The sequence below is a fragment of the Tinamus guttatus genome, unplaced genomic scaffold (assembly GCF_059628265.1).
Source record: "Tinamus guttatus ecotype Peru unplaced genomic scaffold, ASM5962826v1 Tinamus_guttatus_pri_ptg001312l, whole genome shotgun sequence".
Taxonomy (NCBI): Eukaryota; Metazoa; Chordata; class Aves; order Tinamiformes; family Tinamidae; genus Tinamus; species Tinamus guttatus.
In genome coordinates, this window is record NW_028289846.1 from 1 (window position 1) to 60840 (window position 60840).

At 48.1% G+C, this 60840-nt stretch overlaps 2 protein-coding genes across 2 annotated transcripts; one reads left to right on the top strand and one right to left on the bottom strand.

The window, feature by feature from the left end:
* The first annotated feature begins 341 nt into the window (after window positions 1–341).
* On the top strand, window positions 342–2547 carry LOC148590490 (homeobox protein EMX1-like). The gene is made up of 2 exons (XM_088538984.1): window positions 342–614; window positions 2321–2547. Exons 1-2 carry the CDS (start codon window positions 342–344, stop codon window positions 2486–2488), a joined length of 441 nt encoding a protein of 146 aa, XP_088395110.1. The 3' UTR covers window positions 2489–2547.
* A 2501-nt stretch (window positions 2548–5048) lies between these two features.
* Window positions 5049–59619, bottom strand: LOC148590491 (sideroflexin-5). The gene is made up of 10 exons (XM_088538985.1): window positions 59569–59619; window positions 57928–57953; window positions 54188–54241; window positions 50491–50547; window positions 49270–49335; window positions 38502–38592; window positions 33650–33765; window positions 31726–31811; window positions 22370–22487; window positions 5049–5138 (listed from the first exon to the last, which is right to left on the bottom strand). Exons 1-10 carry the CDS (start codon window positions 59585–59587, stop codon window positions 5061–5063), a joined length of 711 nt encoding a protein of 236 aa, XP_088395111.1. The 5' UTR covers window positions 59588–59619; the 3' UTR covers window positions 5049–5060.
* Between the last annotated feature and the right edge of the window lie 1221 nt (window positions 59620–60840).

Here is a 60840-nt window from a genome sequence, read left to right on the forward strand (position 1 = left end):
CTTTTTCTTTTCTTTCTTTCTTTCTTTCTTTCTTTCTTTCTTTCTTTCTTTCTTTCTTTCTTTCTTTCTTTCTTTCTTTCTCTCTTTCTCTCTTTCTCTCTTTCTCTCTGCTCTCTTTCTCTCTTTCTCTTTCTCTTTCTCTTTCTCTTTCTCTTTCTCTTTCTCTCTCTCTCTCTCTCTCTTTCCTTCTTTTTCTTTTTCTCTTTCTCTCTCTCTTTCCCTTCCTCCCTTCCTTCCTTTTTCCCTTCTCCTCTCCTTCTCCCGCTCTCACCTCACTTTCCTGTGCTGTCCACACTGTTCTAAAGTGAGGAGCAGGATGGCAGGGGACAGGCTGGGGAGCGATGGGACAGCAGGGACACGGGGAGCGCCGGGGCCGGTCGGGGGTGGTGGCAGCGAGCGCCGGGGCCGCTGACGCTGCCGTTCCCGCAGGGAGCGAGGTGGCCCAGGAGAGCCTGCTGCTGCACGGCCCCTTCGCCCGCAAGCCCAAGCGCATCCGCACGGCCTTCTCGCCCTCGCAGCTGCTGCGCCTCGAGCGCGCCTTCGAGAAGAACCACTACGTGGTGGGCGCCGAGCGCAAGCAGCTCGCCAGCAGCCTCAGCCTCTCCGAGACCCAGGTACGGCCCCGCCGGACGCTCGCGTCAGCCTCCGTCCGCGGGAATTGCCTCCCGAGCCGGGAGGATCCGTGCGCTTTTAAGGCTTTTTTATTCGTAACGAGGGGAGTTGGAACGGTTGTCGGTGGCGAAGCTGCGTTTTAGCATCCGCATTCTCTGCGATGGGGCGGCCGAGGCTGGGACCCGCAGCTGCTCCCACCGGCTCCTGAGCTTTGCTCCAGCTTCCTGGCACTTTGCTCCCATCTCCAGGCACTTTGCCCCCATTTCTCGGCAGTTTGCTCCTGTTTCCTGAGGCTTTGCTCCCATTTCCTGGCTGGTTTCTTGGCAAAAGCCAGGCAAGGCACCCAGGGCTTGTTGTAGCTGGGACTTTCTCGTTTTAAGGGGAAAAAAAAAAACCCTTTTTGCAGGCATTTGCCCTGCAGCGTAAGGAAAAGTGCAACCCTGGAGGGACGGAAGTGAATGAGAGAGCACACAGGACTGTGGGAAAAGTGGCGATTTGGGAAAAATGGGGGCAAGACGGAGAGCACCAAAGTGGGCACTGGAGGTCACAATCCCAGCAGGAAGATGCTGCATTGTCCGTTAATATTCAGCGTTGCAGTCGGCTGCCAACGGAGAAAGTTCCCTCAGTTTGGGCTGGGAGATTTTTGGCCTCTTTCCCGAATCCATTTAATTTCTGGATGCTCCCGGCCCAGACTGAGCGACCACTTTTCATTGCTTCTCGGGGCCCTGCTTCAATGATGCCAAAGGGAAAAAAATCATCGGGATAGACCTTGGAGCAGCCGCTCTGGAGCTTTCAGCGCTGCTGGCCGGAGCCGCTTCGCGGACCGTCCGATTGCTCAGGCGCTTAGGGCCTCGGTTTCCCTGCTGTGATTTAGGGCTAAGGCATCTCCCCGCGGGCTGGGGGTTTAATTAAACTTTGCAAAGTGCTCGGTGTTGTTTGGGAGAGGCCCCAGCAGAAGGAAGGCGAGTGCTCTGAGTGCATCCCGGGAGGGCGTTAATAAATATTGCTGCCAAAAAGTAGCTATTGGAGGGGTGGAAACCTGCCCTGGAATGCAGGGCTGCTCCGGGGTCCGTGTGGGGAGTGCCCCAGTGCTGCTGCGCTGGCACTGCGTGACCTGCGGGCAAGTGCCACCTCGGAGCTGGTGGCAGCGGCACCTGGTGTCCTGCAGGGGCCCAGGGACAGGATCATCCCGCGGTGCCGGCCGCCTGCAGCATCCCAGGCATCGGCTGCATCCCGGGCACCGGCTGCATGGAGCCTGCGGCATCCCTGGGCACCAGCTGCATCCCATGGTGCTGGCTGCATGACTGTCCTCAGCATCCTGAATCCAGGACGCTGCGTCTGCTGTGTCCCAGCCGTGCTCCCGGCACGGGCTTCCCATCCAAGCACCAAGGGTTGGAGCTGAGGGACTTCCTCGGGCAAGGAGCGAGGGCCTCTGAGCCTGGAGACCTGTCACCTCCCTGGGATGTCCAAGCACCAACCTGGGAAAAAAAATGCAGTTCCTGCAGCTAAACACGCTGACTACAGGGACCATGCCCAGACACCAGGGTGAGGGGCACAGGGCCGGTCTCCTGCACTTGGCGGCGTCGCTGGTCTCCCTCTCACCTCTCTGGCCAGGATTTGGGGTGGTTGTGGCAGGGTTATTTTTTCAGGGGGGAGGATGTTGGAGTTGTCGTCACCCTCGCCCACCGCCTGTGTCCCCTCGTTGCAGGTGAAGGTCTGGTTCCAGAACAGGCGGACGAAGTACAAGCGGCAGAAGCTGGAGGAGGAAGGGCCCGAGGCGGACCAGAAGAAGAAGGGCTCGCACCACATCAACCGATGGCGCCTGGCCACCAAGCAGGCGCCCGGCGAGGACATCGACGTCACCTCCAACGACTAGGGCGGGCGCGGGGCCCCGCGGCTCCCGCCATGCCCAGCGCGCCACACGGACCCTAGGCCGCCCGGCCGCCGCGCCGCTCCGGCCGCTCCGGCAGCTCCCGGCGCCCCGTCCCGGGACGCGCGGCCGGCAGCAGCAAGAGGAGGAGGAGGAGGCCGAAGGGCGCCCCGGCACGACGCCCGCCTCCGAGCTGGACGCCGGCCGGCGGCCGCGAGCTCCAATGAAAACGTCCTACCTAGACCCTCCATGTACCTAAGCCCCCTTTTTTTTTCCTGTTCTTTTTTCTTTACTGTTTTTTTATTCTCCCTCTCTATTTTTTCCGTTTCCCACTTTTTCTTTTTTCCACTTTTTCTTTTTTCCTCTCCTTTTTTTTTCTTTTTTCCTCTCCTTTTCTTTTTTCTTTTTCTTCTTCTTTTTTTTTTTTTTTTTTTTTTTTACAAAAGCCGACCCCGCGGTTCCGGATTTAATTTATTCTCCCCGTGGCTGTGTGCGTGCGCTCCCCGCCGTAGGTAGCCGGCAGCTGTAGTGTGTGTTACTGCGTGGAAATAAAAAGCGAAACGGGCTCGATGCCTCTCTGTGCCCAGCACGGGGGGCGGACGGACGATATTTGGGGGAAAACGGGGGGTTTTGGTGGGTGGAGCACGGAGGCAGGGGCTGGAGGGGCTGTGAGTGTCCCCGATGTCACTGCTGGAAGCGGGGATGCTGTCGGTATCCCTGGGAAGCACCATGGACCTGCGGCTTCAGAGGAGCCTTTTGGCCTGGGAGGAAGTGGAGCAGCAACGGGATGAACCGATGATGGGGAAAACCTCCTGGAGGAGCAGATTTGGGGCGGTTTGGAGCAAAATGTCCAACCCATCCCCGAGAGCCATCGAGCCCCCCGTGGTGCCCCTGCGGCAGCAGGATGCAGCACCTTGGGTTTCATCCCAACAGGATGATCTCAAACCACCCATGGAAAGGGATGTTTGGCCACCAAAGTGCTCCTGGTGGTGCCAAAGCATCCTCTGGGATGGCAAGGACAGCGTCTGCGGGGCTGGAGGGGAAGGGTGTCCAGGGGATGGACATCCTTGGGAATGGACATCTGCAGGGATAGCGGGGAGGGATGATCTGGGGATGGACATCTGCATGGAAGGATATCCATAGGGATGGACGTCCGCAAGGCTGGAGGGGATGGACGGTCCTGGGGATGGGTGTCCACAGGGCTGGAGGGGGATGGTGCCGACAGGGAAGGACATCTGGGGGGATGGATGTCCTTAGGCTGGTGGGAATAGATGCCTGTAAGGAAGGACATCCATGGAGATGGACATCCGCACGGATGGGTGGCCACGGGGCTGGCACAGACAGACATCCGCGGGGCTGGGGAGGACGAATGTCCATCAGGGGGTCGGGGGACGGACATCCGTGGGGCCACCTGGCTCCAGCCCTTGCGGAGCAGCCCGCAGCCGGGGCCACGCTGAGCTCCGAGCGGAGGGACATGGACATTCCTGATGTCGAGGCGCCAACCCGCCCGGGTCACCCCAATAATCAGGCAGCCTTTAAACGCATCCGCTTTTTATTCCCGACGGTTACAAGTGTTACACAAGGGGGGAAGCCAGGAGTGACCCCGGGCGTTGGAAGGCACCGGGTGCCCTTGGGAGCCGCTGGAAGACGTGGCGGGCGATGCTGGGACCTCGTGGCTGCTTCCCAGCACATCCCAACATCCAGGAAGGCTGCGGAGACGCTGCCGATGACGGCTCCTGGCTCCCGGCGCCGCAGGGACCGTCCGGCCACACGCGAGCAGCCCCGGCGGCTCCGCTTGTGCATTAGGAAAGGCGAAGCGATTAATTAGCTCTTAAGTGAAGGCGCGTAATGTTAGCATGGTTAGCTGCTGTGTGTGCAAGCTTTTTTTTTTTTTTTTTTTTTTAATGGTGCGATTTGTTGCCCTATGGAACAGCCGGGCTGCGCTCCCAGCCCCTCGGGAAGTCACCGGGGCCTCAAAATGCCACAAAATCCTTCAGGAATAGGTTTTTCCCCTGGGCCAGGACTCGGTGGGGGCGGTTCAGGACCGGTGCATGGTAGATGCTCCGACACCAAGGCCTCCTCCGTGCGGGATGCTCCGGCTTCCTTGGGGACACGGGCATCGCTTTTGCAGGCGCGAAGCACGGGCGGCCGCAGGGCTGCGAGGACGCGCGGAGTGTGACGTGGCCTCCCCGATGGCTTCAATTCTCTACCTGATTTTTCTGAGGGTCTCTGCGAGGTGGGCTGAGACGTGGACGTCAGAGCGGAGACGGGCGCCTTTCCTGCGGGATCACCAGGACGGCCTCCCCGCGAGACCCCTCGGGCGGCCGCCGGGAGCCGGCCCCGCGGGCCGGCCGGCGCGTTCCTCAGCTACGGCGTGTGGATGCAGGTCGCTAACTTAAAACTTACTGGTAGTGTTAATCCTCCCGCCGGGGCGGCGGTGTCAGTTCTCGGCAAGCGTTAGATCCCGCCCGGAGCGCCGGCGGCGGCGGCACGGCCCGCGCTCGGGCTGCTGGTACCTCGCTAGGGGTTTGCTCCTTGCTCTAAAGCGTCCCCGCGCCGCGTGCGACGAGGTGGCCGCTCACAAGCCCTTGTTGTAGACGACCGTCTTGCTGCTGGTGGCCGTGGCGATCTCGGGCTCCAGACGGGCCGTCTCGATCTGCGCAAGGAGAGAGGAGGTGGCATCAGCGTCACCTGCGCGCGGTCCCTCGCGCCAGCGCCCGGCGCATCGAACCAGCAGCGCGAGCGGAGCCGGGGGAACATCCCGCTCCGGCGCCGTCCCCGTCCCGCAGGGCCGGTGCGTCCCGGCGCTCCCGGCTCCTCAGCGGCGCCGCGTGGAGCCCACGTTCGGAACGGGAGCGCTTTGGAAAAATGTTTAACCTAGTTAGACAAATTAGCAAAAATTTGTGCAAAACAATTTAGGTATTTAAAATATTCAATGTTTTTAAAAACTGGAAAAACTGTTCTTAGCTTTCAGCTGCAAAAACCCAACAAAATATAACATCAAAGCAATCTTAACATGAGGTGCAACATAACCCTTCAGCAAAGCTGTTAAACAGCTACTGAGGCATCACGGGAAATAGCACTTCATTTATTCAAATGCACATATGTCAGGTTTTTGCACCATATGTCATTCCAAGCTATTTACAGTAATAATTAAATCTTAATCAACGTTTAACCTCTGTAAAATGTTTGAAGGGATCTAATCACCCTTCAGACTGCACTAATGAAGGAGAAATATATAAACATAAAAAGAAAATGATGCGGAGATAGCGCACCAGAAAGAACAGTAATTGCAAAAGTGTATTTCTCCGAAATATAATCAGCAAATTATGTAAAGTAAGCCAGCGAGTATTTTAAGTGAAGACATCTTGGGTGTCAGAGGTGTGATCAGCTAATTTTGTACTGCTATCCATAACAGATGTAGCATATTTTCTTTTCGTGCCATTATTAGCAACTTCGCCGGTGCTGCCGGTGCCGCAGCCCCCAGCGGCGCCGCGCGAGGGGGGCGCGTGGCCGGCGCCGGGAACGCAGGGCTCTCCTCGCGCTCCCGCTCGCCTCCCGGCCTCCCTCCCGCCTCCCGCAGGGAGCCACGGACAGCCGGGAAAAATCCCCCGCGGGAGCCCGGGAAAGCGGCCGCCTGCTGCCGGCCCCTTCCTGCGGTCCGGCGGGGCCGGGGTCGGGTCGGAAGGGGAATTTCAGCCCTGTTGGGCTGAAGGCTCTTCCAGTTGTTGGATTCTTGGCCAAGGATCCTGCCTGCATCCTCCTCCCTGGACCATGGCACCCCCGAAGGACGTGGTGTCCACGGGCAGCTCGGGACTCCCAGCAGGGCCGGGGACCTCCTGGGTTGAGGCCTGGTGGCAGAAGCCCCCTCGGGAGCAGCTGAACCAGCTCTCGCTGAGCTTGGTGCTGCCGCCGCTCCGCACCCGGCACCCCGAGCCATCGTCTCCCCTCACGCCATCGGCTCTGGCCTCCCCTGGGCACCTCTGCGCGACGCTCTGCTCGCTGCCCTGTCCGCAACACAGCTCTGCTCCAGGCCTTCCCTTCTCCTAAGCAAAGCGCCTCCAGGAAGGGCCGTCTCAGGGCTGGTCTCATGGAGCTGCTCCTACTCCTGCACTGCTGAGACAAGGACAGCGTCCTCCACAGCGGGGTTTGGTAGCGGCTCCCAAAGCGCTGAGGGTCTCTGGAGGTTGGGCTTGACTCACGTTCCTGTGTCCCAGCCTCAAGACCCACAGGGGTCCGTCTTGGTCAGGGCAAGCAGAAGCCCTCCGGAAGGAAACGTCAGCCATGGAGGGCACAAGGAAAGCTTCACAGGGGCTGCCCCCAAGGATGCTGCTCCTTGTCCTTCCAAAGTGAGGGCTACCATGGGCCTGGCCCTGAGTGGTGCCCATCCTCTTCCTCCTGAAGAGGAAGACCTGCTTGTCCTGCTGGGGCAAAGGATGGGTCCCCTTCCTGTGCCAAGGGTGACCATGCTGAGGTGCCTGACACAAAAAGCCATCAAGTGATGATGGGGGAAAGCTGTGCCAGGATGGGAGCCGCCGGAGCAAGGCAGCAGGAGAAGGGGAAAGGCTGCTCTTCCCCTAGGAGCGTCTCTCCGAGCACATGAGCAGAGGTGGCTGGAACTGCTTAGACGCTCCCAGCACTCACCCGGAGGACCCTTCCCCTTCCAGCACATCCCCAAGGGCGTTAGGAAGGAAAAAGCAAGACCTGCAACCGCCGGCCTTGTCCAGGTGTGTTTGGAGCCAGCAGCACCGGGATCACACGATCCCAGAACGGCTGAGGCTGGAAGGGATCTCTAGAGATCACCCAGTCCAACCTCACTGGGGGTTCCACCTTGTTGATACCCATCCCCGTCGGGGGACAACGCGGCGCGCGGGGCCCGGCGAGGAGCCCTCCCCATCTCCGCCTCGCCGCGGGAGCCGCGCGCCTCTCGTCAGCACCGACAGGGCTAATTGGGGTGATGAAGAGCTGGCTCCGCGCGCTGGCGTGGGCTGCCCGAACAAATGGCGCGGCGGGCACAGCTGGCGCCGCGGAGCCGGGCGCCCCGCGCGTCCCCGCGTCCCTTGTGCGCGGGCACCGCGCGCGGCGCGTCCGGCGCAGCAGCAGCAGCAGGCAGCAAGCAGATGCTTTTTGTTTGGGGTTGATACTCATTTCTATCCCAGCTCGGGGAAAGGTGTAGAAAGGAATGTGCTCCGGAGAGCGCACGGAGAGAGATAGGTCTAGGCGCGCTGCCAGCGAGCCGGTAATGATATGGGAGGCAGCTAGGGGAGACAGGAGCAGATGGATTTGGCATACAGCTCCTCGCTCAGCCAAAAAAAAAAGGAGGGGGGGAAGGAAGCAGAAAGCAGCCAATTTTGGTGGGGGGGTCCCGTGGACTGCCGGGTGCTGCGGCAGGAGGAGGGGGAAGGCATCGTCTGGCTGCTCACCTCCTCCCCTGCGTGTCCCTTGGGAAGGACGCTGGGAAGGTGGCCCTGCTGCGCTGCCCGGCTGCGTGTCCCTCCGAAATGGCCAGGCTGGCTGGGCCCCAGCGCCGCTCAAAGCGGCTCAGCAGAGGCCATTACCAGTATGATCCAGTTTTCCCCCAAGCTACCGCTCCTCATCCAAGCTTTGGGACCAGAGGGGTCTCCTTGCAGCGTGATGCCACCGCGGCACAAAGCCACCTTGGGCTCCGGCAGCTCCGTTGTGATGGTTCATGTCAACCTGCTCTGCCCGGGGCTCAGAGTGCGGCCAACTGGGGCTCCTCTGTGCAGAAGGACCTCAGAGGCCAGGTGTGACATGATTACTTGGGGCAGAAAAACCCAGAAACCAGAAAAAAAAATGTGTTTTTTTAATGCTCATTCTTGTTCCGGCAGTAGAAGTGCCTAAACATTGTTGCTTTCTGGTCTCTCAGATCTTCTCTTAATTGACAGTAGCTGAAAGAACACTAATAGGACCCAAACTGCAAATCTGTCCCAGGACCTGCACTTATTTTTGTAAGGCTTTCCAAAAACAGAAAAATGAAAATGAATGATTTAAAGACACCAAGATTTTCCTCTCCTCTGCTCTGATAAACTTCTTCCAAACTTTTCCTGCACACTCAAGAATTACAAATCCACTTGCTAAGCCTCAAGATCAGGAATTTGGGATTTCCTAAAGATCACTGCTTGGAAAGGCGACAGTGACGGGAGACCAGCAGGTAAAAAGCAGGTCGGGGCCGCGGTAAAAACAGCTCAGACCAAGGAGCTCTCTGCAATCGCATCGTCTTTCTGTGAAAGGCATTCAAAGAGGATCAAACCACCTCTCTGCTAATGTTCAGAGCGAAAAACTCCTCTGCCTTCTCCCCTGTGAGGTTGTCGTTTAAAAAGTTGGTGTTACAGCTCTTTCCTGACCTCTTTCCAGTTTTCCGACATACTTCAGAAACTATGCGCCCGGCAAGTGGACACACTGGTTGCGAGCCGGTCTCGCGACTAATGTTCACTGTGATAAATAACCGTGTCAGGGCCCGCTACACGGCTTGCTGGCCAAATGACAGAGCTGGGGGGAAAGTATTTTGAGCTAAACCTGAATTTTGCTTGGCTTTCTTTCAAATTAACACGAGAAGTGGAACCGGAGCCTGCAACGCTTCCTCCCCGTCGTGCTTGTTTGTTTTCCCTGCGTCTTTTAAACTGCCCCTTGCAACGGCCTGATCACGGAGTAAAACCATCACGCTGAGTCAGCAAACCTAAATGTTTTCCCCAAATGCATGCGAGTGAGTTATTCAACTCCTGGATGTTGGCTAAAATATTAAATATATATTTACATTAACTGAAATCTGGGAAAATCCTGCAGTGGGTCTGGCCACAGCAAGAGGCTTGGAGCATGACGCTCCTCAGCTGGTGGCATTCCATGGCACCTGGGCTCTCCCAGTCTTGATGATGCCCTTTGCATCCCAAATAGAAGCGTGGCCGGCGATGCCGCTGGCCGCTCCGGAACGCCGGGATCAAAGCCGGTGGCACAGGCACCTGCAGGAGGCTCCGGCATTTCAGCAGTAACTGCTTCCCCTGCTGAGGGTTCGGACGCCTGTTCCCTGCTGCCTCCACTTTGATCCTTGCCTTTTGTCTGACACCTTAAGGAATTTTAAGCAGGGAACTGACATTCCCTCAGCATCTGCAACGCTCCCTGGTCGGGATGGCAGCAGGCAAATCCCAGATGTCCTTCCTTAGCCCATGCAGGTGGATGCAGCACGTTGGGCAGCGAGCCGGTGTTTTGGAGCATCCTATGCAAGACATGAAGAACCTGGCACGGACTTACTGCTAGGAAGAAAGTCACGGCACAGCCTCACCCCAGTGCTCAAAGCCTGATGAACACCATAAATGCGATTAATCTTGGGATGCATCGCTCTGGGAGGGCAGCTGCACTCGGGTCTGCGCCTGCCAGCTGAAGCCTCCCTCTTCCGCACGTGTTTTGGAGTGAAACGCAGCCAGTAGCAGATAGGGATGAGCAAGGAGACAAGACGTTCAGGGCTGCACTTGATTTATACCACCCTTTTACTGCCACAGGAGGGGATTCACATGTAATTCAGCACACACGCAGAGCAAGGAGCCATGAGACAATCCAAGTCTATGGCTTGACTGCAAATCTGGAGCTAGTGAGATGTGTCTAGCAGGTGGGTAACGTGTCTTAAATCCCTGCAACGGAGTAACTCGGCGGCAGGTTTCACACACACGACTGCCTCTGCATTGAGAGCTCTCTGCCGGGGTCTGTCCCTTCTCTGCAGTCACTAAGCCCAGCCGACACCAAAGCACGAGATAGAAACGTGTTGCCTCCCCATAGGACCTGGGTCACTTGAAACCGGCTAGCACAAGGTCTCCTAAGTGTCCTTGGAAGAGGCAACGTCCAGAGCAGGCTTCAAAACCTGCCCAGGAAATGGGGCAGATAGATAGAGGTGCTGCAGCCCCTGCTCCAGCCATGCCACCAGCTGCTTCTGAGCAGCTTCTTCCCAGCTGATTTGGGTGCATTTATGGAGGTTGTTGTCAAACCTCTGGTTGGGCATCCCTGGAACCGGCATTAAAAAGTACTATCCCTTGAAATTAATTTCATCTTCATTTTCTCTCCCCTCCTTGAGAAAATACAAATTAGCACCAGGAGGATAACTGAAATATTTGGCCATCCTAGCTCTTGAGGGTTATCCATTTAAGAAGGGTGATTTTTTTTTTTTTGTGCCTGGTTCCTGCTAGGGGTGTGTTGATCACCAGCATCCCCCTCCATCTGTCTGAGGGACAGAGCAGAAAACGGAGGCTCTTCTCAGATGAGGTGCAGCCTCTGGTGCAGCTGCAAGGCTCGAGGTGCATCTGCCCTCACCTCAACCACAGCTGGGGTCTTTGCCCCGCAGCAGGACGGGGAGGCTGCAGGATTGATGGGGTCAGCACGGAACAGCAGCTCATCAAGGCGGCAGGTTTTAACTGCTGCTCCCCAGCTTGGTGGGAACACAGCTGCCTATACACGGAGCCACAGACCAGTGCGTCGCAGCTCCTGCAAAGAAAAATATTAGGCGCTGCTACTACAGCAAGAAAATGTTTTCATCACGAGGAAAATGAGTGGAAAACACAGCATTTTGGGGTATTGCCCATTCACGTGCATGGTGGGGAGTACGTTTGTTTCCGGTGCCATAGAAATGATGGATGAGAACAACGCCAGCCCCCAGGAGGTGGGAAGATAACCCATGACCGCAGGCACCTAAGACTGCGAGGAAGCTTCAGCTGTTCGACATGTCCCTGCCTGTCCTGGGAACACAGCAGCTCACAGACACGTTTCACTCCTGTGCTCGGTCCCCTATGTCCCTTCCCTGCCCTGTAGCAGCTTCTCAATAATCCATGGGCTTTAATTTCCCACCTCTGGATGAAGGAAAACTGTGCCCAGACGAGCTGAGCCCAGGGAGCACATGGATCAAACCGCTCCGAGAGCCTCTCACCAGGAAGCAGGACGTTCTCAAGCCCTCCAGATTTCTCAGTGCATGGCAAGATTATTCCCCTAGAAAAAACCATCTCCCAGGCCTTGCAAACTAGTGCTTTGTGAATCTTTTGTGAAGCAAGAGTGATGTCCACAGCAACAGAAATCCCAAGCACTGAAAAAGATGTGAACCACGAAATCCTGATTTTTTAAAAAGCAAGGTGAAAAGAGTCTTCCAGTTTCTTATCCTGAAGGAAAAAAGTGACACTTCCAGTTCTTTCTAGCAATAGAGCTCCTAAACTCTCCAACTCTGGAGGAGTTCTGCTCTTGTGTAGAAGGCAAGTGCTCAAGAGGTAAACTAAATGAATTTCTGCTCCCATCCAGGTCCTGAATGGTGCGCATCCCTCAGGCTGCTACAGTGCTCTCATCTCAAGTCACCCAGTGATGAGGGTGAAAAACCCTTCTTCATGAGAGGTCATTCTCCTGAAATCATGCAGGGCATTCAGGACAAAAGGAGGCTTCTTCCACTGCATCATGAAGAAGTCACGTTGTAGACTTAGTTGGAAGATATTCAAGCCAACTGATGGATGGAAAAGTCATCAGGCCACCTAAAATATCATCTGGAGAAACCCTCCAATTTGCAGAGTTCAGGAGCTCTGCAACTCCCTTGTTTCTGTCTGGAACATAAGGTATCAGCAAACAGAGTTGTCTTCTCTCTTTGGAAGAAACACAATCCTCCACTTTCAAATATTGACAGCTGAAGGAGGCAACTTGACCTATGTTTAGGAACTGCAAAAGAAGGGCCTGATCTCAGGAGTGCTGAGCTCTATGTGAAATGAAAATCTCTAACTTTTGTCGTACAGGAAAGTGACTGGAAGACATTCCCTCATCAATCCAAATGGCTTCATCCTGCCAAAAACAGATCAGGATCAGAGTACAAGAGGCCTTTAACTCACCACAACATGATCTTCTCTTCCTGTCCTAAGTTGTTGTGGACAATCCCGCTGAGCCCCAGAGGGGACTGTCCTGTAGTGCTGGCCTGTGCAAGTCTGTGCCATAAGGATTTCTGGGACATAAAAATGGCATGGAAAGACCATTTGTTTGCTAGACAAACCTGAAGCAGTGTGATAAAAATCTTCTCTACAGGTAAATGAAGGAGCAGGGTTTTCAAGAAATGCAAAAAGTCTCTTCTGGAGATGGAAAGGGGAATTGTGTCACCACAATTTTGATGTAGGCAAACTTTCCTTTTGATGAAAATGATCAATTAGGTCCACTTTAATATGAATCTTTCAAGAGAAAGAGAGAATGTGTTGCTGTTTGGTAGAAATACCAAACCTTGCAATTCTCTAGTTATGAGGCAGGAACAGTGTGGTGGATATTACAGGAATTTAGGAATGTTTTGGTTGCTTCAACAAAGCTAAGCAATTTCCTCAGGATCCCAAGTCTTTTTCCCATTCCCTTGTCTTGAAGGGCCAACAGTCTCATCATAAACCAGCTGCAAGATCTAAATGATTTAAGAAGCAATTAGAGAGAATTATAAATACTTTCGCTGGGAAAACATGGTTAATAAGGTATTTTCTACAATAACCAAGTATAATTAGAGCAGGCGAGTCTGGACAACAGGCCTTCTTGCTTTGTTCATATCCGCAATGTCTCAGTTGGAGTACTTGGAGGAACAGTGGCTTCAGATGAGCCAAACCAAGCATCTCTGAGGAAGCAGAGAAGGATTTACACAAGAAGAGGAGGCAATTTTACCAAAGGACTTGCTCTGTATGGCAAGAGAGCCAAGCAACAGCTAGGGAAGAGCTGGAGAAGGGCCCAGCTGCACCCAACAGAAAGGCTGCCCCAAGATCAGAAAGGGGAACACGGGGTGGGCTGGCAGACAGCAAGGAAAGGTCTCAGCTTTCAGGCCAAGAAGAAGGGAGTGAAACTGAAAAGCCGCAGGAGGCTCCATGGACTGAACAGGACCAAGGAGACAAGACTGAAATCCCCTGGATGGATGGAGGGTTGGCATCCCTGGGGGAAGTGCTTCGGGAGGAGCCGTTCTGTTTATAGTAGGTGCTGCTGAAAGGTGTCCCGAAGAAAGACAGCAATTAGCAGGCCTGCAAAAGAAAAAAAATGGCTTCTTTCCACAAAGTGCCTTTTAAGTATGTTTTTTGAGCCCCTTTAAGGGTTAATGTTTAGCTGTTTATCCGGAGTTGTCGGATGTCAGCTCTTTCTTTTGACTCTTAATGGCTTATAGCCATCAGGAGGTGAAGACTCCTCAAAAGAGATGGTGTCAGGAATGTTTTTTTATGCCCACTAGCACCCACACACCTGCAGGAGCCTGTGCTTGCAGGAGAGATAGTTTACATACTTGAACCTGTATCCCAGGGACAGAGATATAAACATGAAACCAGATCCCCGTCTGACACTGCTGCCGAAGCCCCTGGGCACTACAAGAGGGTCCTTTCTCCCACACCCACGTTGAATGACCACAAAGAAGCGCTCGCTCCAAGCCATTGCTTCGCACTCAGAATAAGCTCGGCTGGTCCAGGTTACAACTTTAGGGTCAGGTCCTGTGAAATCTGCAGCACCTTTAACTCCCACGGACTTCACCTTTGCTGCTGAAACAAAGGGTTGCTCTCAGGGACAGACTTCAAAACGCAGCCACGATGCAAATCAAAGCTTCGCGGACAGGCAAGGTGAGAACAAAGACGCCGGCTCCAAATCAATCACAGCACTGCTCGCTCGTGACCTTCCCAGGCGCGGGATGTCACCGAGCCTCATAATTACCCTGCGAGGTGCAAACAGGCGAGGAGGTTGTAAATCTTACACACCACGACGCTTCCTACGGGCCTGAAAAGGCCAGCGGTGGAGCTGATGCCCCTGAAGACGTGGTCCTTCCCCTGCGCTGGGCACAGAGCATGGCCATGCTCTCCCCAAGGTGCAGAACATCCCTGCTCAATTCAACCCAAACCTTGCCCGTCCTGCTAAACCAATGATGCAGGTGTGGACAAGTCCCGCAACACAAATATTTACTCATGGTCTCTGAAGAAGTGCTAACTCATTTTACAACCCTTGCCAAGTTGTCTTTGGAAAATATCTCCTCCTCCAATCATCCTGGACAGGATCTAACTTCTCACTTTCCTTGGAAAAGGAGACATTTGCTCCCCAGAAATCTGAGTGCATGAGATCTTCCAAGCCCAGCCTGTTCAGGACTGAGCTGACATGGGAAATGCTTTGGTTTTCCAATGCAACAAAAATACTTTGTGCTGGCAGGCTCCTGGGCAGCAGCCTTCCTGAGCAACACAGCTGGAAGGAACTAGAAGTTAGGCATGTTAGGGGGATCAACAGCACTGGAAACAAGTGATGTCTCCATCAGAGAAGGCTGGTGGGAACAGGAATGGGTGGGAGGCAGCAGAGAAACAAACAGTAAAACCCCCTTGTGTTTCAGGTCAACAGGGACTACAACCTTTCTCACAAACTGCCTGTTCAGCCTGGAGCCACCACGACTTAGTGGAGACATCAAACACAAAGGCTGTAGAGATCCTTGCTTTCCACTGCTCAGAGAAGGCCCAGGCAGGATGACACGGCTCTTCTGTAATACAAAACTAAGACTAAGGTCCTTTGATGTCAAAAATCAGCTCAGATAATCCCTATGGGTCATAAATCAATTAAACCAGAGAAATCCCAGATCACAATTAGTGTGTCAAAACTTCTTGAACACTTGCCAATACTCCATTGCCATGGGGTGCATAAGACTGACTCTGTATTAAATAATACGAACCCCAATCTGTTCTCAGCCCCTGTGGACAACTGGCATAAACCATCTTGCATCCATGTGGCTAAACTCCCTTCTCCCAGTGAAGAGGGTGGCTTTATGCATGCTGCTCACAGGAGCAGTCCCTGGAAGTGCCACTCGCAGCCATACAGGAATTAGCTGGGAAGTGGTGGCTGGCAGAAACCAAAACTGACCTGAGAGGATGCAAACATGACTATGGTCTCCAAACCTAGACTATGATCTCCATGGGCTATTATTTCTTATTAAGGATGAGCTAGCAACTTACATTTGAATTTGGTGCAACTTTTTCAAACCTGTGTGTCTAATATCATCCTGCTACTCCCTAAAAATCACCTCCTCACCCACTGCTTTCTCCTTCCAAATGCAGGACTTCGTGCTGCCCTTCACAATAATTTGCCCTCCAAATATTCACAAATATTTGCCCTGCAACCTCTTATAGAAATGAGCTATGCTTAACAAAAATGCCAGGCACAAACCTTGTTTTGCACCACCTTCTTCTGAAATGCAGATCAGAGCTCAACACACTTCCAAATACCCCAGTTCTCTCTAGTCCAACGTGAACCACACCAGCGTTCAATCACTCAGTATCATATAAATCTTGATGGGCTTCTACTTAAGTAAAAAGAGCTACATGCAACTTAAGTTGGCTCACACAGGTCAACTACATATTTTAAGCTCACATTGAAAATAGTTTTGTCTATGTCCAGCTCCTGCTGACATCCAAAGGAAAAACTCTTTTGAGTCTTTAGGAAATTCTAGGAGATTCTAGGAAATTCTAGGAGAAATTCTAGGAGAGAAATCTCAGGGGAACTTCTTGGTGCCCCAGAAGTCAATGACGAAGTGTCCAGTCTATGTGTCAGTAGGGAACCAAACCCTTGGAGCACGGCTGTAGTGACAATCTTCTTCAATCTTTTGGAGACACATACAACTGAGATCCAGCCTCTTACAAGTCCTTAAGGACTTTGTGGCCCTTCTTTCTTAAGAGTAGTTCCTTTGAGGATCAATCATCTCCTTTGCCAGGGGTAGACTTTGGGCAGCACACTTAGGTCACCAGATTCTCAGGAAACCATTCTTCAGACACAGAAGCAAAGAAATACCACAGAACTTCTCACTTCTCAAACATTTTTCCCTGTGGCAGCTGGCAAATCCTTTCCTTTGCTTCTCATCCAAGTTGGACAAAATTACTGCAGAGAATCCCTCCGGCTCCCCTCCCCCAGTGCAATGCAATCCCAAGGGAGAAATGGTTTCATGGGGACCCCCTGCTGTCTTGCATCTGATTTCCCTCCTAAGTATGGTATAGGGAAGCGTCTCGAGGGCTATGGCTGTGACCTCCATACAGCTCTTTTGTCAAGTGCCATTTCATTAAAAAATCAGCCTTTTAACTGTGGACACATTTCAACCTCACCAAATCTGCTAATTATTGACAGTTGGTGAAGAGGAGATTTCACTTGTTCCTCCTGTTAAACTGCATCTAATTAGTAATTACTGGTTCACTGTCATCTTTACTGCAATAATCCCACTGCACATTGGCTCATTAACCTTTTGCTTTTCTAAAGCAGCCTGCCAACAAGATGAAGGCTAAAACAGATTGGAAAACAATAGCTCAGCCTTGGATTTTAGGCTGTTTATTCCCCTTGTCCTGGAGATCCAAAAGGAAGATTATTTTTAAGAAAAGGCTTTCAGCTGAAATCAGCCTAGTTCCAGAAGATGGCTTGTTTTGCCCTAACCAGATACGAAAGCTCTTTAAACTTAACCTGGGATGAGGGCACTTGTATTAACAGAGCTGGTGCAACGGTTTCTCTGCCATCAGATCCTGCCACAGATGCTTCAGCTCCATTTCTCACCTGGGTTTATCCTTCTTTATCAGCCCCATTCATCACACAAGGTGTGGGATGAGCACATTTCTGGGGGTTTGCAGCATGCATCCTCTTTGATGCTGCAAAATGAAGGCGCTGGAGGAGCAGGGACCAAAGAGTGGAAAATCAGTGGAGCAACCCCATGGTTATTTCTTTTGCTGCTACACTGAATTTAATTTACACAAGTCCCATTTTCAGTTTGGAACTGTCACAGCTGTTTCTATTGGCAGTGCATAACTGAGTAGGAGTTGTCAGTGGGGATGCTGTAGGATAGGCGGCTAGAAAAGAGATTCCCTGGGGGGCTTGGGAGGCAGTTTTAGGTTGTGGGCTAAATGCATTAACTAGATGCATTAACTTAACAGTAGTGAATTATTTGATGTGTATTTATGTATTTAGGTATTAGAGTTAACGCTCTATTGGGATGAAAAGAATATTTCTCGGTATACGAAGTCTGCTCAGAGTCAGGAACCCATGTCTTTATGACTGACACTAGGTTTTCATTTTTTAAGGCTATCTTCTTCTAAAACATAACACCTAGAAACAAGCTGTAATTTTGAATAACACTTGTAGACAGTAAAGTGGATTCCATCTGTGCCAAATCAAGAAAAATATGAGGTCTTAGTTTGACTGACTACCAAACCAAGAGAAGGTCTAGATGCATTATGTTTCCCAGCATGGGAAAGTTCAGCTCCACAATTTTCATTTAGTCTATTAGCGATGTTTCTGCACACAGTCAGAGCTGGGTTATAACTTCTCTTATGCTGCCTTAAAACACCTATAATTCCACTCACTATGAAGCAGCTATGCCTGATGTATATTGATGTATAGTTAGTGATGTGTAAGCAGAAGCAAAGACAGTAAAGAGAGTGCTGAAACCATGGCTCTTGAGTTGCATCAGCCCACCAGCAGTTCGAATGGGGCTTCCATGCCAGGATATCACATAAGCGATAACAGGACCATGTTGGTCTGAGGCGGCTCCCCAACTGTGAGAAGCAGCGAGCCAAGAGGGGCTGCCAGTGCCCACATTGCCAGGTCACCCACAACCAAACATGGGAGTCCCAGGGAGCCAATTCCTGCCTCTGACTCACTCCTGGGGTTCTCCTTCTCCTCGTCTCTCCAAGCTGTGATGAGTGCCTTGTAGGCTTTTGGCCATGGCAGCATTTAGGCACAAAGTTCACAGACACATCAAGGCTGATCCATTCTTCCACTAGTACTAGAGGGGACATGCCCCATGAACCTTCAGATATATGTCAAAACACACTTTTTTTTTTTTTTCAGATAAGTGAGAAATAGGTATTTGGAAAGACAGGGAAGGAGAATTTTGGTGGTGTGTGATTTGGTGGCTGCAATTCTCTGGAACGTTTTATATTTTATTAAATCTATCATGAGGCTTTAGTTCTGCCTGAAAATTAATTGCAAGTTTGAAGCATGCTCAGAACCCCTGTTAGGAGAGTGGATCAAAGGAGGCCAGTCAAGCTCCAACGCTAAAACCAGAGCTTAATAACACATCAGCTTTTGCCTTTGCTCTCTGAGTAAAGAAAAAAGGACTGCGAATGTGTGATTAAGGGCAAAATTTGGCTCATTTACAATTCCTTAAAGGGTTGCTCTTCAGACCATTATCATATTTTTGGAGCAGAACACGCCTATCACATTCTTGTTGTTAATAATTTACTCCCTGGGTAGAACTCATTACAACAGCATTGTCTCAGTAGTGTTATGTTCATAGCTGCTTCAATGACTGCAGTTATGAAAAAAGTAAATGCACCCATACATACATGCCTATATTTACTTACGGAGAGAGAAAAAGAACACTTGGAATAGGGTCTATTTCCAGATGTTCGGCAAAGTCTATTATCTTAGGTGTCTGACACATTCATGGATCAGTGGTGAATGATCAAAAAGTCACACGATCATTGACAGACACTCTTTGCAATGAAAATCAGATTTCATATCCAAGACAGTGAAGAAATGCCTCTGAAGACCATGTTTCACATAAATCACTTACTCTGTTTCCTTGAATGACCCCAAAATAGCCACCACTGAGGAGATCTCAATGAGATCCTGCAAAATGGGTTGAACACCTTTATACATGCACACATCTACAGTGAATGCAAATATGACTGGAAGATTGACTGGATAGGGCTTTAGAGAACCTAATTGCTTGGTTTCAAGAGATCCAGTTGTGCAAGTGGAGATAACTGCAGCTGACCAGAGCTGAGACCCCGTTAATTAATGAGCTATAGCACCGGCTGTAGTGGTTTCTCGTCATTGACATGACGCGTGGGCAGAGAGCACATCATTCTGTTTGATCTACTAATCAGCGCTGATTCATGTTTACACTGCAGATAACATTTCATCTGCTCTTAGAAGGTCATTTCCAAGTGATTCTGCATTGTTTCAGTATTGCTTGTTGCCTGTAATATTCTCTGAAGGAAGATAGACCTTAATCTTCCCTTGTGTCAGAGAGGGCTCGAATTCATGCAGGTGTTAGCATCATCACAGTTTCTCAAGCAGCAATATCAAACAGTACACATTACAGCATATCTTTCACCCATGAAGCTCAGACTATACCAAAACAGGCAGAAAGGCCTCATGAATTTCATTATATAGCTAGAAAACCTATAACGTCGAATAGACATTTTTGCTCAGATATTTTTTGCTCAGAGCACCTCGGATTCCGCTTTCCAACTATTAGTTCTCACTGACCTTAGCAGGCAATACTTCAGAGACTCAGGTGTGGAGTGATGCTAGGTGAACCTACAGAATATACTAAAATGCACTAAATGCACCACATCATTTCAAAAAGGAATTGTAGGGCAAATTTCCTGCTATGTTGAATGGTTTGGTTTGGCCAACAGTATAAAATGTGCTTTGCCAGTGACAAGGAAGAATAAATACAGTGACTGCTATTAAAGATTTGAGAAGAGGTAATGCTTGGGAAAGTGGTAAATAATTAAGAACGCAGGTCACTGTTACAGGGACATGTGGCTCACACAGTGATCTGTGGAAAGGAAGTCAATGTGCATCACACTATGGTCAAATATAAAGTTGCTTCTGGAAGCAAAGCCCATACTCACATCATAGGGCACCCTTTTTGGGGAACAGTGGCAATGTGTAACCTTTGAGGTAAACAAGCTTGGTGGTAAATCCCATAGCCCCATTATCCTGGTTATTCTAAAAGGAGATCTGTCGGGAAACGCCCTGGCTACTTTCTGGCGGTGCATCCCTTGTGAAGGGGATGAAATATCCTTCCAACATGAACTTTGGCCATATGCTGGGCATATTCCTTGAATGGATGCTGGACTTGGAAATACTCCCCTGTTCTTCATGGCCAAAAACTCTGAGCAGAAATTGAGGACACAGCAAATAATTAGTGACCATGAGCCAAGGCATGAGCTCATGCCAAAACAACTAACAAGCTCCGTGGATGTATGAACTCAAGGACGAGAAGGTAAATCACTTTGCCCCTGCAACTGGTGCTTGTGCACAGCTTCCTATTGGAATACTGCTTCTGGTTCTCATGTAAGTGACCCCGAAAGGATGTTGACTAATTAGGAAGAGTTTAAGGAAGAGCCGTGTGAATCATTAAAGCTTCAGAAAATGTGTTTTAGCAAGAGCCTCCAAGATTGAGATATATTCAGCTTCCTAAAGAGAAGATTAAGGGACAATTTTATCTCAGCCTGTAAACAACTAGAAGGACAACAGCAAATTCTTAACACGTTTTTTCAGTCTAGCAGACAAGTGTGCAACAAGATTTCCTGGCTAGGAGAAAAAAAAAAAAAGAATTAACCAGTGGAATAACACAGCAAAGACTGTGATACCAATCTCTGATCAACTGTTCTAGTGCAAACAGAAAGAATGACATTGAAGTCCTTTGCCCTGTTTGACATCGTTTTTAACACTTCATAATAGTGATCCTCCCTTATTTGCAATGCTCAAATCTCTCAACACTGAATGACTGAAATTAATGACTTAAAAAAGATTACACTTTAACAATGTGTTCAACTAACTAAAGTATAAATGATTTAATTAGCCATTCTGCTAGTTCCCTTTCACTTTAACAGCTCCATTGCCCAATTCTCACCCTGCCTTCCTGCTTTCATTTTAGTGGCCATGAGATGCAGAATCTGCTAGGTGCAGAATTGTGGGGATTTCCCCTGGAAATCACTCAGATTTGGAGCAAATATCATTTTGAAGCACCAACAATGCAGCTGAGAAAACAGAGACCCAACATCCCCTGCTCTCTAGGTTGTATATTTGGGGAGACAGACTAGAAAATGGAAAGGCCAAAGCCCTCAAAGAAATGCCTGGAAAGTAGAACAGCTTGTAGTGGATATCCCAGGTACCACTGTTTGCTTGATGGACGGACTGTGATGATACCAGGGAAACTGCACTGTCCTCAGAGAGCAGGAGCTGAGCCATGTCCTGGGAGATGCAGCTCCATTATAAGGACAGGAAGAGCCCGGCTTGACTATCATAGTGAGAGCCCTTGGCTAGAAACATAAACATTGCTCGACTTGTGATCTGAACACGTCTGACCTGCACATTGCCAGAAGAGGAAGCAGCTGCCCACACTGCCAGCTGAAATCCTTTCCCGATTGGAGACCAGGCAGGCACAACATTATCCTCATATGTTTATGGAAATCTCTTGCTCCACCACATTTGCCGCTGGTGCTGTAAATACATTATCTTACACCCCAAAAACCCTCCATACAGGAGAGAGCACTGATGGGGGAGAACACGGATGCAATGGAAGGGAGAAGGATCATGTGGTCGCCTCCTTTGTGTCTTTAAAACATGTCTGTGGTCAAACCAAGATGCTTCTGCTCAGTTCATTCGTGTTTACTAGAAGGGTGTATCACCCCATACGACCCAAGGGCTGGCTAAAGTTGTGGGAAAGCCACATGATATTAATCTATCCTAAACTGGTAAGCATTAGAAGAGAGGGACTACCATAACCACCCTTTCCTCAGTGAATCTACACTTATTCAAATGAATGAGACAGCAAAGGGCTTTATCCATGAAAGAAGGAGCCTGGTAGGAATGAAACATGCAACAGAAGGGTTGATTGCTGCTGCCGGCACATTTCTCACATGCAAACACCCAATATGTCCCGTGTGCCCTCTCCCTTCCCATTTCTAAGCCAACACAACCTGTGAAAAGTCAACAAGGAGCAGCATGAGTTTCCCTTGACTCTTAGAGTGGGATTTGTCCAAAAGCAAAGAGCTTCTATGGTCTTACCTCCTTAGAGCTACTGTAACAGGTCTCTGCTGCTTGGAAAGCAAAACAAGCACAGATAAGCAGTGATGAGATATCCCAGTTTTTGCCCGGCTGTGTACTGACCTCAGACATCTGCGGGAAGAGGCTGATGGCCAAGGGGAGGGCCAGGCCAAAGGCAGCGAGGCACACAAGGCTTTGGACCGGGAGAATCATCCGGGGACGGGACCTCAGGAGGGACGTTCTGCAAAGAAAAGGCTGGGTTAGGCCGCTCCATAGACCACGTTAGCCTGTGCTGCCACCCAAACAGACCTTTGCTCAGACCTGCTGGCCTCCTACACCCCAGCTGGTGTTAAAACCTGTGTGGAGACCAGATCTTCGCCTGGTCTATGACTCTAGCCCTTCATTTTACAGATCACGAATAATTAAGGACCACGCTTTTCTGCCTTTTTTTGTGTCACCTTGAGTCTTTCTCTGAGGGTCATCTCTGTGAGTTCACGAATAGAAGAGCACGATCCAGCCCCAGGGCAGTCCTGTGTACAACACACTATGGTCTTCCACCCCACCGCGTTACACAACCATGGGCAACTTTGGTGCTCAGTTCTCCCAGATTAAAACAGCTTCACGCTCCCTTCCTCCACTTCAAACCAGTCTCACTCTGGAGAAAACACTACAGAAGGTGATGTGGATGGGTGCAGGTGTTGCCTGTATTAAGGCTTTGGAGATGATGCTGAATGAACAGAAAGAAGTGAAGCTTCATAATTCTCTGAGGACTTTGTCATTTGTGGAACAGAATAATACTGAAAAGGGCATTTGACTTAGTGGTGTAATAAAGCAGTAAACTTGACAATATCTTAATTTGTTAAAAATCAAACATCTTTAGAGTGGGTGATAAGGCTGTTTTAACACGAGCTGTCCCCAGGGGATATTTATGAGTTTAAGATGTGTTAACAGCAACCGCTTAAAGATATCTGCAAGGTCAAGTTCTGATAATGACCCATTAAGTGACCCTAATGATGCAATTAACACTGAATGACATGGACAACATTCAGCCGATAGAAGCTGGTATTTTAAGTATGTTACAGGAGACAGGACCTCAGACAGTTTGCAAATGAGTGTGAACTGGATGCTTTAGGGAGAAAAATGGAATCCTTGAGCGTTTTGTTCAGGGAGGTATTCCCTGAACACTTTTTTTTTTTTTTTCACCAATCTGAAACAACTGAGAACTGAGAATGACAATAGGTTTTGACCAGGTATTCAGCAGACTTTGGCAATGCAGATGGACCATCCAGGGGGCCACCATCTCCAGCCTTAGTCCCAGCATGTCTCTCTCCACTGCTTGGCCTGACCAACAGTGCCCAGAGGATGCTGATGCCTGGAGGTGTCCTGCCATCAACCACAGGCAGGAACCTGCTAGTTAGTGCCTTTCCAATGGGATAACACCAGAGAAGTTCTCCTGGGGAGAAGGGAAGGCCTAGGAATGATCTGATGACACTCAACAGCATTGTGGTTTCCATCACTGGGTTTCAAAACATGTTTCTAATCAAATGTGTGCCGTTCACCAGGTCCCCAGCCAAAATGGAAGAAATCTATCTACATCAGGGGATGCTGCTGGGCCCTGAACCTAAGTGCTTTCGCACACACACACACACACACACCCCTTATATTGGAGGACCACCTCCCCGTGCAGCCTGAGCCTGCCAGAAAGGCAAGATAACAGATTATCTCCATGCCCATCTGCTTCTCATCTCCTGCAGGCTCCGAGCAAGCACCTCATGGATTACAACAGCGCAGCTGCCGTGTGGAACTCGTTAGCTGCTGCGGGCTGGGTGCATGTGCCCCAGCGTCCAGGCTCTTTGCTCTTGCCCAGCAACGGGTGGTTGTCTTCATCTCAAGGAAGGGTGGAGAAGGAGAACCAGGAAAGCAACATCCAAAACTCTAATCCCACCAATATCTTAGCTCCTTGCTCCATACGCTAACTGCACTCACCAGCTGCTCTTCTGTACATGAGACGTTCAAGATTTGCCAGCAACGAGCTGTGACAACCAGTCCCCAGGATGCAGAGGGGCAATTGCTGAAACTGATTTATCCTTATGCTTAAAATGTCATGATCCATTAGAGCCCTTGCTGAGAAAAATCACAGGACCAGCATCCTTCTAGCCTCCCTGGAGTACAGTTTAGAAGCAAGACATCGCTGCTTATACTGCCCTGACACTTTAATTTGGAAGCTGCACCCTCTTTAATTATTGCCCTGTTGGGGACCTTATAATCACCCAAGTAAAAACCACACCAATTTAAAATGATCCGTGGTTCAGCCTCCAGGTGTGATTTCCAGGAGCGTTCCAGACTCGGGCCAGTTCAAATTACAGCAGCTAACGTCCTAATTAAGAAGAGCTATGGCTCGATTTTAAAGGGGGAGGGGACTAATTAACACATGTAGTGTAATGTCTTAATTGGGATGCGGCTTCTAAAATTTGTGTTCAGAGTAAATGACTCATGATCAGTTGGGAGGTCACTTTTCTTCAGTCCCTAGGATCCTTGCACAGATTTTGGAAGAAAATTTAGTTAATTATTCTATGCTGCATTTTGTTACCTGTCAAATGCAACCAAAAATGATCTCCCTTCACCCACAACCACCCGCCTTCCACGATGGAAGTGCCTGATTAGATGCTTCCTAATGGCTTAATTGCAGAGTATTGTATTATAGCAAGCCATAACTAAACAAAACAATTTTCTGTTTGTCCAAGACTGAATTATGCTACTGCATTGTGCTGTGTGCTCTACCAGGGGGTGAGATCATGGGTGGGGAGGTCTAGACCCTTAGATCCTTGTGAAAGCTCAACTTTGCTCTGAGCTTCTTCTAAACCAGACTGCTTTACCCAGAAGAAGGTGAATATTATCCTACCTTAGCAGTCGTTCTGCGCAAGCAAAGGGACACTATTTGTACACGACAAAAGTAGTTTTATACACTGCCCTGTCCACAGGTCAGAATTGGCCAAGATCTAGTGAACTAAATGTTGGCTTTCAAATGGGACATGAGGGCTTAAAAGGTTTGTGCCAAGACAAAGTCTTATGCTTTAAGGCTGCAAGAAGACAGCAATATGCATGCTCTGTTGTTCCTTTTATAGAAGCCTTTTTTTTTCCACCAATCCTTGCCATGGACCAACACGAATGATAATTAATGCTTATACATTGCTCTCTGGATGCACAAGAAAACACATTTTTCTAATACTTTCCTGTTGCATTTCTCTTCTTTACTCTCTTTCAAATCCCCTAATGCTTATTCTCCCGGTAATCTGCTGTCATGAAATTTGCCTGGCAGCTAGAAATAAGGGAGTAACATGTTGGGGACCTTCTGGCTTACTGATCTTAGGTAGCATCTACTGTTAACAGATATACCTAAAACAACTAGATCTTTAGGGTAATGCTTAAATATGCATGAGTGTGCATGTACGTAGGTATATACACAGACACACGCATACTTGTACAGACAGTACATCTGCTCCACAGAGACAGTGTGTTGTAGATCTTGTAAATACACCTTCATTCAACTTTCATCACATTGTTCATTAGTGGTTTAAATTTTGCATAATTTGGCAGCTGCCTCTGGCGTTTTTCAAGAGGTACTGTAATTTATTCCATATGGAAGTCACTCGCTGTACTAAAAAGGAGTTATCAGGTTCAGCGAACCAGAGCTGTATTTGTCTAGAAGGAGGTGTCAGATGCTAAACTAAATATGACAGGAGTTAACCAAAGTCTCCCAGCTGACAGATTCTGTGGGGTTTCTGTAGTGTTTGGTATAAACAGGTTCAAAGCTAATACATACACTGCAAGACGCCGAGGACGCTGTCAGGGTAAGAAAAGCCCTGGAGGCTAAAGCCCCCGATATCCAAAAAGGGAGTTTGGCATTGCTGTCCAATCCCGGCTGGCTCGCTCCAAATCCTGACTGTGCAACGTGCCCCGTGGCTCCATCTGCGACCATCCTTCACGTCGGGGCTGCCCCACTGCTGTCTCCCTGGGGTCGTTCCGAGCCTTCCATGCTCACTTGGGGCACTGCAGGAAAACCAGCTCTTCTGTGAGCAGGATCTTGGCTGGTGACTTTCTGTCCTCCAGGACCTCGTGTACCCAGGGTGGCACCTCTTGCTCCGGCTCTTCCCATAGTGGTCCCTCCCAGCGGATGCAGACCGAGCGCGGGCCGGGTATTTTTGTCTTGATTGACATAATTAAAGGGAGCAGTTTCAATGTTTACTCTGGTAACAGCCGTGACAAATTAAGGTGTCACTGCTGTCAGCTGTTTAGCTCAAACAAACTTCACCACAGGCTTAGCCGGACAGAGCGACTTAGCGCTTCAGAGGAGGAAGAGCCTTGGTAGGAAATGTCCTGCAAACGCCGCTGTGAGGAGAAAACCTCTGGCAAAAGGGCACAGACACAAGGGCCAGGAGGTCCTCCTGCTTCACGTGCATGTTTTGCAGTGAAAGAGAAGGTCCACATGGAAGAAAGCTCCCTTCTACTACCACCAGCCACGGGCTGAGCATTGGCCATCAAGAGAGTAGCTCATTATGCTGTTAGCTATCAAGAAAGTAGCTCATTATACTGTGCTATGCCACAGCAGCCCTGAAATGTCCTTATTTTATGAGCTTTATGGGAAAACAGCCCTGACAACTGGTGTGTGAGGCTGGTGACATACTGTGGTGCTAGCAGCTCTGCGAGCCTCACAATTAGGACGACGTAGAGATGAAGAAAGAGTAAAAATGCTCCTCTTCTGGGGACACAACCATTCTGCTTCTTGTTTCTTTGTCAGCTCTTGTCCCCTGCCAAGAGTTCTGTCCTTATCTCCCCATAATTCGCACAGTCACCTCTGTGGTGTTCTCCTATCTAGCCTGACATCCATGAGCTCTTGGAGCTCAAACTCAGGCCTGCTGCACTTCAGACCCTCTGAGGTTACTTCTGCTGTAAGATGGGGAAAAGTCTTCTGGATGAAGAGCTTATAGCTTATGTTCTCCTGTCCCCACTGACCCACTGATGGCTGTTAGTCCAAGGCATCCACAGAAGACACTAGTGGTGGACTGAGCTGTCGTGGCCCCTTATCCAGACCATGAGAACCTAGTCCACTGAATTTGGGCTCTTTCCACCACAAGTTCAGGCTACCAGGGAACCTGTGTTTGCATATGCGAGACCTGGACAGCCTGGATGGTCTGCAAGACTGCATGGATGGTCTGCAAGACTGCCTAGATGATGGGCTCCAACTCTGCAAGAAGTAGGAAGCTGGACAGAAACTGATGGAGAAGGCTGGAAGATGGCAGGTGCTTTCTGCAAGAAACTTGTGCTGTTTCTCATTCTTTCATTAATCACCATCAGATAAAAAGATTTGCACCAGCATCTGAATAACATGAAATGTATGAAGTTCAAGAGATCCAATGCTTATGTCCAATGGACATAATTGTTCCTGCACCTTCTTCTCCTCTGTGGAAAGGTTGTGATGAAGTTCCCACTGTCTGCTCTAAAGTCAGCTGCCTCCCGTAGATGAATTTCCTTCATCTTAGAGATGATGTGAAACCAATATTTTTCTGTATTAAAGTTGCCAACATAGATATTATTTATAAAACTTAAATGAGAATACATCTGCACAAAATAACTGACACCGTGTTCCCCGCATGGCATATGCAGTCTCAAAATAAACATTGATTCTATATGTTAGCTGCTTCAACAGAGCGTCCAAGCAGCAGGAAATGCATGAAACATGGGGAAAGAATGGAACGCTACGGAGCTCAGCAGTGGGAGGTAACATTGAATTACTTGGAGAGCAGAGAAGGCGGCCCTGGGAGTTAAAATACACAGCAGGCAAAGAGATGAGAGAAGCCAAGAGAGCTGAAAAAAATGGCACAAGAGACGAGAGAGGCAGCTGGGGGAGTTAAAACATGCAGATGGAGAGATGGCTGAGAGAGAGGGAAGACCTGGATCCAAGAGGAAAGACGACGACCGGGAACTGGCCACTTAAAATAAAACTTTTCAAATACTGAGGCAAAAACGAGGGAGCAGGTTTTCCATACATCAGAAAACCACTGCTGGGACACCACAGCCTGCTCCTCAGGTGGTTCAACGCCCACACAGCGTCGGCACCGTCACCCAGTTACACCTGGACCTCTCCTGGAGGCAGGAGAGCCGCTTTCCGCCTTCACCACCACCTCAAGCACAGGATCCAGATTGCGACTCCTGATTCCAGATCTCCAGCCATCAAGTAATGAGCTGTCACCCTCATCTTTCTCATTTATAGACACTGTCAGGATTGCTATAAATAAATTGATAATACATGCTTCAATATGACTCTCATTTTAAAAGCCCTCATCTAACTAAAATTGCACTAAATTTAAAAAGCTGAACTTTTCACAGCCCCCTCCCCAATCAAACTGGGAAAACAAGATTGATATATGCAATGTTGGCTGGGACAGATTTAATTTTTCTATTGTTTTGGATCCAACCCGAAACACTCCTGCTTCAAACGCTTGGGCTCCTGCCTCCCAGATGACTTAAGAGTGCACTCTCTGCTTTGGGTTTCTTGAGCATCCTATATCTCCTGAAATGTAATCCACTTCCACCTGTGTCCTTCAGTAACCACCAAGAGATATATGGGTCAGTATCTGGACCATGAATCCTTCAGATATGAAAAGGGAGGCTTTCCGAATCAGAGGGATGGTTCCACATGTCCTAGAGCAATAATGGGCATATGAGCATCTTTTGGACCACAATCTGCATTTCTTTGGCCAAAGCTCACCCCGTTCCTAAGCCTGTTGTTGCTCCTTGACAGGCTTCCAGAAACCCAGAGGTATTTAGTGTAAAATAAAACAGTATGCACAAAGATTGAAGTGGAATTTAGGCAAGCAAAATCAGTACCTGTATATTTTGCTTCTACAGAACCTCTTTTGGGGGAGGTAAGAAGAAAAGGGTTCTTATGCAAATCTTAATTAGGTCTTTCTATCACTGAAAATAATAACTTTTCAAGGACAACACCTTATATTTCCATGTTAGTTTGACAGATAAAATTAATTTCAAGCCTCTTGCAAGGAGCACAGTTACACTGAGTAAACTGCATCCTATTATAACCAAAGTTATCATGTCCACAAACGAAATAAATTTTACTAATAGCTTCATTTGAGCTTGCTGATGCTTTGAAAGACCCATGATAGTCCTCAGTGTTTCCTGTTGGAGACAATTCTTCACTGACTTGGAACCTATGAACTTTGTGTTTTTGCACGTGCAGATTTGTGTGTGTGTTGTTAACCAGAATAGCATAGAGCCTTTGAATCACAGGCATAAAAGAGTTTATTTTCTGGGAAGATCTTTCTCGGATGAGCTAATCACCAAGCCACAGCTCCACCAGAACACAGGGCCGTGTTGAGTAAGCAGTGACACACACAGGCACTTCGGTGAAAGGCCTTAATGCTACAGAAAGACTGAAAGAAAGATCTCCGGGGTAGGAAACATCACAAAACTGTGGCATTTCTTAAGTGTCTGCCATGTGGACAGGTGAAAACAGAGGTTCTTTAGACTGACAGCAGCAAAACAGTTTTGATGGGATTATAAAGACTAGATTAATGTGTCCAAGTTTAAAGCAGAGAAGCTGTTGAGGTGCTGGGGTCCAAAGAAACAGGACAGCTCCTGTTCATCATGCATATGACACTGAGCAAGCTGCAAGGCACCGCAGAGGAAAGGAAGGTCATTCCCCAGTGGAGAGCTCTGCCCTCCATTCCCAGCCTGCAAAGCTAGACTAACCCAGACCTCTCACCTCCCTCACTGCTTAGGCTGGAGCTCACACACATCAGCTGGCGTTGGTGCAAGGCTCTGGGTGCTACAGGGGTACGCACGATATATACATGTATTGTAAATATAGACACTGAAATGGAGACTCGACATTTGCAGAAAAGCCCTCCGCACCTCTGCCAGGGACAGAGAATTGCCCTCGGGTATTTTTACAAGAGCAAACAAGGCCAAGCGAAGCTGAGGGTCAATATCTAATCATCCTAATTGCTATTTACTTTGTCAGCAGAGTGCTTCAGAGCTGCCATTATCAACAAGTTTGTTTAAAAAGTGCTTCCAGCTCCGCTGTCTGGACAAAGACAGCAAGTCCTTAGCAGTCCCATCTTTCAGGGCATGATCAGTCTCCCAGGGCTCCTGGGGAGATGCACGGCCCAGTGAGAGCCATTTGCCCCAAGTCTGCTGGTCTGCCGGAGTGCAAGGACATGGGGTAAGGACACACCAGCCAGACTCCAAATAGAGACTCCAAAGAGATGCTTACAGCATCTCTGAGCAGAGGAAAAAGCTGATGTGGAGGACCAAAAAGTGGGGAGAAGAGCCCATGCTCATAGTGCTTTGATTTCTTCATTAGAAACCAGTGACATGGGACAATTGGACACAAGGTAATAACCTTGTCCTGTCCTGTCAACTCTTCAGAAGTGCTACCAGAAATGCAGTGTTTCTCCTGGAGCACTGGGGCTTCACAGAGACATCTCTCAGGGGAGACCCTGGCTTATAGAGTGATGGAAAGCAAAATTCTGCCCAGTTCGTGAAGGTTAGTGCTCCATCGCTCTTCCTTTTGGTCAGCATGTGGGTGCCCCCGGGACTGACACAGGAATATAGATGACAGGTAGGAAGGAGAAGACCAAGGCAGAGGTCCTGTAATGACGAACGAAATGGAGAAAGTGAAAGGAGCTTATTCTTTGCAGTCCCCCACCAGAAGAGAGGAAGGAAGCTGCCAATTCAGAGGTCAGAGAAGTTTTAAACAAACAGAAGGCAGCGCTCTTCCCCACTGTGCGTAACCATGAGTGTGGCTCAGAGCCCCAGGACGTTACCTGAAGTACATGTGGTTCAAACAGGGTCCAGGCAAGTTCACAGCAGACAAGTCCTGCAGTGACACGGCCAAGAGGGTCCAGGCACGGAGCCTGGGTGAAACATCCCAAACCCCAGAGAGCTCCTGCGTCGATGCTGCGCCTGGTCTGGCTGTGCAATGGCAGAACGACCCCAAGCTGGAGCCTTGCAAAGCCACCCAGGCCTCCAGCAGTACGATTGCCTCCATCCTTATCCTTTATCCCTATTTATCCACTGATCTTCCCGTCAGAAAGAGAGCATCGTGCTGAAGACCTTTAGTCTGACCCCATGTGGCAGCTCGAATGTTTGCAAAACGGAGGACTGAAAATTTGTGAACACTTTTCCACTAAATTCGGAGGGTTTTGGTTCACACTGACCCTACAGAACAGGGTTATTCAAACTGCTGCAGAGTCTCAGAAGATTATTTAAAATAACACCACCAACACAACACGTCAACAGTCTACAAGAATGGTCAAAGATGCCGAGAAATGAATATTGTAATAAGCAAAAAAAGTCTTTGATAGACAACTGCTAAACAGTATCAATGAGTAACATCTATTAAGCGTCTTTTCTCCCTTCCCCATGAAAAGCCACCTGCTTTCATACTGTCCAACACTTACTTTTCCAGTATGGACATAATAATTGGAGGTAGAACCAGTATAGGCATCGGCAGGACCACTCTAGTCAGGGCCGTTTCAAGCAGTGCCTGCAAAGCAAAAACAAACAAAGTGACCCAAGACATTGAAAATGAAGCTCAGGATGCCCCTGCACCGAGCTGCCAGCGTGTGGGCACGGAAATGTCTTGGCTGGCCCTTCTGGTGTTGCATGTGTGAACGAACGTGTCAACAAATGTCTTCAACTTTGCTCTCAGTTATCTGTGTGCAAGTTGGTTTTGTGCTGCTGTGTCACCGGGTGGGTTTGGGCCAGGTTTGGTCACAGGGCTCCGCAGCTCCAAGGCACCCGGGCTTTCCCCACTTTGCCGGCATGACCCAAAGTACCCAAATATCATACTCCTACACAAATACGTTAGTGCTGCCTGGGGATAGAAATAAAAGGCAGAACAGCTGTGTGGCATATTCTGCAAGTTGAAAACCCCCATGCAGGCTGAGCTATGGGCAGTCCTGATCTCCCGCCTGGGAGGAGACGCCCGTACGCCTGGTTCTCTGCAAGATCTAGGGCAGCAGGGATGGGAATGCTGAACACGCTTACAGTGCTCAAACCTTCCAAAATGGGAGAATGTCTTGGAAAGGTGCAGATTACAAAACTAAGGACCTGCCAGGTACTGCTCTGTTTGGGAAGAACCATCAGGATTAGGTGGCAGCTGAGTGGAAGTTCTCAGATTCCCAATTTGGTGCTTGAATTCCACCTAAATGACATTTACTGTACCTTCATTTTCAGTATTTATTTTTGTCTTGTCTGTATTCTCCTACACCATTAGCATGGAGAGAGGAGGAAGGGTCTTGAAGCCAGTAATGTAAGTTAGGCAAACTGGCTCAAGTAAGTGTCTCCGAGCCCTCCAACAGATTGTTTTAAGCTCCCTGTTAAACAACAATATGGAGATATATTAGAGATCTCCCATTTCTTGCAGAAGACTGTAAATCTGTACATAATTGCTGTCTATGAAGTGCCTCAAGAGCCTTGGACAGAAGGAGCGAGAGAAATGCCAAGCATTATATTATTAACTCCTCTGCCTGGGCGTGTGCTTCTGTACACGCTCTACATTTCAGCTGCAAGCCCACTTGCAAACAACCTGCCTCAAACAATCAGAGGATGCTCAGCAGGCAAAACTATGTAAAAAGGAAGAAAACGCAATAATTGCAAGCAGATGGTGGAGGGTAGAAGGTTACAGGCGAAAACAAACCAGGTGTTAGCACAAGACTAAAAACATCTGGCCACCCTTAGAAAGCTCTGGATGGCAATTGTGAAAGTGATTTTGACATGGCAAGGGTTAAAAAGCTCCTCAACTTGAAAATGAAGTCTTCCTCATTTAGAAAAAGGTGTAAGTTATCTTTGCTTCATATTCAACATGAACTGCGTACAAGTTTCCACAAAGAAATCCTAAGGCTGGGAATGCACGAGGGAAGCAGTGGATCCTTCTGATGTAAATCCGTAGGCTTTCAGTCCAGTTTGAGCAGCTATTGGGTTCTTGTGCAACACAAGCTTCTTCCTCCACAGAGCTTCAATTTCTGCTGAGAGATTTTCTGTTTTTCAGAAAAGCTCCCTAGCCTTGACTTGAATGCTTTTGGGAAACACAGTCCTGAGATAAATTACTCTTGATCATGTGCTCTAAGAGCAACACCCCAGCTTGTCACCTCTAAAATTCAGTGCCCAGCAGCATGTGCAGTGGCTGCGTGCACCCAATTGCAAGGGTGGTCACAGAGCAAGCAGCAAGTTTTCCATCATTCCCCCTGCACGATCGCTTACTTTCACCTATTTCTAGCTTCTAAGTTGTCAGTTCCTACAGCTGTGGGATTTGTTGAGCCTTGGGGCCTGTTGTGTGCATGCTTACGTCGAAGGCTCGCAAGGAACATCACGGGTACATACATGTTTTGCAGCAATTCTGGAAGATCCAACAATGTTTCCGTTATTGTCCAAAACATCAATTCCTTCTTCCAGCTCCGCGTGCCTCATCAGGACAACATTGCAGATATTGGCACTAGCTGAGGATGAGAAAAGCAGGATGATTAGCAGTGGGGCCCCGGTCAATATCCAATGGCAGGTTTCTCTTCCCTGTAATACTCCGGCAGCTTCGTTCCCACCAGTTTGCTGAGGAGTTTCTGAAAGTCAAGGGTTCACCCCTGTACAGAGGGGTGAATGCTGTGATTTTGGGGAGGAGAATAATACATCAAGATCATTCCCTTTTATTCCTTTTGCAAAGGAATTTGCTGCCACGGGAGGAGATGTACTGAGGCAAGAAGGGACATGGGCATTTCCCCATACTTGGAGCTGCCCTGCTCAGCGAGCCAAGTTGCTCCAGGATAAGCGTGAGGGGCACAAGCATGGGATGGGTGTGCAGGAGTTCATGGCTGGCACGAGCATGGAGAAAGGACATTGCCACCTCTTTTGGAGCCCCAAAGCTGGCTGTAATCCTGGGAAAGCACAACGTGGGATTTACGGAGTGTGCTTCGGGATTGTCCTTCCCCTGTACAACCCTCCTCCAGGTCCTGCACATGAGTTGCTACATCTACACCCTGCCTGGGAGTCAGTAACTCTACTGTTCACCAAGTCCTGCAGGTTAGAAGAGTTTTGAGGGCAAAGACTCATGTTTTGGCACACACAGTTGGCCTGCTGGCCTCCCCATCTCATGCAGTTTATCCTAAGTAATGTCCAGAGGCCCTCTGCTCTCAGGTCCCTTTTCTCCTATAAAGGGGTACTCCAGGTATAAGTGAGGAAGAGGAATTTGGACATGGACCACATGCTGAACTACTGACTCACTGGCTATTCTCTGTGATGCTTTATTGCCAAACTCCATCCCATCTTTCAAGAAATTTTCAAGAGAAAAGTTGAATATCTTCAAAATTCAACTGGCATTGACAAACTGGCATTTTCCAGGGTAAAAAAAAAAATAAAAACCACAACATTTTGCTGCAAACTTTCCAATCAGAACTAATGCAAAGCCACTGCTGCTGCAGTACCACCGCTTCCAAAAATGTGCTTCTGTGCCGTCTGATGGGTTAATATTCGCTAATTAATCTCAATTCATGTCATATAACAAATGTCTAATTTTTTGAGGGTGGTGGGTGGGTGAGCCCTATACGAGCGCAGCTCTAGGCAATCAAAGATGATTTGTGGTGACAAATGCTCCTTACACTCCCGAAGGAGAGGAACACACACACACGCACACTCTGTCTCTCTCGCTAATCTTCTGAGTACCGGACCACTCTTCCTATCTATCAAAATATCCGTGTTACCAGGCCTTCAGCTCACTAATCTAAGATTAAAAAAAAAAAAACAAAGCAGGCATTTCATTTAAAGAAAGTTTACCCCCCCCTTCTTTTTCTTTTTTTTTTTTTTTGTAATTCTCCCCATCCTTCGAGCTTTCAGTCAAGATTGAGCAGAGGAGCAGTGTGCCAGAAGAGACTGGTTTTGTCATGTGTGTGGTGTGGTCAAGGCGAGAAGTGCTGGCACAAGATGCTCATAGTGATTTCATTGTGGTTTCCAGACCTAAAGTTCACATGGCAGCTCCAGGTGCTTCTCCAAGTTGCTACCCCCTTTGAAGGCTTCATTGTCGAGACCTCAAATTCCCATCCCTGGATTCCAAACTCTAGGAGCTGCCTCCATTCTGCTGCTGTAAAATCCTGAGGAAGCATGAACTGTGGCAGATAATGGGTAATATTTGATTTTATGAAGGTTTCAAATGCAAGATATGGAAAATAAGAAAAAAACAACAGGGGAGAAAATTAGATTTTCAGAATTTGGGGGAAAACTTCCTTTGTGTGGTATTTTTTATTTCTGAATGACACACATCCCCAGTATAAAGGACACTGTGACATCTCCGTCTTCATCTGATGGGCCAGTGACAGCTTCCCACACCCAGTAGATGCATTGGACAGCACTGATTTAGATGATTAATTGTTTGTTAAGATCACTCTCACTTTGGGATGCACTTAGGAAGCGCTGCCTTCAACGCCCCGAGAGACAGCGAGTTAGGAAGCACCGGGATCGCCCGGCAGGTCCTTCTCCGGCTGCAGAGCTGACTTGGGAAGCTGCCTTTGGATGCCGAAGCAGGAAAAAAAAGCATTAACACTTTATTTTTATCACTATAGTAACTGGGGACCACAGATCCTGAGCTAGTCCGATCCTTCTTCCAGGGGCTCTGATGATCCATCCAAGGATCTCAATGTGGAATTCAAGCCTGGGAGCTGGAGTGCAGTCTGGAGTGAACCCATCCGCCACAGCTGAGGCATCATCATACTTCTCTTTTCAAACCACATTTCCTTTTCCTTCTTTAAGACTTAAAAATCACAATATTGCATCTTCTTCTCCTCTGGAAAAAGTCCTTCAGAGTATGACCGAAGAGCAGGGGGAAACCCTGGTTAGTTGTATGCATGTCAGTAGAGCAAGAGCTTCACAGTAGCTCCTGCCCTCTTGGGTGTAAGAGGTGAAATCCTGCCCTTTTCCTGCGGTTGGCAGATTACAAAGTAATGGGCAGGAGCATCTTAATTAAGCAGTTTGCCCAGGTCTGCAAAGCAGTAACTTGCAGCTTTCGAAACAACAAAATACAGCAATTAGTCGGGCGATTCCTGATGCCCTGGCACATAATTAAGCACGACAGTACACAAATAAAGTAAGAACTAGAGAATTAATTAAGGGCTAAACATATTAATTACGGGTCCTCAATCAATTCTGACACAAGCCTAACCTCTTCCTCCTAACACCTTGGTGCAAAAATAGAACAAGCTGCCGGCAAAGATTTTCCAGCCGCCTCTCGGATTCAAACCCCGGCTCGGAGCTGCCTGGCGGGTCTCGTACTAACCTTCGGTGCCCTCTGGAATACACAAATGAAGAGCTGAAAACCTCTAAAAATACACTGGGAACAGGAAGAACAGCAAAACGGCGACATTGGAGGTTTTCCTGCGGATCACTGCTGCTTCACTCGGAGCGTCATTCCGATTGAGCCGGGAGAAAACACGGAGACATAAAGGAAAAGTTTGACCTCTCAGGGAGCCCTGCATCATCTTCTGGGTGAGGAGAGAGGATTTTACTGCTCTTCATCCAATACCACACTGCAGTGACTTATGTAAAACCAAGAAAACAAAACCCATCTATCTGCAGCACTAGGAAACGGGAATAAAATAGTTGATTCTATAAACACCAGGATTGATTTAGACGCTTCTTTTTAAGTAACAGCATCCACAGATGTTGTCCACCAGGTGCAAACTACAGACCATGACCCCAGGTCCTCCCTGCTTGGCTGGCGGAAATAAGCCCCCATATGCTGGGAACGGAAGGTAGGAGGGTCAGAGCAACAAACTATGTCATGGACTCACAGAAACTGCATCTTCTCCATATGCCACAACCACCCTTGAGACCAGCCCATCGGGCAAGGAAGCATCAGGAGGTAGCTGATTCAAAGGCATTTTAGTGACCCTCCTGCTGAAGATCTAAAAATACAGAAATATGTATTCTAGAAGATCTAGGAATTTTAGAAATACTGAAGGGATCACGCTCAGAATTGGTGAGTACCAGTAAATCTCACATAAGCAGATGGTGCACAGAGGGCTCTGGTGGCTTTACTCAAGGATGTCATTGCCTGTCTCACCCAAGCACGCCAGTCTCAGACTGCCACGAAATCTCAGCCATTCCTCTATTTATTTTACAGTGCCCAAAGCCAAAGAATAAAATTAACTCACACAGAAATTAATGCATCCATGCAATGAAATCAGTGGGGGAAGCTTTTAAGATGAACTTGGTCCCCCAGTGCCATGGCCTTGGCACTGAGGTCCATGGGACATGCAGAGTCCTCCCAGCCCTTTAAGGTCAGCAGTGCCTCCTAGCTGGCAAGCAGACCCTTAAACCACTTGGAAACCAGATTTGGCTACGAGAACTGGAAATGAGGCCACACAAAGCAGCCTAGGGAACGATGCTCTTTGGGTGGTGATGCTGTAGGACAGCGTTCAGAAGAAGCTCTGAAGGTGGAGCATGGAAAAGGCAAAGGAAAACTTTAAAGAAAAGCCTTGGGTTCCCAACAGTTTGGGAACAGGACCTACAACAGCAAGTGGAGAAAAAAAATACCTTGCTTGATTTCCTTCCTGCTTTGAACAAAAATATCTTTGCACTTTGTAAATAAGTGAGCTTATATATGTATATATATATACATATTAAAAAAAAAGAGCACTAGAGATTCCTTTACAGTCAAAATAACTCATAATTCCCTGACAGCTGTAACCACTGGATTCAGAGAGGTTCACGGGCTGAGCCCAGTGCTCTCCTCCTCTCGTCAGCTCGCTGATAAACTGCCGAACGGTTTATCTCATACTCCGAAAAGCCAGCAGCAGTTTTCACACTCACACATCTCAGCCCCGCTTAATCTGTGCCTTAGAAATTTATGTATTCGGGAGCATTTCATTCCTTTTTCATTGAAAAATAAAAATATACAAAGCTGTGCTACTGCTGATTCAAGGATTTAATCTGACACGGATTCAAGCAGGATCTTGAAAAGGAAAAGCTCTAGGATTTGGGCAGTCTGTGGTCAGGCAAGGCTGATTGTTTCAGTGACCTACGGCTCGACACCGGGCTGCACTAGCACAGCCCCATGTCCAGGCGTTCACATTACAGCCCACATAAACCCAGCACAAGGCAGAAGGGCAGGAGTCGGCAGGATGTTTTGCCAGCATTACCCCGGTGAGGTTTGCGGCGAACTCTCGCAGTAGAGAGAAGCAGGATGGTTTCTTACCTACAGCAGGGAATGGCACAAACCTCTGGATGAGGAGACGCGTGGCGGGGGTGAACTTGTTTGCTCGCTGGATCAGCACGTTAAGGCCCACCTGCGGACAGAGAGAGCAAAAAATGAGAGAAATGCAGACACTGAGTGACAAGGAGCACGCGACAGAACTCAGGGCTTGGTCCAAACCAGGCTCCTAGGTCATCCCTCCTCTCCCGTGCCAACCACCCCACTCCAAAGCAAAGCTTTGGGCCATCATAAATTTATTAATAGAAGCAAGGCTTTTTTTTTTTTTTTTTTATAACCACAGCTCATTTTCTCCTCCAACGCTTGAATAATGCAGCTCTCTGCAGCTTTACAGTGATCGAAATCATTGCATATGTTAATGTGAAAAGCAGGGAGGAGCGCCCAGCTTGTCAGCACCAGCGCTGTTAGGTATTAGTGACAGAGCGTTGTCATCAGTGTTTGGGGTTATTTTCAGTCAGAACAGGGGTTATTAGCAAGCTTATTTGCAAAAAAATGACTTCTGTCTACAATTTCTCCAAATTACTTCCCCCCTTCCCCAAAGTATTCTCTCTTTTACATCCAAAATCAAAAAATCCCCCAAACATGCAAACATAACCCAGCAGCCCCAAACCAGAAATTTTAGGCTGAAAATGGAAGTGTTTAGCAACGCCTGGCCAAAAAGTTTTCAGCCAAAGGAAAAAAAAATGCAGCGAAATTCAAAAATTTTTTCAGCCAAAAATCTGCCAGCAAATAGTGGTTTGGGGGCTTTAAAAAGAAAAAAAAAAGGGAAGAAAAGGAAGGAAAAAATAAGAAAGCCATGGAAGAACATATTTTGTGAGCTGCTACATTATACATGCATGCCCAGCGCGCGCTGCCTGTCTGCGGGGCGAAGGAGGATGAGGAGAAGCACGAGCGGTGGGTGAGAGCGCGGGGAACGTCACCAGCCCCTGGACACGCGTCCTGCTGTCCCCCGCCGCGATGACACCAGCCAAGTGGCATCGCTTCTTATCCTGGGCACCGCGGGTGTTCGGTCTTCATCTCCCCAGAGCTGAAGGCTGTTTTGCTGAACGATATTCTCTTAAATTTCCTGAGTGCTGGGAATACGTATTGCCAGTCTGTGAAATTGCTAAGAAACTGCAAATGAGCCTAAAACGGGTCCCTTTGATGGTAAAACTAAGTCAGTCTTGACTATGGCTTTGCTGGTGCTGCCCATGGAGGCAGACTGAGGTTGGGCTACCAAAAACCTTTGGTTTTCAGCTTCAATTTGGTGCCGTGGCTCAACTTGCTCGTCCACTTGCAGCGAATGCACCTGAGGAGTAGGAACTTCTCTGTGTTGCTCCACCAAAGCAGCAAGGATGCTTTAGTTAGGTTAATTCCTAAAGGCTGCCCAAAGAACATGGACTATCGACCCAAGTTCATCACCAAAGCTAATGAAATGACCCCAGGAGGACTACAGTGATGATAATGCTGCCTACAGGCCCATGAGGGATCTACTACACCAGCTCTGCACTAACAGCAAAGGTGGCATCTCCAAGGGCTCACTTGGCAGCCCAGGGGGGAGAAACAGGCATTTTTTAGGATGTTTCATCTCTTCCAAAGACAGATGCTTCTGTGTGGCGATGCGAAACACCCCCGAAGGTGCCACTGGTCCACACAGACTACCATAAGAGTCCTGGGGCCCCAGCTCCAAGGAAGGTGCCCGTGCAGATGACATCTAAGCCAAGGAAAGGCAGAGCTCCTCCATGTACCCTGGAGCTCTGGGCTCTGCTTTAGGACATTCCTGCCTCTCCATCACTCAGTGAAGCCTTTCCCCGAGGCGCTGAGAGTGGAGGGCATAGATCCAGCTTTCAAAAGTTGCATATTCCCCGATATCTCTTTATGGAGCATTTCCTCAATTCCATCTGCAGAGCATCCCAACAAACTGGGCCCTGGGAATATGTTACATTGCTGTTGCAAAATCTCTTAATGTGAAAATGGAAAACTGCAGTGAGGCCAGTCCTATGTCTCTGGACAGTGCTTCTGCCTCCTCCTGACCTTTCTTTAACTGTGGAGAACTAATTTCTTCATCTTTTTCATTTTTGGTCTCAAGAGTTTGGCCCCAGTAGGGAGGACAGCATTTGTAAGGCCACCATGCCCACGAGTGAACCTACTAAATGGGATGCTTGCACTGAAACTCCACTTTCTGGACACAAACGACTACATAGTATAAAAGCAGTTTTCTGCTTCCTTCCTTTTTTTTTCTTTTTTTTCTCAGTCTTCTAGAAAACATCCTGACCTTGTATTCACAAAGACACATAAGTCAAGATGCATGGAAAGCACAAGTCAACACCCCACCTCCAAAGAAAAAGACTTTTTTTGGGGGAAAAAATTGCATTTTATTAAAATGCCGATTATTTCTGAAGCCTGACAACCAACTTCTGGTACTTACAAGTAAGTTGGTACTTACTAAGTGATTTGAGAAAATTTCATTTCAAAATCCTGTTCCTCATAACTCAGCTCTTACGTAGTAAGTACAGCACTGGCTCACTTACAAGCAAGGTACCACTCTTACTTTCGACAGCAAGTTCTTATGAAATAGAAGAATATCGAGAGTCCAGGCAACTGGCAGGACATCAGTCTGCAGGCTGGGGCACCTAACCATAGCTGAACTGCTCTTTATACTCCCTTAATGAAAAACTTTAAAGCTGAGAGGTGAAGACGGAGATGGAAAACGGGGATTTTTTTCCAGCTGGAGATGTGCTAAGGGAAGGGGAACAAGGGAGGGGGCAGTAGTAATGACCTGAGTGGAAAAAGGAGATAAAGAGGGGCAAGAGGAAAGACAGGAGGGAAACAGCAGTCAGAGCAGCACTCGGAGCAGCCTAGTGGCTGTGAGCCTCAAAGGAAAAACCCAGCACGCTACTAAGAAAGATAAGTTGGAGTTGGAAAAGTAAGTTGGGTAAGAATGCAGGAGAGGGATAAGCAGGAGAAGAGAGACTTACTTAAAAGTGTTAAAGAGACAAACTTGATTTGATAAATGATGGAGAATGAGCAGAAGGATTTGCAGAGAAGGATGGCAAAGCCCCATGCTCAAGGCATGGAAGCTGCTGTTTCTGACCAAGCTTTCCAAGTGACCAGATCCTGTTCTGCAAGGCTGGTCTGGGCGGAAGAAGAAGCCATGGATGAAAACAAATTTATGGCAACGGAAAGATTCCAGTGAAACAACAGGAAAAAAAAATGCTGCAGGAAAGACCAAGGAGTTTGGAGGAAGGCAATGGGCAAGAGTCCGATGGGCGCCATGTACTCCTGAGCCCAGACGCAGGGTGAAGGGCTCTAAGTGCCTACTCTGAACAACTCCTTCCTCTCCCGTCCCCTGGCCTACTTTGTGCTGCCTTCCTCCTCCTCCCACCTTCCTCCCCCTCCTGAGCGTTGCTTTATCACACTAAGTGGCAGCTAGTCCGGAGGGCGGTGGGTGGCCGCCCGCGCCGGCTCACACTGATTACGGCCATCACATCAAATTCGCAGGCTGTCAATGCAGCCGCTCCGCGCGGCTCGCAGACAATTATCGGGAAGAGGGAGCTGGGATTAGAAAAAGCCACAGGGGCACCTTCACCTAGAGAGGAGAGTGCCAAATTGTGTCTCCGGGCGCGTGAGCTAAGTGTGTGCTGGGAGCAGGGAGGAGGAACGGGCGCCGTCCCGCTGCCTCCGCTCAGCGCTTCTTTTCATTTAAATAAACTTTCAGTGCTTAAATGCAACAAGTGTAAATTCAATAGATCTAATTACAGCCTTGGATTCTCCTGCTTGCCTTGGTTGGACACCCAGTCCCCAAATGCCTGCGCACCCCGGGATGTGCTGGGATGCGCGTCCGAAACGTACGGAGCGTCAAGGAGCAGCTTCGGCCGACGGAGCCACGACTCCAGGAGCTCTCAAGTTCAACCAACTTTCAGGAGAAAAACACACACGGCTCTTAAGTAATTCATACCATAAAGGGAAAGAGCTGCTGTGTGCAAATATAACCTCCTTATTCCCACTCCCTGACGTAGGAAAGGTTTTAATCCTGCACCTGGGAGCAAAACCTTGAACATGTCTAGGGCTTCCTGAGATGGGGGAGGACTTTCTGCTCCAATCCTCTGTGGCCTCCAGCACGTCTTAGGTGGTGAGGGATGTTTCCGAGAACAAACCTGTTTTGATTTTGCAAGCTGCTGACATCTTTTGGGGGAAAAAAAAGGAAAAATTAAAAACCAGCGCGGTTTAAAAATGCCTTTCTTGCCATCCAGTCATCTTGAAGCAGGCTCTGCTTTAATCCAGTGCCTCAGGCACACTCTGGCATTTTTAGAGCTCTAGATTAGACCCTTGCACTTTTTTTTTTCTTCTTCGGTACAGCCAAATATACAGTCCAGAAGTTCAAATTTTGGCATAACCTCTGCCAGTTCAGATCACAGCCGAGATTCCTAGCAAGATTCCTGCAACTTAGGGACCCCATGGAAACACAACTAAAAATCTCCAAGACAAATTAATTGCGTTCCAAGGTGCAACGAAAGCTCCGCAGAGTTCATGGTACACAGCAATTCCCTAAATTCACCAGCTCCGGTTTTCGCTGCCTCCTGATTTCAACACATAGACCAGACAGACAGCAGGGCATCCTCATCTTTCTGCTTCTTCCTCAATTAGTAAGTTTTATTTTCCTGGAAATACTGTCTCTGAGGCTGCTGCACAAGAGAAAGTTGCATCTGCTGAAGTAATTTGTTGCAAGAAAATGTGTTCAAATCTACAAACCCAGATTGAGGGTGTAAGGTGTCCTAAAACTGCTCTGTACCAAACTCTGTGCTAGCAACATTGCTTTTTTTTTTCCTTGCATTTTTCCACAGGAAAATAGAAAAGGATCCCAAGATGCCTCAATAAATTAGATTAAATCATCAAAATTGTCCTGTTTCCCTCTGGTTCTAGTTCTAACACTAACATTCAAGTTTAACTCCCCCATTCCTTCTTAAAACTTCATCTACTTGCATCATTCACTAAAACAGCAGGTGCATGCCCTACATGTCCTACAGCAAAACACAGCTTGACTACAACATCAAGGCACAGGATCCCTGCCTTCACTAGCTTGTCAAAAGCCAGGATTTAGGGTCAGGAAGCAATGAAGTGTCCATAAAAAAAAGCACTTTTAAGACTACAACACAAACACCTGGACCTGCCCGGGAAGAGGTGCTTTATCCATCTTCCTGAGCTCCAGGACTAGAGATGGCTCCAAGGTGGGTCATTAGTAGCTGACAGCACTAGACACCAGAGCTACAAAAGCATGAATCACCTGGTTTCTAGTCAAAGGTTACCCAAAAAGGCGAGACAAAAGGAAATTCTTAAGTCCCAGGCAGGTAAATCTTATGGCTACAGAACAATACACAATACATGTGACTGACAGTCATAGTTCTATCACGCAGCAGTTCCAGCTTTTCTACCAGAGAAGACAAAACACCTACCTCTGCACGGAAGCTAGCTCAGGTTGCTAAGTGATACCAGTGCATTTATTTATCTCTCTGTTGAAAAGACCCCAGCACCTAAGAGCATCCAAATGAACAGCCACAAATCGCCACTCAGCACGGGGCACAGGGCGGCATCCAGGCAGGTTTGAAGATCTCCAGAGAAGGAGACTCCACAGCCTCCCTGGGCAGCCTGTGCCAGGGCTCAGCACCCCCACAGGAAAGAAGTTCTTCCTCACATAGAGATGGAACTCCCTGTGTTTCAACTTGCACCCATAGAGCTTGTCCGGTCACCAGTCACCATCATGAAGAGTTTGGCCCCATCCTCCCTACATTCTCCTCTCATGTACTTGTACATATTGATCAGATCTCTCTTCTCTTCCCTAGGCTAAACAGGCCCAGCTCGCTTAGTCTTTCCTCATACAATAGATGCTCCAGTCCCTTAATCATCTTCATGGCCCTATGCTGGACCCTCTCTAGAAGCTCCCTGTCCCTCCTGTCCCAGGGAGCCCAGAACTGAAGCCAATACTCCAGGTGTGGCCTCCGCAGAGCCGAGCAGAGGGGCAGGATCCCCTCCTTCGACCTGCTGGCCACACTGCTCTGTATGCCATGCTCCAACACATTCCGGCTTTACTTAGTACTAAATAGGGACCACCCTGTCCCTAGGAAAGGACACTGCCAGCAGCACATACGCTGGGAGCACCTCCGGAGTTTGTGGAGTGGACAACAGATGGACAACTAGCCACTGAGCTGGGCAACTAACCAAGATACACTACATTGCTTCCTGCGAGAGAGAACTCTCCTGGGGAATCCGTCTGGGACTCGCGGTATCACAAAGAGCAGGATTTGGAGCCAGCCTTGGCAGAACCTGAAGCTGCGACTGTGAAATTCGAAAAGCTGATGCACAAAGCTCAGCTCCGAAAACTCCAGCCACCAGTGGGAGTAATTCCACTAACAAACCCACTTTGAAAGGAACCAAAGCAAACCCTCTGCGAGTGCAAGATCAGCCGAGTTTGGAGTGACCAAGGATGGGGGGTGCAGTGTCTGAGAAGTCTCAGCATCCTTTTTACAGATGAGGAGGCACAACGAACATCTGTTCTGGATCATCAGGTTGAGGAAGGCACCGGATAAAGTGAAAACGTGTCTCTATCCAGCTGTGAGCTCCTGGGAAAGCCAGGGACGAACCACCATGGGCTCTCAGTGAGCACCGGTGGACCTGGTTCTGCTGCTCCAGGAGGGCTCTGCAAGTCTCGTGACAACCCAAAACCACAGCGTGCACTTGGGTTTGTGCCGATGTGATGCCCTGCAGAGCTGCCACGACCTACACGGCTGCTCCCTCTCCTTGTGCCACTGAACTGCACCTGCAAGAGTCGCTGCTGACCTCGGCCTGAAGCTACACCAAAGAGTCGAGCCGGAAGCAAAGCGGATCCGCAACACAGCTGCAAATCTAGTCTGGATCGGAAATTAAGAAACCTGCTTGGGAAACATCTAAAAAGCAATAAAGACATTGGGATTCCATAGCTTTTCTTTAACCTTTGAGGAGCTTGACAAAATCAGCAGTGTGTGTGTGTGTATGTGTATTTGCTGGAAAGAGTTTCTGTATAATCACAAACTCTGTGATTAGTATAGCTCTTGGCGCTAGAATATTTGAGAAAAAAAAAAAACACATTTAAAATATGCTTGGTCTTTCTCAATTCTTACTGCGACTCTCTGGCTTTGTTTGCCTTGCTTAGGAAAACCAGCTGGTATTAATTGTGCCTCAACCACCACCATCATGAACGGTAGCCAGATATGAGAAAATAAGGCCTAATAACAGGAATCCATTCAATTGTTGAAAAAAAATAACAATTACTGCTTAGTGTTCAGAAAAGCAGTGGAGCCAGCGCAATCAAAATAAAAGGCAGGAAGGAGGCTTGTATATGGAGAACACGATAAAAATAAACTAAAACCACAGAAGGAGAAACATAAATCTAGGTTACTTAACAGTAATCAGAATCCTCTAAACATATTGTCTGCTCGGAGCTTTTGGAAGTTGTGTGTGTGCGGCGCTCAGTCAGCGCCGTCAGCCTAGTGCCCATGGCCAGCATCCCGCATCCCGTATCCCGCATCCCGTATCCGGCATCCTGCATCCCGTATCCGGCATCCTGCATCCCACATCCCGTATCCCGCATCCCTCATCTCACCCAGCCCAGGAACGGCCAGCAAAAGTGTTCTGCTGGGATTGGGCACATGCAAAAGGATGCAGAACATCTTTTAAATCAGCTCTTCCACCTCCTCTTAGCCACAGTGCTCTTAATATCACTTCTTATGTATCACTTCTTCTCATGTCTTTCCTAGCCCCATTTTTCATGAGGCTGTTTCACCTCAGTACCAGGTGGGAGGTGACATAAAGTTATGGGCCTGGCAGAGCTTTCCTTGCCTAAAGTTAAATTGCTCAAATATCCCCTGGAAATAACACCCATCAAAACTGCTAAGAAAAAAACACGACCACCTACTAATAAAAGTTATATGTTCAACACATACATGAAGCACAACAGACTTTGATCTCACAGAAAGAGATGTTTAGAAGAGAAAGTAGCCCGAAAAGGAAAGCGTTACTTCTCTGTGCTGGAAAATCTTTCTCTGCAAAATGAAAAAAAAAAAGAATAAGAATATTTGCAAAGACTTGCTAAGACTTTCAGTTGACTGCAAGAAGCCTAAAGCCAAAATCTGCTTCTGGGTAGATGTGAGAAAGCGGCTTGCGTGCCTCTGCCTCGGGGTGAAGACGAGGAGGGTTAAGACAACTGGAAGCACAAGCGAGCGGAGCTGCCTCCCTGTGCGCCTTCTCTGCACCACTCTGTGCCAACTGCAACATGGAAGGGGCTCACTTTAATTAATACCAGGTCTCAGCAGACTACTGCAGGTCCTGGCACTTGTTTTCAGGTCATCTGGCCCTAATAGGCTCACACTAGGAGGTGATTCGTTGCTAACTGACAGCAGAGATCAGTTAATGAGGGCTGAGGATTTAGAATCTGAGCTGGCAAAACTTAGGGCTATTTCTAAATAATCTGCCATCATCACCACTAGGAAAAAAAATGCTTGAGGAGATGCTGGTTATCAAGGAAGATATTTGCCACATAAAACAAAACAAACACTCCCTGCCCTGCAGGATTGACTCCAGGCTTATCCACGTAGGGAATTCCGCATGCCATGGGCAGCCCCAGGGCTGTGCAGTGTCACACACAGTTTCTGGGGTGACTTGGGGCTTGCCTGAGCAGGGATGTCAGTGCACAGGCGGCAGGCAGAGCCCCTTGGAAACATCAGCCCTGCCATAGGGCACCCAAGTGGAAGTTCAGTTTGGTGTTAGCACCACAGCATCTACCCAGCGAGGCTCGGCTCCCAGCCAGCATCCACACTGCTGAAGGAAAACACTTTTTCATTTGCACAAATTTGGAAATGCTGGAATTAGGGAATACTGTGGCCTCATGTTTCTTCATGGTGCTTTTAAAGATTTCCCCAGGATGGACAGCTGAAGTGTGCAAGATGCTCAAGTATTGCTGCTTCTGCCTGAAACTCGTTTGCAAATTACGTGGTCAGATAAATCCCAGGATCATTTGGGTTTGGGGGTTGATTCAAAGCTGCCTGCTATGGCCTCTACATCAGTATGACCTCCAGAAATCAAACTATAAACCCATGGAGTCATAGAGCACCACAGGATGAAGAACTGACTGACCAACCAGAGTGACCAGCCATGCTGTGGTGACAGCCACCTCATAATCAACAAGAATTTCATTAATCTGCAAGACTTGGTGCTCAAGATCTAGGACAAGTTTTTTTTTGCAGAGAACCTATGTTTCATGCAGTCATTGCTGGTCATGTGAAATCCCTCTGGCACGTTGAACCTATGGTTCTGCTCCAGCACTTCTACAGGCAGCCTGGCAGGAACCAGAGGTTCTGAAACCAGTGTCACTTGTCCCAGTATGGCCATTGCTTTTGCAGTCCCAGTGGTTTCCTTACCAAAGCCTGCCAGGGTCTCAGGGTGACAAAACGCTGCCAACATCAGCTTCTCTGTGTCTCCTCACCTCTATCTGCCCCTGTGGCCAAAACGGAGAGGAGCATTAATGCCAGCACTGCGGGGGCAGCGGCCGTCCCTCGGTGGACCCGTGCCCTCCTCGGGGCTGGAGCACAGGCCTTGAGCAGCAGCACGGGCACGCCACGCCGCAGTGCTTTCCTTGGCTGAATTTATAAAACAGGAAAAAATCTGCACTGAAAGAGGGAGTCAAGTCTTCCCATGAGGCAAAACGATAAGCCCAGCTGCTCACTGTCAGCTGCCCTCCAGCAGCTCCCGTCTCCACAATTCTGCTAGCAATCCCAAACCTGCTCCAGGCACCACGTTTACCTTGGAAAGGTATCTAAACAAGCCCCTGATGACTCTTCTCCAGGGTGAATGAGGGAACCTGGCTGCGAGCCGGGTGCTTTCCAGAAGCAGAGCAGGGGCCTAAGTGAAGACCTCTCCCCATGGCACAGTCTGTTCGCAGAAGAAGGTCTGGAAAGGGATGTCTGCGGTTTGAGACAGAGGGAGAAGTTTTGTCTGAGGTCAAAACTGCCTTGGGACCTTTAATGTTCCAGAAGAAAAAACACGGTCATACCGAAAAGCCATCAGGAAAGGTAACTCAAGTTGCTTCTGAGAAACATATCTACCTCCTTGGGAATTAGCTGTCAAAGAAAACTCGGGCATCAGGGGAGCCTAAGTCTGATGGTAACACCACAAATCACAATTTCAGTAAATTTAGCTTTTAAGGACTCCTCTATTACAGAGGACTTCAGCAACAACTTGAATATTGATTCCTGCTTGCCGGCTGCCCACAGGTAGATTTCAGCTTGAGCATTTTCATTTACTTAGACCAAAGTGCTGACCCGCCAGGGGGGTATTTCCAAAAGCCCAAGTTCGTTCAGCACATCGGCTGTCACATGGTGCAGCCTCAAGATCACTTGGTTGGGCACTAACTTGGACTAGGCTAATTCGGTGGAAGTTAATGCAAGTGCAGATAATTAATTGCACAATATTGGGCAATGCAAGCAAGTTTGCTCAACAGGAAAGACAGACTCAAGAGTTCCCGTGCATGGAGCCAAGCAGTGCACAGTGCAGGACATGTAAGCAAAGTTGGAGCATGCATAGGCAGAGACACCCCACAGTTAAAGTGCTTTCCTGTTATGTAGACAGATTTATGTCAATTAAAATAAACATGCTTGGCAAATCAAACAAGTATCTCAAAAGCACTACAGTACTACTGCAAGGGAGCAGTTAGTAGTGAAATATATAGATATAAAGCGTTACCCACTGCAATTGAGACAGCGCTTATCACAGCTCCCAAGTATCCCTGGATGAACTTCGATGTCGGAGAAGGCTTTGAAAACAAAAACAACATATTTTCAATAAGCAAACTTTTGGGTTTTAAAATACAACCTTTTTTTTTTCTGTTCTTTGTTTTTGCTTTTTCTTTTCTTTTTAAACTAGATACAGGTTTAATTTTGTCATGTTGTTCTGTGACACAGGATCTGTCATTTAGTAGTGGTAAAACCATGGAAAATCATAGCTTCACGAACAAGGTTAAATGTAATAGAAAATTAATTGGCACCAGAAAATTATAATGTTGTCAGCTTAAAGAAAGTATATGAACGCAATTTAGCAAACAGTAAAAATACTAGCCCCCTTATACACTAGTGATGGACCCCAAACTCTCCAAATTAAACACACATCTTTGAAAGATCATCTTGATGAGTTGGATGGTTTCCAATTCAGCTTCCTTTCTTGAGCTTCCAGCATCCCAAGAAGAAATGAAATAAACAAATGTGATGAGAAGAAGAGAGCTGGAACAGCACCACTTCACCTTGATGGCAATCTTTGCAGAAATATTGCTGGTAGAGCATACAAAGTCCTTAGAAGAGGCAAGCATGAGCATGGAGCCTTCTTTTGCTACATGAAAATCCAAATGCTGACCTTTTGCTTTTTGCTCATTCACATCTCATATTAAGCCATTTCATATTAATTAAACAATATAATGGTTTAGCTCAAGAGCAACAGTGCTATACATTACTTATGCACTGGGTGATTTCAAGATCTGAAAGAAAAACTAGGACATTTACCCAACTTGATGGGTATTAAGCATAAAGCAGCAAAGAGTTTTGTAACGCAGAAATCTCATGTTTCCATGCTCTTGGACGCGGCAATACACATAATAATTTTTATAGAGAGTTTTCTACCTACATTCCAACCAGCAATACTCTGCAGGGCAGCCCCTAATCTGTGCCAAGGACTTTTAGTGACTGGTGTCACTAGTGGCTAGTGACAAATTCATCTAAGACTGGAACATAAGCAAAACGCTCATGTCATTTCCAGGCTAAGTTTAAATTCAAATTCTATATAGGAGAACGGCCAATCTATAAATTCATCACAGTGCCTACTCCATAGTTTCTATTAACAGCAAAGAGACAGGATTTATGTTTCTGTGTCAAAACAGATCAGCCTTGCTGCAGGCACTGCATATGTTGGGTCTCCTCACCTTTGTCGCATTTCGGTTTGCATAGTTGACGCACGCATTGTGGCTCTGATTCAACCACTAAAAAGGAAACAAAAAGAGGGAGACATGAACACAACTTTGCACCAATAAATCTATAAACACAGGAGTACCATAGGAAAACTTGTCTTCCTCCATACCTGCTCACCACTTGCTACTTCTTTTCTAAGGCTTGTGCATACAATAAATCTGCTCTAACACACTTGTGCTAAATTCATATTAAGCACATGCGCAACTGCAAGCACAAGTACATGAAAATAAACAACTAGCTCTGAACATAAACTTCAAAATTATGAGCAAAAGCAATCTAAACACTAAAATTTTACTTAACACCTTTTTTCCTTTTATTAATGCAGTGCCAATGGGGTCTGTGGTCGGTAACAACTTCAATATTAAAAACTGTTCCCGCAAATCCTTTAGAAACAGCTGTAATACATAACAGTAAGTCCAGCAACCTGTTCTTCTATCCTTTATTAAGCTCCATGGTTCTCAAACAGTGAGTCATAGGATGCATCATCTGAGCAAATGCACCATTTTAGGGACACAGATGACACTAGATTGGTATAGAAGTGTCTCAGCAGCTAGGGAAGAGTAGCACCAGACTCCCAAAGGGCTTTATCCACAGCAGCCATTAGGAACAAGAAGAAAACAATGGTTTCCACTCCATAAATACCATATTTTCAACTGAGACTATTGATAGAACTTGATTCCTCATCAGCAATGGTCAACTGAGAGGAGAAAGGAAAAAGAGAAGCGGGGAATGAGAAGAGTCACGATGTGGAGTGAAACAAGGCACTATGGCACGGAGAGTGCCTAGGAAAATGTTCTCCCTGCCAACCACGATTTTCTATCGAGGAACATCTCACCTAGCAAAGTTTGATCTTCTGTTTGTTTTCTTTAATTTTTTTTTTTTAAAAAAGAAGGATTCAGCTTGCCAACAAGTGCTGGAAATCTGTCTCAATTTACTAGAGGATTTTTAGAAAACTCCTCTTTCTAAAAGCTTCCCCTGAAGAATCCCAAGGAGCCAAGAGTTGGACCATAACGCATCTGCCCTGCATTGAACCATAAGGCAGGTAGTAACAGAGTTACCCTGTGAACGTAGACCCATGTCCAAGCAGCCACAGGGCACGTTGACATGAGCAGGTCAAGAGGCCTCTTTCAGAGCGTATCTCCTCCCTGTCCCCACTTACCCTCCCACGCTCTGCTTCAAACAACACAGCATCTCAACACGCATGCCCTGCATTCCCTTAGAATCATTATGGTTGGAAAAGACCTTCAAGGTCACCGAGCCCCCTCTAACCATGTCAGACTAGGCACGCAACTAAGACTTCAGCACCCACCAAGGAACTCAGGTCCATCGGACCAGGCTAGAGCTATTGGAAAAGCATCTGTCATGGGCATCAAGTCCTCCTATAGACCCTACAGAGGCTCCTGTAGGGTCTGTTAATGCGGTCACGTATATAGCCCCAAAATCCTGCACTGCTTATCTGGATGAATCTCCTTTTCAGAGAGAGATGTAGACATTCACTCAGATATTCTTCCTACCCTAAGTGATCTCCACATTGGAAATATCCTCACTGAAATATCCTCACTGCCCATTCCTGACCTCCACTGTCCTCCTGGCTGGAGGCCTGACACCCTGCTGGGCTTTGGGGTTATGGCTCTGCGTGCTCCAACTCTTCCCATTCACCCTTTTTCAGACAACTGTGGCCAGCGTCCAAGCCCGTACAAGCAGAGAGACTAGTAGAGGGTGGCTGCTTTGGCCAGCAAGAGCAAGGCTCAAAACTAAGTCATTGCCCCGTTGACTGCTTACCTCAACCCAGGGCCTGACATGCCCTGAGCTGCAACATGGGTGCTCAGGGTGCTGGGGTTAAAGCATGGTAGTTTGGGGCTGCTCTTCTCCAGCTGCTGTTCAGAACCTGGGAAACGAGGTTGGGAGGAGAAAAGAGGGGAAAGAATCAGAAAGGAGTCAGGAAAGGAAGGAGGAAAGCACAGGGAAAAAGAGAGAGAGTCAGAAAGATGATGGTGAGGGAGGACAGAAGAAAAATAAAAGTAGGAACACTGAAGGGGAGGTATGAGCGTTCTTTGTCTGGGGAGCTTCACGTTCGTCATATTTTTGAAGTGAGAAGGAGTAATAAATTAGGGTAGGACCTCCAAAACAGCACTCCAATTTGGGGGTCTCCAGTTTGATGATGGATCCAGCAGATTATGACCTGGAAAAGTCTGAGAACCATTAAACGAACTGCAGTTTCTCCAGGGGTCTCTGGTTCCTGGACTTTCCCGCTACAACCCCTCACTCCAGTGGGATAGTTTTGCATCTGATCATCTCTGAGGAGCCATAAACAAAATCTGACAGTTTGTCAAGCAGTTCGATTCCTACGTATGCCTTGCCAAGTTCTACCTAGCACATCTAACTCCCAGTGAAACCAACGCTGCGCTAAAATTGGCTTGGAACTTGAAGTCTGTGTATTTTGTTAATTAATGTCTCCTTGAAGTTCATTTTTGATTTTGTGTTTTAAATATTCTTTCCAGTTCCAAAAGGATTATTCCACCCTTCTCATGCTGAAAGGTTCCTCTGACTACATTTAGACTCACTACGCAGCAATGATGGGAACATGTTCTCCTAACCTAAGGCACCTACACCTCGTCTAAACTAGCTGCTTAGGTTGGCTCACCCTTTAGTCACTTGAGGGTGATTCCTCTTTCCATCTTGGAAGTCCAAAAAAAAGTGAGGTAAATGGCCCTTTAAAAATATGAATGTTTCTGGACATCTCCAGCATGTTGCCATGCAGCCACAACTCATGGCTAAACCAACCAAGCCACAAGCCACTGGGATATATTTATTATTTTTGCCGTTCTGCACAGTCTTTCTAACATGCTAGGCAGACCCTAGCCTGCTTTGATATTCCTTAACCATGCAATTCTCTATCATAACTTACATTATAGATAATAATAAAAAAGGCACTGGCAATTAAAAGCAAGTCTGAAAATAACTTGCTTTGCTATTTCAGCTATTGCTTCTTAAATCAGAAGTTTGCAATAGGTAAAACTCTTTCAGACACACATCCTCCTCTTCCTCTTAACTCCCAGCATTTTACTGGGCCTAATACCAATAAACCTGATTTATTTCCCAGGGAAACCATACTTCCCCTTTATTTAGTGCACTGAGTGCAAAGCTCTTTGCCTTTATGATCTACAGCTATTCCTGCAATTCCTCAGCACTGGGGACATCCTGCTGTCCCAGTCCTGTGGATAATTTGTACTTCCAAACAGGAATTTTCCAAGGTAGATTCCCACTACTTGATAGAGAATCTCTGAGAGAGCCAATGTGCGAACACAGGGGCCTACATTTCCCTGGAAGTACACACCATGCAATCATTTACATCTGCACAAAAAAAAAAAAAGCTCTAAAAAGCTGATTTTGAGATCAAATGCTATCTTGCCTCTCCCTTGCAAGGTGTCCATGGTAGCACAGACTGCAGGGCACCACAAGCAGGCCCAAGAGCTCCCTTACAGCACACACCAGACCTACCAAACTCTTCCTGATTATACCCAGCCACATCATTTCACTAAAATGCTGTTCATGCGGACAAGTCTTGTTCATCCGTTTTTCCTGCAGGTACAAACCGAATTCTGCTCCCCTTTGCATCACATTCAGTGCACGGAGGCTGAAGAGCGTTACCTGCCAAAACACGGTGGATGCCAAGGTCTGGTTGGGCAAGAGAAGACCAACGACCTGCAAGAGAAGAGAGGTTCTTACTAACAAAAACACTATTGGCTTCTCCTTGGTGTTCTTGTGGGCACAAAAACAGCAAGTTCACTCCTATTGACATAATTATGTCAACAATATTTAATTAAATAATTAAATTACCTTCATTTCTGGGTTTGTATCATGGTGAGTGGCCATATATGCTATCCACAGATTAGTACATTAAACTACAATCACTTGTTAAATCCAGGTATTTCTAGAATATAGCTCAAATGTTGCATTAATGAAAGAGTTCAAAATTGTTTCTATTGGCAGTGAAGGTTTTTCTTTTTTTTTTTCATATTTTAATTTGGCACATTCACTGCTCCAAGCCTAGGAAAGAAATCATATTTGAACATCTGAAGACAGGAGTGCCACCTGGAAGCACATGTGCTCCTGTTTGGGAGTCTGAATTTTGTTTTAAGATAAGGGGATTGTTGATGTGTCATAGTCAGAGCTGCGAAGACTCCTGCTGGGGCTATGAGCAGGTTGATATGGGTATCAACCAAAAAGGCTTTTAAGCAGCCTGTGCTGCACATCTGGCCAGAGGTGAGATCCCCACGGCTCCGCCAGGTCACCCTTTGCAGCATCGGGGACCACGCGCTCACGTGCTGCCTGCACAGAAAGTCCTTGAGACATGTCACAAAATGCAGTATAGACCTGCTCCCTAATCTTTAACGGCCCCCAAGTCTTTTCCACCAGCGAATATTCAACCTGCCCTCTCCTGCCTTGCTTTGTGGCCATGTTTCCTCTTAAAAAGCACGAAATTGAAGAGGAGAGAGATGCCAAGCACAGGGACTGTCACGGATGAACCTGTGCACACATCTCCGGAGGAGAAGTTCCCCACTAAGAACGGGTCAGACGTGATGATTCTCACTCCTGTTGTATTATCCCCCACAAACTCCCTGCACTACTGATAGTTTCCAAAGAAGACGGCCTTCATGTAACAAAATGACATGTGTCTTTGTTAAAGGTATAAAAAGAAAGGCCAAATAATGCATTTTAACTAAAAATAGATTTCTTTTTTGGGGCACTCAGGGAAAAATGTGGATAGAAGTTATCTCTGTTGCACATCAGGGCAGAAAGGTCATGAGACTTGGCTCTGAAGCAGCTGCTTTAGCTCAATTCCTGCAGCAGCCAAGAGCAAAGTAAACGTCCCTGCTGCAGCTGGGCCACAGAGAGGGACAAGCGATCTCTGCACATCTGCAGCAGCATCCGTTGAAGAGGAGGCAACTTCTACACTCACAGACTTAACAGAGAAATAACAACAAACAAAAGGGTAAAGGGGTTGGGAGGCCTGATTTAATTCACATCTTCTCCCCTTCCTCCTCCAGCTTTTCCTCCTACAGCCCTTCTCGAAGTTGCAGCTACTTGGTGCGCTGGCTGAACGCCAACGCGGGCGCCTTGCGCTAATTTACCGCTCCCATTCAGCGTGCCGATCTGGCCACTAATTACAGATCTGCTGGTCTCGGCCAGGCCAATTCAACGGGCGATGCTCCTCCTCGCCCCAGCTCTGCCTCCGGCCCCGGAGGCCGCCGGGCTAATGAGACTCGGGAGGAGAGGGAAGGCTGCCGGCAGCGACTACGTTGTCAGCTGAAGCTCCGCACGGGAGAAAATACAAGAGGAAAATAAATAAATAAAAGAGCACCCAAAATCTGTATGACTGAAAGAGGCACGTTTAAATGCAAACTCTCCATATGTGCAAGAGTCTGTCAAGAAATGTACAGTTTCACTTTTAATTACTGTCAGGGGAAAAAATAACTAAGAAGGAAAACAAAATAAAAAAAAAAGCTCCTAAACACTAGAAAAGTAGCGACTATGAAATTTAATTGCCTATTAGGTGTGAATGGCCAGTCGTGTCCAAAGAGGCAGGGCTGAACACCTGAAGGGATGTACTGAGGAGCGCTCAGTACATCAGTGCTGGGAGCTCTCGTCTCACAGCCCCGATCGGGCCTCGTGTCTCAGAGACGCCAGGTTAAGGCTGACGTGGGGCCTCTCTGAGCCTTCGGAAGTCCAAGCGAGGCCTCCTGAATTCCCGGAGGACCAAGGCTAGAAATTTGCTTCGCTCCTTTGTTACTGGGTGTGTTTTAAATGACATTCCTTGCAGGAGGCTGCCGGGACAGTGGGAGCTCCCGGGTTCCTGCAGCGCAAACCCCGTAACACGGCTGCTGCTTTTCCACCCCGCTTGCGAAGCCCTTCAATATGGGGCAGCTTCTCCTCATGTATAAAAATGTCCGTGGAAAGGAGTTCACCCAAAACTGTGGATTACTTCCGTGCTTCAGATCACCACAAGCCCCAGACACGGTGCTGGGGCGCTCGAGGGAGTGATCACAGGCAAGAATAAACGTGGTGCAACCACAGGCGTGTCGCTTAGGGCAAAAAAGAAGCGACTGTGTCAGCACCACCTCGATCTCTCACCCCAGGAGCTGAACTACATTCAACCACTTTGCATTAGCCATAGGGCAAAGCAACAGGACCGCGCGCTGCCTGATGGGCAGCCAGTAAATGCATAATTTGCCCTGTTTTAGGCAAAAACAAATCCAGGGTGCTCTAGGAGACCCCGAGAAGAAAGGACAAGGACCTCAGCCCAGCAAAGCCCCCCGAGATGGTTCAGTCAGAGCAAACCCAGGCACATTAAGCCTCTCTTGAGGAAATCCCATCCCCCTATGTTAAATGTAAGACTCAAACTGTTTTTATGCTAGAGCAGGCTGCCAATTTTGTCACTAAATTTCACAGATCGATTGGCATAAATGTTACATTTTAATTTTAACATTTGAAACGTTTGGTTTCTTTTTTTTTTCTTTTTTTTTTTTTTTAAATGACAAGAGGTTCCAGTTTATCCTTTACAGCTAGTGAAATTGGGCTCATCTGACAGCTCTCGGCTCCTCTGACAGCTCTGGATTTGGGCCGAATTCATTGTCAATTTGATCGTTAACTCATTTTTGTTTAACCTTTTCTTTTTAAAAGGCCCCATACAAAGCTACCATCAAAATGTTATGTACAACAACAAATAGCAACAGTCGTGGTGATTTCTGCTTTTAGTCTTTAGCAACCCTGTTATCCCCATTTTGGAAAGGATCGTTACCTTTAGGTAAGCCCTGTGCCCCGGGCCGTTGGGTTTAGAAAGATTAAATTTAGTGGGTTTTGCTATTTTCTAACAAAAACAAACTAAAAATGTATGTAGAAATAAATCTGTATAAAGCACCCATGGTTTTAATTAACAAAAGAGAAAGCACATCAGTGACCTCAGGATGCTCATGCTCTCTAGGTTTGTCACATTTGGGAAGTGACTCTTAAAACAGGCAAAGGGGCGGAGAAAAAAACCCCCAAGATTAATCCCAGAGTTGCAAAAGCTGCATTTTGTAGGCAGGGAGCTCAGCTTGGATTTCCCTTTGCAAAACGGAAATAAAAAGCTGGAGAGGTTATTTAAAAAAAACAACCAGGCGGAGCGCATGTACGCGCTGGGGGAATAATGTCGAATAGGCAAATAACTCCCAGCACAAGGCCCAGGTCCACAGGGTGTATTCGGCACAGCGTGCACAGGGACGGTGCCAGCCCCGGGGGGATCTGTCACCACGTGGCCACGGGGCATGGGGCGAGCTCGGCGCGGGCGCCCAAGGGTGCCATTCCCGTACGAGGCACCGCGAGGCCGGCAGGGATGCTCAAGTACTTACAATGGGTGTTCCGAAGGGAATGTAACCTGGAAAAATGGGAAAATAGAAAAGAAAAAAAAAAACAAAAAGAAGAGAGAGAGAGGAAGAGAGAAAGATGCATTATAGTACACGCATTTTGGGGGTGAAAGAGATCCCAGCTGAGCACGCTGCTGGGCTAGGGCACGAGGCACGCGGGGCAGGGCAGAACGGCCCCTGGGGCTCTGCCAAATGTCCTTGTCACCCTCTTTTTTTGGCTTGTGCACCAGGAGGTGCCCCCAAGCCCCCCCAAGCCCTGCGGCCGTCGCGAGGACTCAACTGACCTGGTGGCTCCCTGCCACCGAGGGGGATCCTGCCCCCCTTCCCCGCTCGCACAATCTGTTCCCTCCCCGCGCCAGCTCTGCTGCTCGCAGACTCTCCAACAAGCTACCCGGGAGAAAACGACCTGGTTCCTCTTCCCCTCTTCTTGCTGGACCCCATCTCCAACAGGGAAGCGCTCGGGAAGTGGTCTGGGAAGCTGCAGGGTCCGTGTTTAGGAGCAGGAGGATGTCACCATGCATGAGACCTCCCTCCTCCACCGCCCTTGCTCCATTGGCAACTCCAAGAATGGCTTTATATTTATAAATATTTATATTTATATAAATGGTAACCTATTTATTTCTGGGTGAGCACAAAAAGCAGCAGGGCACACAGCCTTTGGAGAAAGTACATTTGCATCCAGGCAAAATAGAGGAGAGAGGAACTCTTTTAGTCCTACTGGCAGAAATAAGTAAAGTTTGCTACAATAATGAGCCCAAATCTTAATGACTACCACAAAAATAGATAGATAAATTCAAAGGCTTCACATTTCCCCTTCCCCGCTGAAGACTGTCAATTCTTATGCTACCTATAAAACATTTTCACGACTTCCATTAGAAGTCTCAGAGTATTTTACCACCATTCCCAAATTAAGCCTTACAGCACCAATTGAGTCAGAAAGGGCAAAGACCTCAGAGGAAGAAAGGATTTTTAAAAGTTTAAAACAAGGCAGATAAGGAGTGGGTCCTGGCTTTTCCCTCCTGCACCTTGCCCTTAAAGTTACTCCAAAGACCTGGAGAACGGAGTCCATTAACCCTGCTACTTTTCCCATAGACATGCAAGAACGGTCCTGCCAAGAGGAGAATGGGTTAAGAGGCGATGGTTCAATTCTCTCTGCCTTATTTAGGGCAGTCTCCAGAGGGGAAGGAGCATGGCCAAGGCCAATTCGTGGTCACCTGCAGCTGATCTGGCCAGGGTTCCTCCCCGCTGTGGCTACCACGTGCCACCGTGCACTGAGAAATGGGGCTCATCCTCCTCCCTGGACTGCGAAGCACTAAGGTGCTCACTGAGCACCAAGCGTCTTCCTTTGCAAAGCCAAAATGACCACTACAGTGACGCAGACCTCGCAGATGCTGGCAGGGGCATCAGCTTGGAGCCACTTCGAAATATCCAAGGGACAAGAAAACACTAAGCACTGGCATCTCTCAGGTGTTTAGGGTGCTAATTCTCCTTGCTTTTTGTTTGGCGTTTGAACTGGTTGGTGATCTTAGCCAAAAAGGAATGCAAAAGCAGGGGGAAAAAAAAAGGCAACGTTTCCTACAGGTCTTGCAGCATGTTGAGTGCTTCGCTGCCGCGGCTCCACCGTACCTGACATCCTGAAAGGCATGAAGATGGTCTCGTTGTGTCGGGATGGATGATGGCCTGTAAAACAGTCAGCAAATAGAGCCGGAGTGAAGGCACAGCAACAGTTGGCAATCGGAGAGGAGAGGAGAGGAGAGGAGAGGAGAGGAGAGGAGAGGAGAGGAGAGGAGAGGAGAGGAGAGGAGAGGAGAGGAGAGGAGAGGAGAGGAGAGGAGAGGAGGCCGTCGTGCCTTGGCAGGGCATGGCAGCAGCTCCCCTCGTGTTGAGCGCCCACCAAAGCCAGCTATTGTGCAGTAGGCGCCACAAAAGCTGCTCCAGCTTCTGGTTCCCCTGTCTCTTTTAAGGATGCTTGACATAATTCAGTCTGAGTGCCTACCAACATGAAAGAGAGAAGCATCTCTTGCTTGGCAGCATAACATCCCTCCAGGCCACCCACTGTTGTGCCTGAGCTCAAGCAGGAAAATGCAGCTCGAGAAGGAGGGAAAAGGGGGAATATGGGGCAGGGTTGGCTCCTCTGGTGGGGACAAGGGTGTAAATCAGTGCAAACCCCTCGGGCCACCAGGGCCCTCTCACCCTGGGTCGGAACCACGAGCATTGCCAGCGCTTGCTGCCCAAGGAAGCAGCAGACCCAAGGCCTGGCCACCACAGGGCTGAGTTGTGGTTGTGCAGTCCCAAGATTCCCCAAACATTATTTACGTTTCCACAGTAAAAACAAGTCGTTCTTCCTAGAAAATTCACGACATGCCTTTTGGGAAGGCAGCCCATTTAACTTTATTAAAAATGATGGGTTCTAGCATCACTTCCACTAATTCTATCACCATATCTTTCTCTGAGCACAGTGAATATGTGAATGCACAGTGAATGCACCACAACCAAGAGGGAAATATTTCCCCCATCTGCAGACGTTTGCAGATATGGGTCCACATGTGAATCTGGCATAACCTGGCAGGCCAGGGGGAAAAACGGATCCCTGAGTGATCTGGAAGCACAGAGGAGAGAAGCGTCTCCTTGAAGAACCATCAAACCGTCTCTAGAATACTGGAGCCCGGAAATATCTTGACTAGATAAGAAGGAGAAAAAATGGAGAGATTGAAATATGTTAATGCAAAAAGAAAAATCAGAATTGTAGCTTGAAACAGTGTTCTTTGCATATGTATGTCCTGTGGTAAGACAGAGCAGCAACGGACAAATCCAGGAACGCAGAAGGGGACAGCGCTGTTCCCTCATTTAGCAAAAAGGGAAAAAAAAATCCACATTTTAAAACAGCAGTGAAATGGG

Coding starts and splice junctions, on each gene's coding strand:
- LOC148590490 (XM_088538984.1), top strand. CDS start 342: ATGGGACAGCAGGGACACGGGGAGCGCCGGGGCCGGTCGGGGGTGGTG. Junction 615..2,320: donor TCAGCCTCTCCGAGACCCAG/GTACGGCCCCGC, acceptor CCCTCGTTGCAG/GTGAAGGTCTGGTTCCAGAA.
- LOC148590491 (XM_088538985.1), bottom strand. Junction 38,593..49,269: donor TAAGCGCTGTCTCAATTGCA/GTGGGTAACGCT, acceptor CTCTGTCCGCAG/GTGGGCCTTAACGTGCTGAT. Junction 5,139..22,369: donor TCTTCCCGCAGATGTCTGAG/GTCAGTACACAG, acceptor CTCCTTGCGCAG/ATCGAGACGGCCCGTCTGGA.